The 62628-nt window shown below is 39.5% G+C and overlaps 1 long non-coding RNA gene across 3 annotated transcripts; it reads right to left on the reverse strand.

Annotated features, from left to right (window-relative positions):
- Window positions 1-21005: 21005 nt before the first annotated feature.
- On the reverse strand, window positions 21006-38778 carry LOC149125135 (uncharacterized). Of its 3 annotated transcripts, XR_016212087.1 has the most exons (4): window positions 38615-38778; window positions 37324-37493; window positions 35040-35108; window positions 30855-31427 (listed from the first exon to the last, which is right to left on the reverse strand). It is a non-coding gene; the product is annotated as an uncharacterized LOC149125135 (long non-coding RNA). The 3 variants fall into 3 exon arrangements; XR_016212089.1 differs by lacking the exons at window positions 30855-31427; window positions 35040-35108 and adding an exon at window positions 21006-21023; XR_016212088.1 differs by lacking the exon at window positions 35040-35108.
- Window positions 38779-62628: the final 23850 nt, after the last annotated feature.

The raw sequence follows: 62628 nt of genomic DNA on the forward strand, positions 1-62628 counted from the left end.
CTGCACTTTCCGGCCCCCCTCTAGATTCTGACCCCCGTTTCCCCACCAATGTCTCGGGTTATTGAGCTCACCTCCCCTTCCAGCGCCGATGTGTGGACTCGGAGCCCTGAGCGTCTCAAGTCTCCCCGCTGTTTTCTGTGTGGCGTGCACTCTCCTTGGAGCACTGTCGCGCAGACCCTGGGGCTTCTGCGGCTGGGTCCCGCGACTTTGCTTCCGTGAGGTGGGCGACATTGTTCTCCCAGTAGGTCGTCCGATTCACGCCTGCTCCATTCAGAAGGGTTTCCCCTGCAATTTTTGTTTGGTTCTATTTTCTGCGGCTACCGTAACTCCCCTTTTATTAAACTAAATTTTCCCGGACTATCGGTGCGCGCCCTTACTATTCCGCCATCTTGGCTCCGCCCTTTTTTTTTTTTTTATTTTTGACAGGCAGAGTGGACAGTGAGAGAGAGAGACAGAGAGAAAGGTCTTCCTTTGCCGTTGGTTCACCCTCCAATGGCCGCCGCGGCCGGCGCGCTGCGGCCGGCGCACCGCGCTGATCCGATGGCAGGAGCCAGGAGCCAGGTGCTTTTCCTGGTCTCCCATGGGGTGCAGGGCCCAAGCACCTGGGCCATCCTCCACTGCACTCCCTGGCCACAGCAGAGGGCTGGCCTGGAAGAAGGGCAACCGGGACAGAATCCGGCGCCCCGACCGGGACTAGAACCCGGTGTGCCGGCGCCGCTAGGCGGAGGATTAGCCTAGTGAGCCGCGGCGCCGGCCCTGATTTATATTTTTAACAATCCTCAGTATTGTCGTGCCTCTCTCATCCACTCACTTTCTAGCTCTTAATCAGTGTCATGGAATATCCCATATTTTATTTCTTGGTCCTTAACCATAAACACAATTTTCCTCATATGTGCCTTTTTAGAAATAAAAAAAGAAATAATATTAATCTGCTTTTTGAGCGAGTACTTTGATGTTTGGAAAATATGAGCATAAGACAGTGAGGAAGAGTGGAGAACATCTCTACATAATTGTCACCAGGTTGAGACACAATAGCATGGCTGTCAAGTGGATGAGAACCACCCATGCCCCCTACTAGATATAAAATATTAGAGTTGGAAGAAAAATCCAGAGCATCATTTTCCTCCCACATTGACTGCTTTTACTGGACATCAATTAACTTTGAAACTTTTCCCAACAATCCCTTTATAGTATGAATGGAAGACTGTGTGTGTGTAAGCATGTGTATGGGTATTGCATGTAAGAGAGTATGCCAGATAGCACATTGATAAGCTAAACTTACATTATGTATGTACTCCAATGCTTTAAGTATATGAATTGAAGACTTCATCATTGAGAAGCTCCTGCAGAATAGGCGGTGGCCAACTCTCCAAGAAGTCATATAAACCTTTTTATGCTGCAGAATGATCTGGCATAAGAGCAAGACATTTGTTACATAAAAACACAGGAGGTTGCCAATTAAGATGGAATTGTTATGTTCGTTTTAGGCCTGAATACTTCTAATTACTTGTAACATTTGAATATGTTCCATTGCCACATTAAGGCAAAACAGAGCTAGAATATGAGTTTATTGGGTAACAGGAATGGCACTGAAATATCCACCTGGCAAATGGATGTGTTTATGATCAGAGCTACTATATCCAGTGATTACCACACATGAGGTCTCAGGTGAGCACACGTAGCAAATCTTAGTTATCTTCTCCTCTACTCTGCAGAACCTTGGGTTTCTGAAATATATCTCCTTCTGCCCTCACTTAGAATAGAAAAGGAAAGGTCAAGGTTAGCAGCTATCTTTAAATCTGGACAACTCAGATTCTGATCAACTGTGTATATAAACTAGTGTGAGAAAAATTACTGGAGTTCCCCTCTCCCCCACCACCAAAAGGGACCCAGAATAAGTAAGGCATTAGAAGTCAGTGATGAACAGCAATTTATTGAGAAGATATTTTCCAGAACAAGTGACGAAAGAATTATGATCCCATTTCTCCTTAAATGATGTGTAAATGGTATGTATTGATATTCTCTTAAACTCTCCTTTTTGTTCAACTACATAGTAGTAGTCTATTATCACATGCTTTGGATTCTGGAGCTCACAATCTGTATTCAACCTTTTAAAAAATTCACTTTTGAGTTCCAATCGAAGAGCCCATTTGTATAATTAAGGAGATGTTTTAGCTCTGACATTTGCTGTTTCCTCCAACATTATTCTTCCTGCAACAGGGGTCACAACTAACAAGTTTTGGGAAATATCTACAAGCTGGTACTTGTTTTTAGTTACAGAACTGTTTTTCAATTGAATACTAGTATCTTTGGACTGAGGATAAGCCCCAGTTTCAGATCTTCCCACTGTATCCTAGTATTTCTTAATTTAAAACAAGATGTCACTTCTGTGGTTAAAACCCTCCAATGGGGCTGGCATCATGGCCAGTGGGTCAAGCTGCCCCCTGAGACACTGGCATCCCATATGAGTGCCACTTCAATCCCACTTCAAATCCAGCTTTCTGTTAATGCACCTGAGAGCCCCAGTGCTTGGGCCCCTACCACCCACATGGGAGACCCAGTGGAATTCCAGGCTCCTGGCTATGGCCTGGCCCAACCCCCCAACCATTTCAATCAAACCATTTGGGGAATGAGTCAGCAGAAGGAAGATCTCAATCTTTCTCTCTGCCTTTCAAATATTTGGTAAATATTTAAAAATAAGTAATAAATGAAACTCATCAATGGTAAGGACCTATGTGATCCCCCTTCCACACTCTCCATCATACACATTTCTACAGCCTTCCTGGCCCCTATGCTCCTTCTCAAACACATGAACTATACTTCCCTCAAAGTGTCACTCATTTGTGTTCTCTCTCTTAGCAAAGGAGTTTGAAAAGCTTCTATAGAGTTTGAAACTATCATCCTTGCCTTACTCTTATGCCCGAGTTTTAATCATAAAAGGATCATTGTGTCTTTTTAAATTCTTTTCTCCTCCGCTTACTACTTTAGCATCAAAGAAAAACCATAAGAACATAAATTTGAAATATAGCCTTAAATATTCTTGTACTTGTGAAGATTGTTTGACCCACTTATTATGATTAACTAGAAAAATTGAAAGTCTCCCTAATCCTTCCTTTCTTTAAATATGACTTTTAAAGAGATTATAAATTGAAGGAGAGATGTATACTCTGTTTATAAAGTCATTTTATCCCTAAAACTGTAAAATATGAAATTCATTCATTAAACAAAAGCATAGTGAACACCTGCCATGTTCCAGGTAGAGCAAGGTCCCCACTTTCAAGACTTGTGCTGCAACAGGAAGAGTCAATCACCAAGCATGCAGGAGTCTTGGGCATCAGCTACCAACATGGGACAGAATTGAGAGTGGTACAGGAGGCCCCTATTTGATGTAGGTTACATATGAAAAGCCTCTCTGAAGAGGTGAATTTGAAAAGACTAAATGAATTACTCAAGGAAGACCAAACATCAAGCAGAAATATATGTCTTGAGGAAGTATGTTTCCTGTGTTTGAGTAAGGGCTGAGGGCCAAGCATGGCTACAGAAATGTAGATGATAGAGTCTGTGGCAGGTGGATCACACAGCTCTTTACTACCACAGGGTTTTAATTACAGGCACCACACACTCCAGTATCTTGTTTGGAAGGATCACTGGGAGGCTCCTGGGTCTGTTACATTATAATAAGGCAAAGGTGGAAGAAGGTAGACTGACTCAAAGGTTATTTAAATAGTTGAGGTGAAACCTGAGACTATATCACAATGAATGTGTAACGCTAAAGGTAGTAAGAACTGTTTAAACTACATGTATCTTGGAGTTAGAACTGGTAAGATTTTTCTGCTGCATCAGAGACAGGGTGTGAGGGAGATGCTGAGGAAGACTTGTAGGCCTCTGACCTGAGCATGTGGAAGAAGTGATGCACTACGTACTGAGAAGGGGAGAAGTGACAGAGAAGCATGTCCAAGCGGGGCTAAAGGTCATTTGTGACATGCTACATTTGAGTTGCCAATTACATAGCCAAATGCCTTTGTTTAATAGGCAGTTGTATATCCAAAAGTAGAATTCAGGGTAGTGATCTAGCTGAAACATTTAATTTGGTGCCTTTATTTTTTTCTCATGTCTGTAGATTAAATAAGTACAAGACAGAAAATTTCTTATCCTCTCAAACTTCAGTTGGTAAGAAGTCTAGAGCTAAGTTACAGAGATGGGCAGTGTTTTAAAGACGTAAATAGGAGACTGAAAAGGAGTGGGCAATGAGATGACAGAAGAACCAAGAGGTAGGCATTAAGGAAGGCCAGTCAACAAGGAACTCAAGGAGGAGGGAAGGAAACCCAAATCAAAGCTGTTAGTAGCCCAAGGGAGAGAAGGACTGCCAGGGACCACAGGTTTGATAACATGAGTTCACATGTGGTCCCAGTGACACTGGTTTCAGTAGCATGATTAGAAAAAGTGCTCATCAGGACTGGTTTCAGAGAGTGAGAGGAGGAATGGAGACAGCAACTAGAGACAATACTTTCAAGACATGTATAAAGAGAACTGGCTTTGGTAGGTATCAAAGTGAACATGTTGGCAAGGGAAACTGTTTAGACATGAGACAGGATAGCAAGCTGGTGGGAAGAGTCTAGTGCTCAGAGGGGAAATGATAATACGGGAAGAAATGGTGAGATTACAGGAAGAATGTGTTAGGTGAGGATCCCATCACATGTGAAGGGGTTGGTCTAAAACGTCACCGTCACGAAAGCTATAGTCCATCCACTGGTAACAGGACTGAGGGCCAAATATGAGTAAAATTTTTCACAAGGGGGTAGATATAAAGGAAGTGAGTTGAAGTTCTTTGCTCATCAGCTCAACTTTCTCAATTTATTTTTTAACATTTAAAAAAAATTGTTGGAAGGTAGGGGTGGGGAGAGAGCTCTCCTCCATCTGCTAGGTTACTCCCCAAATGCCTGCAGTAACAAGGGCTGGGCCAGGCCACATGCAGGAGTCTGGAATTAGGTCCCAGTCTCTTGTGAGTGGCAGGCTCCCAAGCACTTGAGGCATCACCTGCTGCTTTTCACTGCAGAGAACTGGAATGGAGAGCAGAGCCAACTCTCAAACTCAGGCCCATCAATATGGGGCATCCCACGTAGCATCCTAACTGCTATTACAAATACCTTTACCTACTTTCCCAATTAAAATATATTCAAAAATTATTCAGGTATGCATAGCAGTTTAGAAAGAAATATCTAATGGGTCTAGGATTGTGGCACAGCAGGTTAAGCTCCAGCTTGCCATGTCGGTTTAAGTCCTGGCTGTGTTGCTGCCAATCCAGCTCCCTGCTAATGCACCTGGGGAGGCAGCTGATGATGACACAAGTACTTGGGCCTCTGCTACCCTTGTGGAAGACCAGAGGGAGTTTTGGGCTCCTGGCTTGGCTCTGGCCCAGCCCTGGCCATTTGAGAAGTGAACCAGTGGATGAGTGTGCTCACTCTCACGCACTCTCTCTCTCTCTCCCTTTTAAATACCTAAATCTAAAGAAAAAAACATCCAAAATTTCTAAAAATATGAAAAAGAAATAATATGTTAATAATAATCATGTGAAGAAATTAATTTAGGTGTTAAATACTTCAAATCTATCCAGTTCTCAGAGTGAATTAATAAAAAACATGATAAATAATTTTGTTGTACTTTGACATGAAGAAATGAAATAATAGTCATGGATTTTGTCTATACTTTCGTTTTACTAGCCATAAAACAATTTCAGGATTTAACGTTTTTTTGAATCAGTTTATAATGCCCTTGTAAAGCACTATCTTCAAAATCACTATAAGCAACAACAACAACAAAAAAGTGTTTAGAATACTTTCTTTTAAAGTATCAGAATTTCAGATGCAGTTGATTTCCAAATGTCCATCTTATCACTTTATAAATTACATCAATATTTCCATTTCCATATCAACAGAGTGGGCAGGAGAGCGTGTACAGGGGGAAGAATTACTATGTTCCTAAAGCTGTATTTACGAAATGCATGCAAATGAAGATATATTTGTTCCTTTGGACGAAGTGTATTTGGAATTTGTCTTCATAAAGTTATATAATTATTTATAGACAGGTTAAATGTGATTATTATTATGATTAATACTGATAGTGTTTGGTTGCCATATTTTTGCAGGTATGTACTGGATTACAAGAAACTTGGCGTTCAAGAAATAAAAGTATTTTTCTTTGTAAATAAATCAACATCATCCTCTTAACAAGTATAAGATAGCTTTTACATGTGATTTCAGAAAATTTATAGGGAAGGAGAAGGTCTTTTAGAATTAAATTCAGCCTGGGGCCACCTGTTATAGAGCCTATAATTTCAGCTGAGTTATCACAGCAGGCATGAAATTGCTTTCCTTATAGGATGAGATTGTTCCTTGAATCTACCATCTGTATTTACATAAATAATCACCCATGAAAATAGACCTTCCTACTTCTTTAAAAGTAAACTTAAATGGAGATACACAAAATCTTAATGTAAAAAATATTTTACAAGGGCTGGTGCTGTGGCGCAGTGGGTTAAAGCCCTGGCCTGAATCGCCAGCATCCCATATGGGCGCTGGTTCTTGTCTCAGCTGCTCCTCTTCTGTTCCAGCCCTCTGTTATGGCCTGGGAAAGCAGTGCAAGATGGCCCAAGTCCTTGGGCCCCTGTACCCATAAGGAAGACCCAGAAGAAGTTCCTGTCTTCAACTTGGCCCAGCCCCAGTCATTGTGGCAATTTGGGGAGTGAACCAGCATATGGAAAAACTCACCCTCTCTCCTTCTCTATGTAAATCTTTCAAATAAATAAATCTTTAAAATAATAGTATTTTACAAACCTCCGGCTATGAATTCAAACCGTTTATATATGTAAAAATCATAAGCATCACAATACAAGAACAATACAACACTAAGTGCTTACTATATAATTAAATAAAAATTTAAAAAAGATATCTAAATTTCCTCTTAAAAATACAGGTAATACAGGTAGATAAAGCAAGATATTCCATTTGCTGGTATGTTCCCCCAAATACCCAAAATAGCCAGAGCCAAGTCAGATTAATCTGAGAGTCTGGGACTCAATCCAAGTTTCTCACACATGGGTGGCAGGGACCCAAGTAAGTACATCATCTCCCAGGATATTCATTAACAGGGATCTAGATAAGAAGTTGAATAGTTGTGACTCAAATCCAGGAACTCCCATAGGGGATGAGCTGGTGCAGGAGGTGACTTAACTACTGAATTACATGCCCACCTAGGGACGAGGCAGAGTGGACATTGAGAGAGAGAGAGAGACAGAGAGAAAGGTCTTCCTTTGCCGTTGGTTCACCCTCCAATGGCCGCCATGGCCGGTGCGCTGGCTAGCGCACCGCGCTGATCTGAAGCCAGGAGCCAGGTGCTTCTCCTGGTCTCCCATGGGGTGCAGGGCCCAAGCACTTGGGCCATCCTCCACTGCACTCTGTGGCCACAGCAGAGAGCTGGCCTGGAAGAGGGGCAACCGGGACAGAACCCTGTGCCCCGACTGGGACTAGAACCCAGTGTGCTGGCGCTGCAGGTGGAGGATTAACCTATTGAGCCGCGGTGCCGGCCGATGATTGGGACTTAATACAAGCCAGAAATAAGTAAGCTCTCAATAGAGGTACAAAGGACAAAACAAAGAATGTTTCAGAAGGAAAGTGCCACTTGAACTGTTTCTTGACAAATAAGCACAAAAACGGTTAAGAAACAGGAATTAGTCATTCTGTTTTAAATAGTTTAGTTATTTTTCTTGTATACTATTTCTCCAAGAGTGCAGGTAAGTGAAGCAGCTGTGTGCTCATGGTCTTCCTCCTCGTTCTGACATCATAAGGGAGGACAGTGTCACTTATTTAACAGCCCCCATCAGTGAAATCATCCCTCAAATGCTGGTCAGTTCCATTTTTGGAAATAGAGACTGAATTTATGTTCCTGCTTTCAATTAAGAAAGGTACTAAAGGGCTCAGAATTTTGTTCTTGTTTCACCTTTTCTGCACCTAGTTTCCATTTTTATATACGCTTTCACAGAATAAACATCATTTTCTCAGTCTCCAAGTGCAAAATATACTTCTACCCGGCACTTTCAATGACTGGGTAGGGTTCAAGGTGAATAGATGAACAAATGACTTAGGAGAAACATGTATACCCTGATTGGAATTAGACTTTCTACCATTTTGATTGAAGTGCTACAAAGAAATTAAACAAAGCTGGAGGCATCACAATACCAGATTTAAAGACATACTATAAGACAGTTATAATCCAAACAGTCTGGCACTGGTACAAAAATGGACAGAAAAATTGAACAGAATAGAAATGCCAGAAATCAATCCAAGCATATACAATTGACTTATATTTGACCAAGGAACTAAAAGCAATCCCTAGACCAAGGACAGTCTCTTCAATATGTGGTGCTGGGAAAACGATTTCCACATGCAGAAGTATGAAGCAGGACCTCTACCTTACATCTTACACAAAAATCCACTCAACATGATTAAAGATCTAAATCTATGACCCTGCAGAGAACATTGGGGAAACTCTACAAGACACTGGCACAGGAAAAGAGTTCTTGGAAAAGACCCCAGAGGTACAGGGAACCAAAGCCAAAATTAACTAATAGGATTACATTATATTGAGAAGTTTCTATACAGCAAAAGAAACAGGAAAATGAAGAGGCAACCAACAGAATGGGAGAAATATTTGCAAAGCATGCAACTGATAAGAGATTAATAACCAGAATATACAAAGCGATCAAGAAATTCCACAACACAAAACAACAAGTTAAGAAATGGCAAAGGACTTAAACACATATTTCTCAAGAGGAAATCCTGGGGCCAGCACAGTGGTGCAGGTTAATCCTCCACCTGTGGTACCATCATCCTATATGGGTGCCGGTTCTAGTCCCAGCTATTCTTCTTCCTCAATTCAGCTCTCTGCTATGGCCCGAGAAAGCAGTTGAATATGGCACAGATGATTCAGCCACTGAACCCATATGGGAACCCAGAAGAAGGTCTTAGATCCTGGCTTCGGATCAGTGCAGCTCTGGTCGTTGTGGCCATTTGGAGAGTGAACCAGATGAAGGAAGACCTTTCTCTGTCTTTCCCTCTCACTGCAATTCTGTCTCTCAAATAAATAAATAAAATCTTTAAAAAGTAGGAGGGGAAATCCAAATGGCCAACAGATACATTAAAAAATATTCAGGAAATAGAAGATACCATAAAATTGGAAAAAAACTTCAATGTTCGATTGGAAGAATCAGCATCACCAAAATGTCCATTCTCCCGAGAGCAATTTACAGATTCAATGTGATACCAATCAAAATACCATTCTTCTCAGATACAGAAAAAATGATGTTGAAATTCATATGGAAGCACAGGAAATCCAGAATAGTTAAAGCAATTTTATACAACAAAAACAAAGCCAGAGGCATTACAATACCAGATTTCAAGATAGACTATAGGACAGTTATAAGCAAAATAGCCTGATACTGGTACAAAAACAGATGGAGAGACCAATGGAACAGAATAGAAGTGCTAAAAGTCTATCCAAGCATCTACAACTGCCGGAGACCAGCTCCAGCCAGTCCAGGGGCCCCAAGGTGTGAAAGGTGTCGGCGCTCGAAGAAATGAGGCACACTCACAGCAAGGCTGATGGCATGGCTCTGGCTCTCGAGCACCAGACTTTATTTTTATATCATGAGTCAAATAATAATTCTTTTTTTCTCACAATAACAAGTCTGTTGTCCATTTTTTTCTTTTACTTATAATTTCTTTGATTTTCAAAGGTATATTCAGAGCATGGGTTACATGCACAGACAGGTGCTAGTTAACGGGCTGCCCACACAAGCCAAGGCCTGGAGTGCTGAACTATGTAGAAATTGGCCACACAAGCTAGAAAAGAACCTTCCTAATGTAATAGAATGTAATGTAATAGAATGTAATGTACTAGAAGCCCCAAGTTCGAAGCAAAACCTTTAAAATGTATCCCCTCTATGTAGTTCTTTCTGTAATTTAATTTCTTTATTGTACTTATTTAAAGGTTCACTTAGATCTATTCCAGTTTTGACATCCTAACCATTGTAGTATTTCTATCATATTGAATTAAAGCTTTAATAACATTTATCTTTATTATAGTGGGAGGTATATACCAGGGAGCCTGTTGCCTTTTAATTCTTTTCCACAAACAGCTCAACCTTGCATAAAGCATTAATCCTTTCTCCTACACTAACATTCTGCTTGATTAAAATTCTTCAAAGCAATGGACATTTTGGAGGTTATGAGACTAATTGCTCTTCCCTAAAATTAGGAACACAGCAATCATTAGCAGGACCACCAGGAAGCTCTGGCTTTCTAATGCAGAGTGTAGTTCCCAAACAAACCTAAAACTATCACTGCAGCTGTCCTTCTCACAGCTTGCTGAGACAGACCTTCTGCTGTGACCTTGTCAGTCAGCTGAAGTTGCCTTGGCCTCCCCATACAACCAGTTTATCTTTGATAAAGAAGCTGAAATCAATGCCTGGAGCAAGGACAGTCTCTTCAACAACTGGTGCTGGGAAAACTGGATCACCATATGCAGAAGCATGAGCAAGACCCCTACCTTACACCTTTCAACATAATCCACTCAATAGGGACTGAAGACCTAAATCTATGACCCAACACCATTAAATTATTAGAGAACAATGGGTAAACCTTATTAAGTTTCAGCACAGAGAAGAGTTCTTGGAAAAGACCCCAGAGGCACAGGTAATCAACACCAAAATTGACAAATGGGATTACATCAAATTGAGAAGCTTCTGCACTACAAAACAAATAATCAGCAAAGTAAAGAGAACTGACAAAATGGGAGAAAATATTTTCAAACTGTACAACTGATAAAGGATTAATAACCAGAATATATAAGGAGATCAAGAAACTGAACAACAACAAAACAAACCAGTTAAGAAATGGGCAAAGGACTTAAACAGCTATTTTTTCAAAAGAAGAAATCCAAATGGCCAACAGACCCGTGAAAAAATGTTCAGGATTGCTAGCCATCAGAGAAATGCAGATCAAGACCACAATGAGGTTTCATGTTACCCTCCTTAGAATGGTTTACATACAGAAATCAATAAATGACAAATGCTGGTGAGGATGTGGGGAAAAGGTACCCTAATCCACTGTTGGTGGGAATGTTAACTGGTAAAGTCATTATGGAAGACAGTGTATAGATACTATAGAGGTCTGAATAAAGACCTACCATATGACCCAGCTATCCCACTCCAAAGTACGACTTATGGATTACAATGGCTTCCCCCCAGTACTGTCCCTCCCACCCACAACCCTCCCCTTTCGCACTTCCTCTCCCCTTCCATTCACATCAAGATTCATTTTCGATTATCTTAATATACAGAAGATCAGCTTAGTATACATTAAGTAAGGATTTCAACAGTTTGCTCCCACACAGAAACATAAAGTGAAAAATAATAGATGATTTTTTTTAAATGATGATGAAATCAGATCAAACCTATTGTCATGTTTAATCCCAGTGAGAGTCAAGTTGGGAATTGATAATTTCTTTTTTTTCTTTTTTTTTTCTTTCTTTTTTTTTTTTTTTTACAGAAGATCAGTTTAGTATGCATTAAGTAAAGATTTCAACAGTTTGCACCCCCATAGAAACACAAAGTGAAATATATTGTTTGAGTACTCGTTATAGCATTAAATCTCAATGCACAGCACATTAAGGACAGAGATCCTACATGAGGAGTAAGTGCACAGTGACTCCTGTTGTTGACTTTACCAATTGACACTCTTGTCTATGGCATCAGTAATCTCCCTATGCTCCAGTCACGAGTTTCCAAGGCTATGGAAGCCCTCTGAGTTCTCCGACTCTTATCTTGTTTAGACAACGTCATAGTCAAAGTGGAGGTTCTCTCCTCCCTTCAGAGAAAGGTACCTCCTTCTTTGATGACCTGTTCTTTCCACTGGGATCTCACTCACAGAGATCTTTTGCCAGAGTGTCTTGGCTTTCCATGCATGAAATACTCTCATGGGCTTTTCAGCCAGATCTGAATGGCTTTAGGGCTGATTCTGAGGCCAGAGTGCTATTTAGGACATCTGCCATTCTATGAGTCTGCTGAGTATCTCACTTCCCATGTTGGATCACTCTCCCCTTTATTTATTCTATCGGTTAGTGTTAGCAGGTACTAGACTTGTTTATGTGCTCCCTTTGACTCTTAGTCCTTTCATTATGATCAATTGTGAACTGAAATTGATCACTTGGAACAGTGAGATGGCATTGGTACATGCCACCTTGATGGGATTTAATTGGAATCCCCTGCTATGTTTCTAACTCTACCGTTTGAGGTAAGTCAGCTTGAGCATGTCCCTAATTAGACTCACAGTTGACTTCTCATCAGAAACCCTATAGCTAGGAGAGAATTCCAGTTCTTAAGAGAAAAAACTATCAACCCAGAAAATGTTCCCTATAAAGCTCTCATTAAGGAATGAAGGTGAAATAAAGATCTTCCATAACAAACAGAAATGAAAGAATTTGTTACCACTTGTCCACCCTTACAAAAGGATGTGCTATACACAGATATACAGAAACATAGGTAACACTATGAAAGAAGGTGAATTCAGAAGATCTCCCAGTAAAACTACAAAGGAATTCCAAAATAAATAGAAATATTTATGGAAAAATGGTAGGTCCAAGTCCTTATTTATTAATAGTCACCTTGAATGTAAATGGCCTCAACTCCCCAGTTAAAAGATACACTGTCTTAATGGATTAAAAAGGAAGACACATATGTATTTGCTCCCTACAAGAAACACATCTTCCCTACAAAGATCCATGGTGACTAAAAGTGAATGAATGGAATAAGATATTCCATGCAAACAGAAACAAACAAAAAAAGCTGATGCAACCATCATAAAATCAGACAAAATAGACTTTAATAAAAACTGTTAAAAGAGACAGGGCACTATGTAATGATTATGGGATCAATTTAACAGGAAGACGTTACTATTGTAAATGTATAGGCAACAAAATGCAGGTTCTCTGGCCATTTGAAAGACATGTCAATGGATATAAAGGGAGACATAGACTCCAATAAAATAATAATTGGGGACTTCAGTACTCTGTCAGCAAAGGACAGACCACCAGACAGAAAATCAGCAAGGAAACAGAGATAATGGATGCTATAGAGCCAATGGACTTAATTGATATCCTACATCCTACAGTTGAAGAATACACATTCTTACCAATCCATGGAACTTTCTTTAGGATAGACCACATGCTAGGCTGCAAAGCACGTCTTAGCAAATTAAAAAAAAAATTGAAATTGTACCATGCATCTTCTTGGACCACAATGAAATGAAGCTGGAAACCCAAGTATATCTAAATCATATGTAAACATATTGAGACTGAACAAAATGGTCCTGAATGAACAAGTGGGTCATTGAAGAAATCAGAGAAATAAAAATTCTGGAAACGAATGAAGACAACAATATAACCTATCAAAACTAATGGGATAGCTGACGCCGGGACTCACTAGGCTATTCCTCTGCTTGCGGTGCCGGCACCCCAGGTTCTAGTCCTGGTTGGGGAGCTGGATTCTGTCCCGGTTGCTCCTCTTCCAGTCCAGCTCTCTGCTGTGGCCCGGGAAGGCAGTGGAAGATGGCCCAAGTGTTTGGGCCCTGCACCCGCATGAGAGATCAGGAGGAAGCACCTGGCTCCTGGTTTCGGATCGGCGCAGCACCAGCTGTGGTGGCCATTTGGGGGGCAAACCAATGGAAGAAGACCTTTCTCCCTGTCTCTAACTCTGTCTATCAAAAAAAAAAAAAACTAATTGGATAAAGCAAAATTAGTGTTAAGAGGAAAGTTTATAGCAATCGATGCCTACATCAAGAAATTGGAAAGGCACCAAATAAATGAGCTATCAAGACATCTCAAGGATCTAGAAGAACAGCAAACCAAGCCCAAAACTAGTAGGAGACAATAATTAAAATTAGAGAACAAAGAAAATTGAAACAAAAAATACAAAAGATCAGTGAAACAAAAAATGGTTTTTGGAAAAATAAACAAAATTGACACACCATTGACCCATCTAACAAAAAAAAAGAGGGTGAAGATGGATATCAATAAGATTAAAAAGGAAATGTAACAGACACCACAAAATTAAAACAAAATCATCAGAAATTACTACAAAGAGCTGAATCCCAACAAACCTGGAAACCTAGAAGAAATGGATAGATTCTTGGACACATACAATCTACCTAAATTGAGCCATGAATACAGAAAATCTAAGCAGACCAATAACCAAGACAGAAATTGATCAGTAATAAAGACCCTCCCAGCAAAGAAAGGCCCAGGACTGGACAGCTTCACTTCTGAATTCTACCAGACATTTAAAAAGAGCTAACTCTGGGGTTGGTGCTGTCATGTAGTAGGTTAAGCTACTGCCTACAGTGCCAGCATCCCTTATGGGTGCTGGTTCATGTCCTGGCTGCTCTATTTCCCATCCAGCTCTCTTTATAGCCTGGGAAAGTAGTAGAAGATGGCCCAAGTTCTTGGAATCCTGAACCCTCATGGGAAATCCTGAAGGAGCTCCCTGCTCCTGGCTTCCAATCAGTTTAGGTCTAGCCGTTGCGGCTAACTGGGTAGTGAACCATTGGATGGAAGACCTCTCTTTCTCTCTCTCTCTCTCTCTCTCTCTGCCTCTGCCTCTGCCTCTGCCTCTCTGTAGCTCTGCCTTTCAAATAAATAAATCCTTTAAAAAATAAAAGAGCTAACTCCAATTTTCTCATTTAAAACACTAAAAAGGGAGGGAATCTTCCAAAATTATTACTATGAAGCCTGCATCACCTTCATTCCTAAACCTGGAAAAGATACAGAGAAAGACAACTACAGATCAGTTTCTCTGATGAACATAGATGCAAAAATCCTCAACAAAATTCTAGCCAATCAAATCCAAAAACACATCAGAAAGATCATCCACCCAGACCAAGTCGGATTTATCCCTGGTATGCAAGGATGGTTCAACATTCACAAATCAATCAATGTGATACCTCACATTAACAAACTGAAGAAAAAAACCATATCATTATCTGAATAGATGCAGAGAAAGCATTTGATAAAATACAACACATTTTACACCCTTTCATCATGAAAACTCTAAGCAAATTGTGTTTAGCAGGAATATTCCTCAACACAATTGAGGCAATTTATGACAAACTCATGGCCAGAGTCCTATTGAATGGGGAAAAGTTGGAAGCATTCCCACTGAGATCTGGTACCAGACAAGTACTCCCACTCTCACCATTGTTATTCAATATAGTACTGGAAGTTTTAGCCAGAGCCATTAGGCAGGAAAAAGTAATCAAAGGGATACAAATTGGGAAGGAGGAAGTCAAACTATCCTTATTTGCAGATGATCAACTGCCTTTGCATACACAAACAATGCCATAGATTAGAAAGAACTTCCACGAGCAATTCCATTCACAATAGCTACAACAAAAATCAACTACCTTGGAATAAATTTAACCAAGGATGTCAAAGATCTCTATGACAAAACATTAAAGAGAGAAATAGAAAATACAAGAAATTGAAAATCTTCCACGTTCATGGATTGGAAGAATCAATATCATAAAAATGTCCATACCACTGAAAGCAATTTACAATTCAATGAGATACCAGTAAAATTCAAAGGACATTTTTCTCTGATATAGAAAAAATGATGCTGAAATTCATATGAAAATACAGGAGATTCTGAATAGCTAAAGCAATCTTACACATAAAAAACAAAGCCAGAGGCATCACAATACAAGATTTCAAGACATGCTACAGAACAGTTATAATCAAAAAGTCCTGGTACTGGTACAAAAACAGATGGAGAGATCAATAGAACAGAAAAGAACTGCCATAAATCAGTACACACATTTACAATTGACTTATTTGAAACAAGAGTTAAAATCAATCCCTGGAGCAAGGACAGTCTCTTCAACAATTGGTGCTGCGAAAACTGGATCTCCACATGCAGAAAGACTTTACGTTATACCTTATACAAAAATCTACTCAAAATTGATTAAAGACCTAAATCTATGACATGATGCTATCAAACTATTAGAGAACTTTGGGGAAACCCTGAAAGATATTGGCACAAAGAGTTCTTTGAAAAGACCCCAGAGGCCCAGGCAATCAAGTCAAAACTAACACATGGGATTACATAAAATTGAGAAGGTTCTGCACTAAAAAAGAAACAATCAAAGTAAATGGGAAAAATTATTTGCAAGCTATGCAACTGATAAAGGATTAATAACCAGTTTATCTTAAGGGATCAAAAAACTCAACAACTAAAACAACCCAGTTAAGAATTGGGTGGCCAGCGCCGCGGCTCACTAGGCTAATCCTCCTCCTTGTGGCGCCAGCACACCGGGTTCTAGTCCCGGTTGCCCCTCTTCCAGGCCAGCTCTCTGCTGTGGCCAGAGAGTGCAGTGGAGGGCCCTGCACCCCATGGAAGACCAGGATAAGTACCTGGTTCCTGCCATCGGATCAGCGTAGTGCACCGGCCACGGCAGCCATTAGAGGGTGAACCAACGGCAAAGGAAGACCTTTCTGTCTCTCTCTCACTGTCCACTCTGCCTGTCAAAAAAAAAAAAAAAAAAGAAAGAAAGAAAAGAATTGGGCAAAATATTCACATGATTATTTTTCAAAAGAGGAAATCCAAATTGCCAACAGACACATGAAAACATACTCTCTGCTAGCTATCAGAGAAATGCAAATCAAAACCATAATGAGGTTTCACCTCAGTCCAGTTAGAATGTCTCACATACAGAAATCAATAAATGACAAATGCTGGTGAGGATGTAGGGAAAAAGGTACTCTCATCCACTGTTGATGGGAATGTAAACTCGTATAGACACTGTGGAAGCCAATATGGAGATACACCAGAAATTTGAATATAGATCTACCATATGACCCAGCAAAGCCACTTCTGGGAATTTACCCATGGTAAATGAAATCAGCATATGAAAGGGTTATCTATATCCCCATGCTTCTTGAAGCTCAATTTACAGTAGTTAAGATATGGAATCAACCAAAATGCTCATCAACTGAGGACTGGGTAAAGAAATTATGGGATATCACACCATGGGATACTACATAGTGTTAAAAAAAATGAAATCCTGTCATGTGCGACAAAATGTATGAAACTGGACAACATGATACTCAGTGAAAGCCAGACCCAAAAGGACAAATACCTATGTTCTCCTTGATCTGTGACAACTAATAGAGCACCTAATATGTATTATATATAAATGAAATTAACACTTCAAGATGCAATGACTTTGACAGCCTTTGTCTCAATTGTTGAGGAATAGTTTCTTTTTTAACACAATTTGTGGAACACTTAGTATAGAGTTAATCACATGTGTATAAAATTGTATATATATATACTTAGTATAGAGTTAATTGTATGGATATAGTCATATGTGAAAATATATCTTAGTAAAAAATAAGAATGGGACTAGGAGATGGAGGAGGAAGAAAGGTGGGAGTGTGGTTGGGAGGAATTACAATATTCCTAAACTTGTATTTATGAAAAAAATAAATTGTTATACATTTTTAAAAAACTCTGAATAAATTGTATATAGAAGAAACATAATCAAGGCTACAAATAATAAGTTAACAACTAACATCATACTGAATGGGGGAAAGTGCAAGGATTTATAAGATATGAAACAAGACAAGGGTGTTCACTTTTGCCACTTTTATTTATCACAGTACTAGAAGTCCTAGTTGGATCTATTAGGCAAGAGAAAGAAACAGTTTTGGAAGTGAAATTGTCACTTTTTGCAGGTAGCACAATCTTTCACATAGAAAACCACAAAGATTTTACCCAAAACCAATTATATATCAATAGCAAGTTATGTGAAAAAGAAATCAAGAAACCAATCCCATGTCAATACATACTTACATACATACCTTGGAATGAATTTGACCAAAGAGGTAGATGATCACTACAATGAGAAGTATAACACACTACAGAAGAAATTGAAGAGGACACAAAGAAATGGAAAGACATCCAATGTTCAAGGATTTAAAGAATCAGTATCATTATAATATCTTTACTACTCAAAGTGATTTACATATTCAATGAAATATCACTCAAAATACCAGTGACAGTTTTCCAGATTAGAAAAATACTCCTACAATTTATATGGAACAAAAGACTGCAAATAACCTAGGAATTTGGAGTAAACTATAAATCAGGAGTAATTATAAGTATTTGACATGAAAATGTATTATAAGTCTATAGTAATTGAAACAGCAAGGTACTATCATAAAAAGACTTGGAGACCAATGGAACAGAATAAAGACGCTGGAATAAAATTCATACACCTACAATTACTTGATCCTTGACAAAGATGCTAAGAACAAACATTGTGGCGCAGCAGTTTAAAGCCCTGGCCTGAAGCATTACCATCCCATATAGGTGCCAGTTCTAGTCCCAGCTGCTCCTCTTCCAATCCAGCTCTCGCCTTGTGGCCTGGGAGAGCAGTAGGAGATAGTCCAAGTCCTTGGGCCCCTGCACCTACATGGGAGACCTGGAAAAAGCTCCTGGTTTGGGGCTTTGGATGGGCACAGCTCTGGCCACTGTGGCCATCTGGAGAGTGAACCAGAGGATGGAAGACCTCTGTCTCTACCTCTCTCTGTAATTCTGCCTTACAAATAAATACAATAAATCTTAAAAATAGAACACACTTTGAAAAGAACAATCTACTCAATAAATAATGCTGGGACATCTGGGTATCTACATGTTAAAGAATGAACCTAAACACACATCTCTCTCACCATGTACCAAAAACAAATAAAAATAGAATAAAAATCTAGATGTAAGACCTGAAACTTTGAAACCATTAGCAGAAAACCTAGAAAAGATACTTCTGGATAGTGGAATGGGCATGGATGATTTTGATATGACTCCCCAAAAAACAGACAACAGAAGTGAGAGTAGAGAAACAAAATTTCATCAAACTAAAGAGCTTCTGCATAGCAAAGGAAAGAGAATGAAGAGGCAATCTTCATTTGCCAGTTATACATCTCACAAAGGGTTAAAGAAGACTCTATAAAGAACTTACTTGAACAAAAAGTCAAAAAAAAAAGCACAATCCAACTTAAATTGCATATCTAAACAGACATTTCTCAACATACAAACGGCCAATGGGTACATGGAAAAATGTCTAAACATCACTAATCATCAGGGAAATGCAAGTCAAAACTACTATAAACCCCATCTAGATAGATTATTTTCAGAGAGACAAAACATGAGTGTTGGCTAGGGTATGTGAAAAGGGTACCTTTGCACAGAGTGGATAGGAAGGTAAATTGGTTTGGTCATTGTGGAAATCATTATGGAGGTTCCACAGGATCCAGCCATCTCATTGCTGGATATACATATCTGAGAGAAATGAAATCACTGTTGAAGAGATATCTATATTTCCAACTTTACTGGAGCACTATTCACAGTGCCAAGAAAAAAATAGTGTGAATGTCAATCAACTAGAAATAGACAAAGAAAATGCAGTGCATCTACAAATACAATTATACTCAGCCACAAAGTGATTGAAATCTTGTATTTTGCACCAATATGGATGGAATTGCAGGTCATGTTAAGTGAAATATGCTGAGAACATAAATATAAGAACCACATGATCTTACTCATAGAGGGATGTAAGATAGTTGATCTCAAAGCAGTTAAGAGTAGAGTGATGGTTATCAGAGGTGGGGGAGGGTAGGTAGAAGAGAGGGAGGAGTGAGACTAACAAGGACTATGTTATAATTAGATATTAGTAAGAATTTCCAGTGTTCTATTGAATAGTTGTGTGATTATAGAAAATGAAAACATGCTGTATGCTTCTCTGAAAAACAAAAGCAAACTAGAAGAAAGGATTTTGGATGGTTTTACCATAAAGAAATACTAAATATTTGAGGAGATATCTATGTTTACTATGTATATGCTATGTGATGTTTTTATCTTACATGGTACTCCATAAATGTATACAATATTTTCTATTAAAAATTTCAAAAAAGTAACACACAAAATATAAGATTTGAATAAGGTGCCTGGCACATTTCCTTCCAGAGGAAAAAGAAAGGATTCAGGTGCCAGTAATGTGGCTTAATGGGTAAGGCCATTGTGTGTTGTGGCGGCATTCCATATGGGCACTGGTTTGAGACCAGGTTGCTCCACTTCTAATCCAACTCTCGGCTATGGCCTGGGAAATCAAAGGAGGGTGACCCATGTCTTTGAGCCCCTGTGCCCATGTGGGAAACCTAGAGGAAGCTCCTGGCTCCTGGCTTTGGATCAGCTCTAGCCATTGCAGCCATTCGGAGAGTAAACCAGCAGATGGAAGACATTCATCCTCTCTCTTGGCCTCCCTCCTCTCCGCCTTCCAAATAAATAAATAAACCTTAAAAATAGTAAATAAAAAGGATGCAAACAAAACAAATACACAAAAACTGTTTCATTGGAGTGAGGCAGAGTGCTGGAGGGCAGTGGTCATGTGATATAGATGTCACAGAATATGGAGGTACAGAATGACCCTATGAAGAAGGAAACAAGGCACAGTGGATATACTATCTCTCTCTGAAGATCAACCCTGAAACAAGAAGGACTTCATCACTCAGTGGGGAATAAGTAAACAGGAAGTTCCCACTGTCCCCACCCATTTCCTGGACCCCCAAAGCATTTGTCTCAAAAGTTTACAGCACTGGGGCCAGTGCTGTGGCTCACTTGGTTAATCACATATGGGCCCCAGGTTCTAGTCCTGGTTGCTGCTCTTCCAGTCCAGCTCTCTGCTGTGGCCCAGGACGGCAGTGGAGGATGGCCCAAATTCTTGCGCCCTGTACCTGCACGGGAGACCAGCTTCTGCACCTGGCTCCTGGCTTTGGATCAGTGCGGTGCGCCAGCCATGGCAGCCATTGGAGGGTGAACCGACGGCAAAGGAAAACCTTTCTCTCTGTCTCTCTGTCCACTCTGCCTGTCAAAAAAATAAAAAATAAAAAAAAAAAACAGTTTATAGCACTTACAGGCTCTGACCCCAGTTTGGAGAGCTGCCAGGTTACTGCAGTACTGCACTGCCCCCAGAGAAAGAGCCCAGCATTTAGGCATGGTGCTATTTGAAATCCTGACTACCCACAATTCTGTGAAACAGGCAGCTGCCTCTAGAAGCTCATTTAAAGTATCCCTCTGAACCAGCCAGACAGGGCCTATCCACTGTTTTTAGGACCCAGAAGTCACCTGAATGGCCTACCTTTAGTTACTAATACACAGAGGGCTCTGAGAAAAGTCAGGTAATACTACTTAACTCTTGCTATAACAGCTAACTGGCCCTACCTGTCCACCACAGAATCCAGAAAACAGCCAGATGGCCTTACCTACTAACTGCAGCCTGGCAGCCATTCATGAGCAGCTCCACCCACAGAGGTTCTAGTAAAAATCTGAACATCACCACCAAACCACATACAACGTGGGATGCAGCTGGCAACCCAACAAGGCCCCTGGGATCTAGTCAGGAGGGCTCATCTACTCTCCTGTGACTCCAAGAAGAAACCAGTCAGCCTATTCTCAGCTCAGCCCACCAAGGCTTCAGGAAAGTAAACAAATGGATCTGCTTATTCATCTTCAGTTCCAATAAGCAAGGAGACATCCTGCTCTCAACCAGAGGCCCCATAAAATCAATTATACCACTCTTGGACACTGATGGGAACCCAGTCTAGATCTGCTCGTATAACCTGAGCCCTATGCAAATATCAAGTACTGATAAATATCCATTAAACTATGCACCACAGCTACCTGAGCCCACCAAAGTGGTCCTACTTCCATATGACTCAAGGAAACCTCACAATCACTTCATATCCACATCTAGCTGCACCATGCCAAGACCTGCCCTATCTAAGAAACTTGCATCCCATTTGGAAGTATAATCCTATAATTCTGCAGCCTAAGTCACTTAAAAACTTCCCCAACTTTGACTGCAGTCAAAGATGCTCTACAGATTCCACACTGAAGCACCCACCTAGAACCAAAGCCAACACAGCCTATCCAAGTGACAACTGGAGACCTATCATCAGAAGAAAGTCTTTTATTATAAAGCTCATCCTAAGAAACTGAGTCACTAGAGAGGTGGGTATCAAGATAGGGAAACAAGATGCATGAAAGGACAAGGTAACTTCGTGTCCCCCAAGGGAAAACCATAAATACCCAGGAACCAACCTTAAAGAAAAGGAGATAGATAACATGGCAGCAAAGAAACTAACTTTTCAGGAAATTTAGTGATATATGAGAATTCAGGCAGAATAGTCAAAGTCAGCCAGACAACTGATTAATGATAAATTCAGTATAGAGATAGATATATGAAAGAAAAACAGAAATCTGAGATCTAAAGAACTCAATAAATGAGATGTAAAACATAGTTGTCAGCCTCAATAGAAGACATTGTTAAGCAGAAGAAAATTTTTGAACTTGAACATCAATCTTTTGAAATAACATAACAGGGAGAGAAGGAGAGATGGAGGGGGGAGAGGAAACAGAAAAGGTATGTGGTGTAACAAATAAATGGAAAATATATAAACCACATGGTTTGTTGTATGGTGTTCTTTAGTGCCCACTGATGTTTGCTGATGTTTCAACTGGACACAAGAAACTATTGACAAACTTAAACTGTCACCACACCCAAAGTGAATTCTCTTGTCGCTCCCCCTCTTCATGGAGGAACGACACTAAACCCTGCCTAGGTTTCCTATCCGAGTCACGGCACCATTATGTCGCTCCCCCTCTTCGTGGAGGAACGACACAGGACCCTGCGCTGTTCTTTGGTCTGCTCGGCCCTCCCCGGGTTTGCTGCTGGTTCTTCCCGGGTTGGCTACTGTCCCTTCCACCTCCGTGGAAGGGCGGTTCCCCCTGCCACTTTCCCCACTTCCGCGGGGGAGCGGCACACTGCCAGCCGGCTCTCTCGGGGGCTGCTCAGATGTTCCTCAGGTGTTCCCCTTAGATGTTCCTGGTGCATGTTGTCTCTCTCCTTTATCGTCCTCTTTCACCAATCCCAACTCTGCTACCCACACGCTGAGTACACTGCTCTCCTCCAATCAGGAGCAGGATCAACTCCTGCAGGTCATCACTCAAGTTGGTGAGAGGCAGCTGCGTAGAAGCTGTTTACTCCTCTCCCAGCGCCATATTGCGGGAGAGCAGATGCATAGAATAAGTCTTAATTCCAGTAACAGTCTAGTCTGAGTTGCTCCCCACATCTCTTATCTCACTTTTACTTGCTCTCTAAGTAACCACCATTACTAAAACCTAATTTTTCACATTGAAGACAAATGTTTAAAAATTACATGTATATCATGGAATTAGATAGTACATGTAATATTTTATAATCTTTGAGGCACTACACAAATGTTCATTATTTTCAGACTTTAAAAATAATTTATACAGATATCTATTCCCCAAAGTAGTAAGACTTCTTCACAGATATGTCTCACTCAGTTTTATTTCCTTAATGGTCTCCCGACATTACGTGAATATTTAGTGAACTGAATAAGCACATGCTTTGAGCAGTGCAGCCACTAAGGACTGAATGAAATTTCACAGGCAGCTCCACTTTGTTTACTTTGCAACCTGTGTCCCACATAGATGACATCATGTTCAATGGACCATGATGGGTCACTTTGAATATGGAAAGGATTATTTGGCAAGTGCATGAGCCTTGACAGGCGGAATCACTTGTTTATATTCCTCAGGGTAATGGAGCTCTGTGAGAGATGAAAGTTCTCCAACTAATCTCACATTAACTAAGTCACCCAGAGAAAATTTTTCAGCTCTCTGCTGATGTCTTACTGGGTCACTGCTAAATCACATGGGCACTTTGGGAAATTGAGAGAGGCATGTGGGAGGGTACATCTATGTGAGCCACACCATATCACTTTCAGAGTAACTCATTACATTTGTCTGCATAGAAAAGAACTTTCACCACATTTTTGTGAAATATGAAAAATGAAATATTTTGCATAAGGTAAATAATTCCTTTATTTAATGGTGGGTTTGAAAAAATGAAAACTAATTAACTTAAGGGTTGTTTTGTGAACACTTTTCACATGTTAATTTACTCTAATTTCCCCCCCTATGGCCTGTAAAGTGCTTCTTGGTAATACTTATAAAAAATATTTACTGATTTATTTTGAAAGGCAAAGTTAGAGAGAGATAGGGAGAGGCATAGAGATCTTCCATCAGTTGCTTTACTCCCCAGATGGCCGCAACAGCAAGGGTTGGGTCAAGCCAAAGCCAGGCCATGGCCAGATCGTCTTCTACTTGAAGACAACCTCTAGCTCAAATGACTTCATGAAAATAATTGTTGGGGCCAGCACTGTGGTGTAGTGGGTAAATCTACCACCTGCAGGGCTAGCATCCCATATGTGTGCCTGTTCAAGATGCTGCTCCACTTTTTATCCAGCTCTCTGCTGACGCTCCTGGGACAGCAGCGGAAGAAGGCGGAAGTACCGGAGTCCCTGCCATCCATGTGGGAGATCTGGAGGAAGGGCCTGACTTCATACTGGCCAAGTCCTGGATGTTGCTGGCTTTTGGGGAGTGAAGCAGCAGATGGATCTCTCTCTCTCTCTCTCTCTGCCTCTGTTTCTGCCTCTCTTTCTCTGTAATCTGACTTTCAGGTAAATAAATCTTTAAAAACAAAAGGAAAATAATTCTGGAAATACCCAAAATAAATGGCATGTATTTTGACTTAATGAATTTGTCATGACAGTTAATTTTAAAGTCTCATATTCTTTGAATATTAAAAACAAAACAAAACAAACAATAGAAACAAACAAACAGATGTAACTGCAACCCTCAACCCTATAGGTACTTGCAGGCCAGTATGGTAACCTGCTTGGAGGATTAATATGTTCTTTGATTCCCACAAAAAGTTTTCAAGTGACAAAACAGAATGCCATTTAAAATCAAGGACAACTGACCATGAATAATGGAGACAGGAGACTTTAACATTGCAGGCTCCTAATCTTTAATTAGCAGAGAAACAGAAATTAAAATCAAGCATTACGAATATCAATCAGGGAATGAATTTCAGGCTTTGCTTTTTTATATATATATAGAGAGAGATTTCTTCTTCCTACTATCAAGGACAACCTTATAGCTGGCTAATCTTCCGACTTAGAGCAAGTAAAAAACTTGGGAAAAACACAACCATCAAAGAATCCATGTATTTGTAAGCTTTGAAGAGCAACTAGGAAGTCAAGGTTCAAGGAGCCAAGATCCAGAGAAAAATGAAATTCGCTGAGTTTTAATTTCTATATCACTTTTCTTTTGAAGCCATTGTTGATTCACAAATTGCAGGGATAGAGACACTTAGAGTTCACACACAAAATGGCTGTTAACATCTCAGGAAAATCAATCTTGAAAGCTTTTAGCAACCTCATGGGCCTTTGAACAACAGAAGTTCAAAACCAGCAAAGACACAACAAAAGAGGTGCAAAGAACTAAGAAATTCATGGAACCCACTAGGCTGGATGTTTTCTCCACCACTTGTGGGCAGTTTTTCTGGCATTAGACAGGAAATGGCTGCTAAGGGGTTGAGAACTGACCCTCTGGTGGGTGGGGAGGACAGGAATAGCAACAATCAAACAGTTTTAGAAAATGCCGTTCTTGCAAGATCACTGTATGGCTAAAGCCAGAAAGTGCTCTACCCAAGCCATGAGTAAATTTGTTTCTCATAGAAGATGGATTAACAATTCTGACACTACTTGACATATGTACTAGGGCTGAACAAAGAAGTTGTAGATAACCAGAGCCAGGTTCCTTGGTATCAAGAGTAAAACACTGCTACGAGCAAAGGTAGCATGCCAGAATGAACCCTGTGGTTTTGGATTGAAGTGGGAGATAGGAGTATGAATATAATGTAAGTGGCTTGAAATAAGTCACATTTAGTATAGTATAGTTGTATAGACCAGAAGTGCAACACGGTATCACCCAGCAACAATCCAGGTGTCAGCAGAGCTGCCCTTCTTCTGGAAGCTCACGGGGAGAATCCATTCCTTTGCCTTTTCCCACTTCTAGAGGCCTCTCCTGGAGCTCTACATATAGCTGCTTGTATGTCAGAAGCAGCACGGATGAAAGATGTTGCTCATGCTGCCAGCCCTCTGACAACAGAAGGAGAAGAGCCTCCAGTTTCACCTCTGTCGTTGATATTGGGCTCAGCTACATCTCTCCATGGTAATTTCCCTATCTCAAGATCCCTAACATCAATCATACAGCAAAGTCCCTTTTGTCATGAAAATAACATTCAGTAGTGCAGTTATCTGCGTATCTGCCAACTTAGCCTTTATATATTTAGAGACTATATTTTTTAAAGATTTATTTATTTGAAAGGCAGAGTTAGAGACAGGGAGAGACGGAGGGGGAGGGAGAGGGGGAGGGAGAGGGGGAGGGAGAGGGGAAGGGAGAGGGGAAGGGAGAGGGGAAGGGAGAGGGGAAAGAAGAGGGGAAGGAAGAGGGGAAGGAAGAGGGGAAGGAAGAGGGGAAGGAAGAGGGGAAGGAAGAGGGGAAGGAAGAGAGAGGGGGAGAGTAAAGTCAAAATAATGATAAAATCTGTAACACAGGGAGGGTTTGAGTAAATACAAACCAACAAATCATAACCCCAACTCTGAAGATTGTAGAGATCCTTGATAGTCTTAATAAAACCTATGAAAACATAATCTCCAGAATTAAAAAAAAATCCTAGACTTCAGCTTAAATCCAAAAATAATTTTAAAACAAAACTCCACACACCAAAATAGTTAGCTCTGCAGCAGTCATTGACTGAATTTTTCAAAACCGTATAAATACTGTGAGAAAATTTATGCTGTCGGAACCTCACGTGCATTTTTCATTCGTTTGTGAAGAAAACAGAACGACATGTAAAATATAGCTCCGAGTTATTCGCCTCACTCAGGAGCTTCCTTTCTAGGCACTCATTAATCACTTAGTTCTTTTGTAAGAAATGGAGAACACCTCCAAATTACCTCAAGACAGATTGCCAAGGAAGAGATTTTTCCACCTGGGATAATATAAAGGAAGCAAGGCAATGCCCAGGTCTTCCATGCCCTGCCCACCCAGCAGGACCATTCCTCCTTGTTTCTGAATCTCAGGCAAATGGGATTCCCTCCCTCTCAGGGACAAGAAATCATCTCAGGCCACCTGCTGCCAAAAGATCTCCTGACCAGCATCTGCCAATTGCTTCCCATGGGAAAGATGTCCCAACTACCCATCTGTAGCCCCGATGGCTGACAATGATCACTGAATTTTTCTTTTGAGTATCCAAATTCTCTAGTAGAAAAAGTAGAAAGGTAGCCCAATGCATCATTTTTGCACCAAGGAGGCAAAATAAAATCATGAATGTTGGAAATGCTTATTTTCATTTCCTGCCATCTATCTTTCAAGTGATGCCTTGGAACCTTTATAAATGTTCTTCTGGGAAGCTGGACAGAGGTCAAGGCCTACAAGGACCTTACCCTGGAGTCAATAATGTGAACTTCTCAAATGAAGAATGGTATCATGAAACATCCCAAAAGTCCATCAGTTCGCAAATAGAATTTTCCAATGTTACCTGAGATAATCACTTATTCTCTTAAAATATATCACCTTAGTTACTGACATCATAAATAGTGTCAATAGTTAAATCAACAGCAGGAGTCACTGTGCACTTACTCCCCATGTAGGATCTCTGTCCTTCATGTGTTGTACTATGTGAATTAACAGTATAACTAGTACTCAAACAGTACTTTATACTTTGTGTTTCTGTGTGGGTGTAAACTGTTTAAATATTTACTTACTATATACTAAATTGATCTTCTATATATAATTGAAAATTAATCTTGAAGAATAGGATGGGAAAGGGAGTGGGAGACGGGATGGTTGCAGGTGGGAGGGTGGTTATGGGGGGGAAAGTCACTATAGTCCAAAAGTTGTACTTTGGAAAATTATATTTATTAAATAAAAGTTAAAAAAAAGAAAAAAATATATATCACTTAATTAAGAGAGGACTAAAGTATGGTGTAAAAGATAATTTCTACATAAATAATTTTGAGTTAATAAAAAATTAAGTCAGCAAAATAAGCCATATTCTTAATATAAAAAGCAATCTTATAAACTGAGTTAGCAAAGGTAACAATATCAAGTGATAAATGTCCAAAACACATGCCATGATTCTTTATTGAGCTATTAAATAATGACTAGTGAACAAAGTATGTTTTCAAATGTAGAAGTGAAACACTTTGAGAAACAATGACTTGAGCAGCCCTTGTCCTGACTGTCCAGGAACAGATTGCTATTTTATTTCTTTTAGTATTTTCTTGTTCTATTAATACCATTGGTTGAACTCTTTAACACACAATTATTCTTAGGTATCTAAATTTAACTGAAAAGTGACCCCTGTTAAATATAAGAGTGGGGATAAGAGAGGGAGCAGCTGTACAGTTTGACACATCCTCACTCTGACTTACCCCTAATGGTAGAGCTAGAAACGTTCCATGAGATTCCAAATCCCATTAAGGTGGCATGTACCAATGCCATCTCACTAGTCAAAGTGATCAGTTTCAGTTCATAATTGATCATGATAGGATTAAGAGTCAAAGGGATCACATAAACAAGACTAGTGTCTGCTAATACTAATTGATAGAATTAAAAAGGAGAGAATGATCCAACATGGGAAGTGGGACACACAGCAGACTCATAGAATGGCAGATGTCCTAAACATCACTCTGGTCTCAGAATCAGCCCTTAAGGCATTTGGATCTGGCTAAAAAGCCCATGAGAGTATTTCAGGCTTGGAAAGCCAAAACACTCTGGCAAAAAAAAAAAAAAAAAAAAAAAAAAAAAAAAAAAAAAAAAGAAAGAAAGAAAGAAAGAAAAAAAACCAAACCAAACCACCACAAACCTAAATGAAAGATCTCTGCAAGTGATATCCCAGTGGAAAGAATGAGCAACTTAATATGTTATCCCTCTTAGTATTTTTTTTTTTTTGGTTTGTTCTACTTAATACTTTGGGTTGAATACTGTAATCAATACACAATTCTTCTTAAGTGCTGAAACTTAACTGAAAAGTGATCGTTGTTAAATATAAGAGTGGGAATAAGAGAGGGAAGAGATGTGCAATTCGGGACATGCTCAAGCTGACTTATCTCAAACGGTAGACTTAGAAACATACCAGGGGATTCCAATTCAATCCCATCAAGGTGGCATGGACCAATGCCATCTCACTAGTCCCAGTGATCAATTTCTGTTCACAATTGATCATAATGATAGGACTAAGAGTCAAAGGGATCACATAAACAAGAGTAGTGTCTGCAAATACTAGCTGATAGAATCAAAAAGGGAGAGAATGATCAAACATGGGAAGTGAGATACACAGCAGACCCATAGAATGGCAGATGTCCTAAACAGCACTCTGGCCTCAGAATCAGCCCTTAAGGCATGCGGATCTGGTTGAAAAGCCGTGAGAGTATTTCAGGCATGGAAAGCCAAGACACTCTGGGGAAAAAAAAAAAAAAAAAAAAAAAAAAAAAAAACTAAACGAAAGATCTCTGTGAGTGAGATCCCAGTGGAAAGAACGGGTCATCAAAGAAGGAGGTACCTTTCTCTGAAGGGAGGAGAGAACTTCCACTTTGACCATGCCTTGTCTAAATATGATCAGAGTCGGTGAACTCAGGGGGCTTCCATAGCCTTGGCAGCTCATGACAAGAGCCTAGGGTGATTACTGAGGCCATAAACAAGAGTGTCAATTTGTTAAGTCAACAACAGGAGTCACTGTGCACTTACTCCTCATGTAGGATCTTTGTCCTTAGTGTGCTGTACATTGAGATTTAATGCTATAACTAGTACTCAAACAGTATTTTTGACTTTATGTTTCTGTGTGGGAGCAAACTGTTGAAATCTTTACTTAATGTATGCTAAACTGATCTTCTGTATATAAAGAGAATCGAAAAAGAATCTTGATGTGAATGGAAGGGGAGAGGGAGTGGGAAAGGGGAGGGTTGCGGGTGGGAGGGACGTTATGTGGGGGAAGCCTTTGTAATCCATAAGCTGTATTTTGGAAATTTATATTCATTAAATAAAAGTTTAAAAAAAAAAAGAATGGTTCATCAAAGAAGGAGGTACTTTTCTCTGAAGGGAGGAAAGAACTTCCATTTTGATTATGGGCTTGCCTAAATAAGGTCGGAGTTGGTGAACTTAAAAGGCTTCCATAGCCTTGGCAGCTCATGACAAGAGCCTCGGGTTATTACTGACATAAATAAAAGTGTCAATTGTTAAATCAACAACAGGAGTCACTGTGCACTTACTGCCCATGTAGGATCTCTGTCCTTAATGTGTTGTACTATGTGAATTAACAGTAAAACTACTACTCAGACAGTACTTTATACTTTGTGCGTCTGTGTGGGTGCAAATCTTTACTTACTATACACTAAGGTGATCTTCTGATAAAGATAATTAAAAATGAATCTTAATGAAGAATGGGATGGGAGAGGGAGTAGGGGATGGGATGGTTTGAGGATTGGAGGCAGGTTTTGGGGGGAAAACTGCTATAATTCAAAGTTTTCCTTTGGAAATTTATATTTATTAAATAAGAAAATTATGTTTTGACTAATAGAACAAAGCACTATTTTAAATGGTGTGGCATATTATTTTTTGTTTAGTAACTTAGGAAATATTCAAAACACGCAAATACTTGCTGCCAGGAAATAAAAGTATAAAGTAAATTGTGCTGATGGACATCCTAGCCAGGCTAGGAGGAAGAAATAACAGCCAAAGAAACCTTCACAAAAATCCATGTTTTTGCATGTTAGGGACTTTATGAGAAATGATTCAAGATTGTTTTGTTCCACACATGGACTTGCTAGACTAATGAGAAATCTGCGTGCCAGGGTTGTTGGGCTCTTCCCATAAGGAGATACAATGAACTCGCCCAGAACCCATGTGATTTTGAATACACATACACGTCGGCCTTCAATGCTGGAGAAGAAACACATACCTAATTGAAGGAAAATTCTGCAAACTGCTGGGGGCCAAGCAGGTCTGTGGGGGTCCCTTCATGCATTCATTCATTTGGCCAAGGTCGAATTCCCACTTTTCTTAACTTCACTGTGTGCCCTTGGCAATCTGAGGGATGTAACCTACCAGTGGTGACACATGGTAGGGTGGAAATGCTCAGGAACTTGAAGGACCACAGTGACCCTGGAAAGGCCTGAGCTCCATGTGTTGTCCAGTGAATACGGTGGTCTGTGAGCACTTGTTAGGCACCTGGAAGGACTTGCATTAATGCTTCAAACGAGGACTTTGTGACAGCAGGGTTTTCTCTTTATCCATAGATGCTGAAGGCTGGGGAAAAGCTGGTTCACAGTTACTGAAAATTTATAAAATATATAAATATGAAGTTACTTTTGTGATTGGAAAAATTCAAAATGCTAACAGTGTGAGGAGGCACACTCCTCACAATGTAGTGCAATGGGTTAGGCTGCATTGGGATAACTGCATCTCTTACCAGAGTGCCTGGGATCCAGTCCAGCCTCCATTTTTCATTCAGAATCCTACTAATGTCTGCCTCAAATAAATGGCTCAAATACTTGGTCCCTACCACCCATGTGGGAGACCTGGGTTGAGTTCCTGGCTCTTGGCTTTTACTCAACCCTACCCTGGTTTTTGAGGACATTTGGAGGGTGAACCCCTGCCTGGAAGATCTTACTCTCCTTTCTCTGCTGTTCAAATAAATATAAACTTTAAGAATATCAGCAACACTTGTTCTTGTAATATAAATGTAATATAAATATAAATGTAATATAAATGAAATGATTATTTGTGACTCCTTTTAATTTTATGGAAATGTATTTAGCAGTTTGCAAAAATGATTTACACAAGATATTGCAATTAGACAATGAAGGTGTTTGATGCCTCTTATCACAAGGAGTACTTCAAGTTGAGAGATGCTGTTACAAAACCATGGAGGACTGTACAGAGGTTATCTTCATATACCACCAGGATCACACTACTGAACCATTATGTACTGTCCACATGACACACAGCTTAACATTGTAGGCCTCAATTTCCTCATGTGTAAAATGAGATAACAATAAAGTCAACATCACCACCACCTCTGCCTCTCTTAAAAAAAGCTTCTGGGATTTTGTTTTGTTTTTAAACTTTATTTTTTGGGGGGAGGGGGCAACGGAGGGGGAGAGAGAGAAAATCAGAGAGAGTGAGAAAAAGAAACTCTCCAATTGTCTGCAATGGCTGAGGCTAAACTAGGCTAATGCCAGGCACTGAGAACTGAGTCTAAGTTACCTGTGTGGGTAGCAGGTATCCAACTACTTAAGCCATAACTCAGCCTCCCAGGCACTCCACTATAAGATGCGGTTTCCCAAGTGGCATCTTAACTGCTAGGCCAAGCACCTACCCCACAGCTGGGCTCTTTGAATAAATAAATCTTTAAAAAATTATATTAAAGGGAAGAGTTAGAGGAAGATACAAAGACAAAGATATCTTCCATCTGCTGGTTCACTCTCTAAGTGGCTGCAAACACCGGGACTGGGTCAACGCAAACTCAGGAGCCTGGATCATTCTGGGTGGCAGAGGTCCAAGTACATGGGCCATTTTCTGCTGCTTTCTCAGATGCACTAGCAGGGAGTTAGATTAGAAGATAGGCAGTCAGGCCTCAAACTAGTGCTCCGGTGGGATGCCAGTGTTGCAGGCAACAGCTTAACCCACGAAGTCACAATATTAGCCCCCAAAATGACTATTTGTTGTACTATCTTAGTATTATTTGAGTGTACACATTTTTAAGTTTATAGAAACTGGAATTAAAATCAGCTTATTTTGGCACAAAAATTGAAATCTCTACATTCCCCCACCCACCTAATTTTAGGTAAACTCTGATTTCATGACCTTTTGAAGACCCCCTATGTAAAAGTAAGAGTGATTGGCACATCATAAGCTATTAACACAAAATTAAAGAACGTCATTAGAGAAACAGTTGGAATTAATGGGTATTTCATCCAAAGCATGAGCTGTTTTTGGGTAACGACCTATTTTTTCCTTTCCTTTATTCTGAGTTCAGTAAAAGCAGTGACTTATGGTAGGAATAGCAGTGAGCTGCACTGTAGGAGACCAGATTTCCAAACCTGACTCTGCCCCAGATGATCTCTGACCTGGAGAAAGTCTTCCTCTGTAAAATGCTAATGGAGGCCAATTTTGATCATGATTTGCCTATGCTGTAAGGGTGCTAGTAATTATAAATAATGATGGCATTCTCATTTGAGCTACAAAGATAATAATGGGTTAACAAAAATAAAGGCATTTTTAAAAATGCAATTTTAATGGGAGAGCACATTTTGTCCTCGTTTAATGAGTGTAATGGAAAACCAGTGCAGTCCCTGCAGGGTCCTTAGATTTCTGTATGTGGTTCATTCTGCCTCGAAGGAGAAAGCATTTACCGGGCAAGAAAACAAGGGGCTCCAAAGCTTGTTTTGGGCTCCAGCTGTTTACATCTTTTCGTCCATTTGGGGGAGGGACACAAAGGTTTAAGTTGAAATTGCACGTGATGGTTTTCCTAAGTTCATACTTACCTTAGCTCTTACAAAGAATTAACTTTTTCAAAGAGAAATTTGTAGCATTAAAAACGTTGAAGAAGGCTGTTTGGCATGAGTAATTTACACCCACCTCCCCTTAAGGTTTGACAGAATTCTTTGTATTTCAGAAACCTCCACTCCATGGAATACAACTTCTCGCTTCACTTTACTTGGTTTCTGCATCACTAAATTCAAGTGACAGCAGAAAGTGCCACAGTGAGAAGAGCTCATGAGTTAGGACAAAAGGCGCAGTCTCTGACATAATTCTGGCTTACACAGTTCTGAACTTGACAAGATGTTGGATAGATGGATCTAAGATTTAGAATCCTACCTATCAGAGAATGCAACATCACTAAACTTTAGTTGCAGAATAAAAGACTGGGGAGCAGTCTGGGCTATGAGACGACACTCCTGACCCAAGCAGAACATGACAATGCAGAGAAAGCACTCTGAGTTCAGAGCAGTCGGTTATCTGATGAGATCACTTGTCCAGGACAGCACAAACCAGATCACCAGTGAAGAAACAGACAGGAGCCCACAAAGATGGATTGCTCTTCACCTGGCTGAGGTGCTGTTGGCAATCCTGGTTGGAGGCCCAGAGGTCAACCATATGTTATTCACCTGAGCAGAACCCACATCCTAGTCTTCAGTCTGTCCTCTAGGAATTTCCAGCTATGAGTCAACACCTGGGAACATCTTGCTGAGACTGGTCCATATGAAAATTTCTCAGTTATTAGCATTAGTAAGCATCACTGAGAGTAATTAAATCATAGATTTGGGGGCAACCACTTAGATTTTAGGTTTTTGATTTGGAATGGAGCCCAAGAACTTACCTTTCTACCTTTGAGGGCTCAGCACCACATACATATTACTGAAGGTGAAACTCCATAGCAGGGCAGGATTTAACAGGTATGCCATGTGATCAAATTACTCTGTCTATGGCTAATTTTCCTCACCCACAACATACATGGTGCAAAGACAAATTTGAAGCAATGTGTTAAAAACAAGTTTATGATGTTTTTAGCACTCTGAGAAAATAAAAGGAAACAAATTATTTCACAGAAGAAAAGCAATAAAGGGTTCGTATCTGCCCTCCTTGTGTACTGAGTGTGAAATACTCACAATACTCTTCACAGAGATGTCAGTCCTGTGCTGCCCAAATGATCTCACTTGTGTATATCTGTGGATGCTAGTATGAGCAATAAGCAAATGGAAATGTCAAAAATGTATGAATTTCTAAGAAATGCACTCAGTGAATAGAAAGTTGCCTTACTTCAAAAAAAGTGCATCCTAATCTTTGTGTTGTGTTTCAGAAGCGGTTTCACTGCAGTGTTTGGAAGCTCAGAGAGAATGATGTTGGGCTGTTGGTATAGAATGGAGCAGTGCTTACTTACTCTTGTCAGAGAGAGATGAAAAGCACCCATGTTCACTCACATGCAGGATGCAGCTACCATGTGAGGAGCCTGCGGAAGAATGCACGGCTTTCAAAACATCACATTTGTCTTGACCCAAACCCGAACTTAGAAACCTGGGCAATGTTTCCAACTCAATGACCATAAGCTGCTTCATTTATAAATTCTCTGGCCAAGCGAATCTTTCTAACAATAAGCAGGCAATGCTAACTGAGTCATGATTGAAAATAATTCCACAATGGTATTTTGGGAGTCAGAATCACTTTTGGAAATCACACCATGACCTTCTGTTTTCACTATTCTTCTGGGATTGATATCCAACATACAGAGGTAAAGATTACAAATGTTTGTAGATCAAATGGAAACACACATACAGAATGGACACAATGTTCAGTACATAATAGAAGCTCAGTGAGTTATTTTTTATTCCATCCTTGGTTTCCTTTGTCTAATATGATTATCTGGTATCTTAATACTTGAGCAAGTTTGAAAGTTTTATTAATGGCAAGTGATCCAAAATTAGAAATAGCATGAATTTTTTAAAATCTATGGTTTTGATATATTTAGAGACAGTGGCAGGGATAACAGAGGACAGAATGAGAGAGACATCAACACAGGGAGACAAAAACAGACAGAAATGAGGAGCTCCCATGTGTCGTCTCACATTACAAATCCCCACAATAGCTAGGGATGGGCCAGGAGCCTAGAACTCAATCCAACTCTACCACATGGGTGGCAGGAATTTAATTACTTGAGTCATCATTGTAGCCTTCCAAGGTCTGCATTAGCTGGAAGCTGGAGTCAGGAACCACAGCCAGGAGTCAAACCCAAGCACTCATATTTAGAACATGGTCATCTTAATCACTAGGACAAATGACTCCACCAACATGAATTTCTAAATCCAAAGATGTATATTTGACTCCTGGGTTGAATAGGAGAAGAATTAACCTAGTTAAAATACTAGAGAATTATTTCACTCATATTTAATAATTGTTCTTTGCATGGAAATATGTAAAAATGTGCTGATATTATAAGTAGTATGCAAATGTTATACTTGTAAACTCAGTTATAAGACTGATTCAGTTTCTAACCATACATATTTGTGTGATAAAATCTCATGATTTGATCAAAACTCATTCTAGTAATCTGTGAGACAGAGAAGAGACATGAAATAACATAAATCACATACACACATGTGTTGCCTGCAGGCCTACATAGTTCCATTATTCAGAAGTACTAAATTTCTGGGTGTTGATCATGTATTTTATAACTACCAGTTCTGAAATACATACACACACACCCCAATGGAGAATAAAGGGAGAGGAAACTAAGTAAAAAGTGGATTCACAATAGTCACACTAACTCAGATCAATACAGGTTTATTTTGCTGAATCTGGGTGGCAATCTAAAGGATGCTAGTTTTATGCCAATCATACATTGAACCGATTACAGGATGCCACCACACTTCAAGCTTCATGTGGTCAATAACCAAACCTTTATGGCACATCTGTCATGTAGCATCAGGAATGAATAAGCTGGACCTGGTCTGAATGGGCTCTGCTGACACATGGTATGGTATGTGCTGGACACGGCTCTAAGTGCTTCATAGACAATCACATGTTTCGTTCTCCTCTATAGAAAGGTGATGATGCCCAGTTTATTCTTTTGATTCAAGGTTGAATCAATAGGTATAAAAAAGCTATGCTGACAACCTATGTATATATGAAGGATCTTCAAAAATTTCATAAATATTTAATAAAGACTTTCTAATTTTTGCATAAAAATAAACTTGTATTTTATTTCCACCCCCCCCCCCCGCAATATTTAAAAGCATCCTTGTATGAATGAGTATTGTTATAGGATTCTCTGGAGGCAACAGTACATAACTTAAACTAAGGGCAATAAACACCCCTGTCTTAATGAGGACACTGACTGTAACGGTGTCTCACAAAAGCTGTAGGCAGGAACACTGGGGGACCTCGGGAAGAGCATGCAGAGGGGACGGGGCCAGCATCTGGTTTCTGTGCTGCTAGCCGGGCATCGACACATCCATTGTTCTTTACCAACCAGCTCGCTCTCCCTCCCCTGCCCTCCCTCTCCCTATTTTCTCTGCTTCTCTGTACTGTCCTCCCCACTGATCACATTCTTCCCTTCTCAGCCCTCATCAGTGCATCTCGAGTGGAGTGACCGGGCCTGGCCCACCCACCCATCACCCCAGGAAGGCAGGATTCTGTGGCATGCACAGCAGTGTTGTTGGTGGCTATACCTGTGCTGGAAGCATGCACTGGTCTTTTCCCCAAGGACTAATGTAGCCATTCTTCCTCTTGTAGCCTTGATTTGCGGGCATCATCTTTGATCCATGCTCTCATTTCTGCACTGGGTTTCCTTGCCATATCTCCTTCCCTTGCTGCGTGGTGCGTGCACAACAAGCGGCTCCTGGAGGTAGAATTTGGAGTAAGACATGAAGTAGACTCAGGACTAGCCCAAAAAGCACCAAGCCTATGACCTCATAGAGTTCAAGTACTTTGTTAGTGGCTCAAGAAATTGTGTCGTCCACTCTCTTCGCAGGAAAATCCACTGAAGGTGAGGGCCACCCCGATCAGAGATCATCTGTGCCCTACTTCTGAAGTCCCTACCACACAGGGAGGAACCAAGAGGTGCAGAAGAGCTGGGTCAGCAAAGAAAGGCGGCAGTTCCAAGAAAGCGAAGGAATTCTTATACTTCCTTGTCCATTTCTTCAATATCTTCCTTTTTTTGGGGGGGGGGGGCGGTATCTAAATCATTTGATTTTGTTTTTCTTAGACTGATGGTTGTCTCATATACACCAGTAATTCATTGTTTGGAATGAGACCTAAGACCCCCGCACCAATACCTGCATGAAAAGAACAAGCTTCCAACCACTGTAAAGCTGGATTCTCAGTGACTGAAATATGACAAAGATTTCTACTCCCTAAGGTAGGGAGAATTGCTGGCAGTATCTCCGGCTTACCACAGTCTCCATGTATACAGTGATCCTGATCAGATTTTAGAATCTGTATTACTCATGCTTAATCAACAAGAAATAGCTTTGGAGGGGATGAATTTTCTGGCTAGTGTCTCTAACGAGCAGAGACCAAGACAGAAAGCTTTTGATATTTTAGGGTCTCTGCCTTGATGAGTGCATGCCCACAGATACTTAGCTGGCCTACTCGGTTTAGGAACCACCACAATCAGATCTTTCTCATTACCACGACTGTTGGGGAAACAGCCACAAACATTATCTCCTACCTCCACAGAGAATCTCTATGAAAAGGAGAAACAATTGTGTTATCGAATAAGCATTAAGCCAGAACCTAACACCACAAGAAATTCACTAGAGAGATCGCAAGACATAAATCTCACTGTTTTACATAGCCATGCTACATCTCGAGTTTTCTCTCTTGATAATGGTGAGAGGCCAAGTCAGCCTCTTTCTAGGAGAGCAGTGACTAGGGAAGATATAAGTTTGGGTGTGCTGGTGAGAGAAAACACAGGAAGCAAAAACAAAATGCATGGAACAGAAGAAATGTGCTACTTACAGCTCCTGCGGGAAGTGTGGAAGCAGCAGGAACATCAACAGCGGAAGGGAGAGAAGACCTGTGCAAGGCCCACGGTGTTATCTTCCAGGAGTTTCTGCAAAGACTTGCATGCACCAAGGGGCGGTTTTTATTTGCAGGCCTCTGGTGTTGACCACTGGGATTTATCATGGTCAGCAGCTGTGGGATATATGGAGTTCAGGTCAGGGAGATGAGAAACAAGTGGGTTCCATCACAAACAACAATGCAAGAAAGAGAAATTTTCAATAGGCCAAAGGTGAGGGTGCATTAAGCTTGAAACAACTTTCATTACCCTGAAAATGGGTACTGAGGCAGCCAACTTTATGAAACACATTACGGCAGACCAGAAGGTCATTACAGACCTGAAGAAGGCCTTATTTGCAGTCTCATTACCAGGAAATAGTTGTAAATATCATATTTAGACTGGAACCTTGTACAGAATTCAAAGAAGACTACCCATGAGTGCTGCCTGGTTTCACACCCAAAAGCTTCCTGAGGCATCAGCTTAAAGACTATTTGAAGGACAGTACCTAGTGTGCTGAGTGGGCATTTGGAGCAACGTTTTCCACAGCTGAAGGTGATCAGAGTTTGCAGCTAAAACACTCGGTATGGCAGTTCCTAAACTGAGTAGGCGAGCTGAAAGTCCTGAGTGAAACCTGGGAGATATTTGAATAATGATTTAGAAGCACAGCAAAGTTCTCCCCTACACCAGAAGTAGTAGGGTCAACAGCATGGGAGAAAGGGCAGCTCGGAAAGAATCCAGCTTGAGCAGGAACAGTTTGCTTCAATGCTTGAAAAGCTAAAAATAGAACCTTCTAATTTTCATACCAATCCCACTGCTCTGTGTTGTGCACCCTATGACTCTCTACAGCGTGGGCAAAGCAGGCTCCCTGGCTCAAGGACGGGAGTTCCCAGATGGAGGGTCAAGTAGCAATGCAGTCATAAACATCCTCATACTTGCAGATGAGAAAATCATGGTAACAGGCAAGGGCAGACTTAGGCAGCAGGCGGCTGAGAACTGCCTGTACACAGCACTCGGGTTCCAGTTCTCAGAACAGTGATTGATAGCCATGGAACCCTGGGCTGCAGCCAGTGGCCCTGCTTCTAGATCAGGAGAATGGGTTATAGATGGCATGGACTATTTAAGGCTGCCTGGCCCTGAGCATTCAGTTATGGAAATGTCTGTGGAGACTTAGGAATTAAACAGGACCCAGGAGATGCCGGCTCAGTAGGAAATGGGAACAAGAAGTGAATGCTTTGCTCAGATTTCTACAACTCTCTACTTGGATTCACAAAATACTCAGAGAATGCGCATGCTTAGGCACTGATATCCACAAAGACAACACACTTGCTTTATACCTGGTAAAGGGACTAATTTAATATGAAAATGCACCTGGGGCAGGCATTTGACCTACTGATTTAAATGCCAGTTAGGGCACCATGTCCCATACCTGACCACCTGGGTTGGAGTAGCAGGTCTGGCTCTTAACTCCCAGCTTCCTGGTAATGCAGACCCCAGGGGGCAGCAGTGATGGCACAAGAGATTGGATCCTGTCATACATGTGGGAGACCTATATTGCATTCCTCACTCCCAACTTCAGCACTTCAGCAATTACAGGCATTTTGGAGAGAACAACCTGATGGGAGTCTCTCTCTCTCTCCCTCTCAAACACATAAACAAACAGCCAGTGTGGATGGATCTGGATAAAATTCTTCCAAGGACAAAAGCCAGTGCAGAGTTGGTAAGAGAAGACAAAGTTTATTCTATTAAAAGTTACTTTAGGGGGCCTGTGCCATGGTGCAGCAGGTTAATCCTCCACCAGCAGTGCTGGCATCCCATATGGGCTCCGGTTCTAGTCCCAGATGCTCCTCTTCCAATCCAACTCTCTGCTATGGCCTGGGAAAGCAGTGGAGGATGGCCCAAGTCCTTGGGCCCCTGCACTCACGTGGGAGACCTGGAAGAAATTCCTGGCTCCTGGCTTCAGATCGGTGCAGCTCCGGCCGTTGTGGCCATTTGGGGAGTGAACTAGCATATGGAAGACCTCTCTCTGTCTCTCCCTCTCACTATCTGTAACTCTGCCTCTCAAATAAAATAAATAAAAGAATCTTTAAAAAAAGTTATTTTAAATTGACAATAATTGTATATGTTTGTAGGGTAAAAGATATTGGAGAACTTTGGGGCTGGCACTTTGGTGTTGCAGGTTAAGCCTCTGCCTGTGAGGCTAGCCTCCCATGTGGGTGCCGGCTCAAGACATGGCTGTTCCACTTGCAATTCCAGCTCCCTGCTAATGTGCCTAGGATAGCAACAGAAGATGGCCTAAGTCCTTGGATCCCTGATCCCATGTGGGAGACAGAAGAAGCTCCAAGATCCTGACTTTGACCTGGCCCAGCCCCAGCCACTGATATAACTAAAATATAAATTTATTTTGGTGCAAAAAATTTTGAAATCTATTCATAGTGCACTTTTATGAATTTTTGAAGACCCCTCATATATTCCAATTTTTTTCACTAAAAGAAACATCTTTTAATTCCATTCTCCATGAAATTTTTGAAGTGCGCTTGTAATGTGTATGTATATGACAAAATCAGACTGATTAACAAATCCATCATTTCACACACTTAGAATTTGTTTTGTAACAAAGACATTTAAAATCCTCTTATCCTTCTCATTCTCCACAACCTCCAGCCAAATCCACTCTGGCCTGGGAAGAGGCCTTGAAAATGGTCCCCAGGTAGTGGGGCCTTTCAACAAATATCAGCCAGGGGCACAACCAGCTATGTTACCTTCAGAAGGAATGAGCTTTTTGTTCCACAGAGCTGTGGGAGGAAGAGTGAGTTACATTCCCACTGCTTACCCCTTCCTGCATATGGATCACATCCCATACAGAAATGGATGTGGGATTGTGAGGCACCTCCTTAATGGACAATCGAAGTCTGTTTGCCAGTACCAGGGATTTTATTTTCAACCACATATAAGTCTATGTCATTTAGCCCTGACTCAAGGTATGTACACATCCTGTAAGAAAAGTATAAAACCTGTAACCAAGCTCAGACTTGTAGAACAGCTGACTCAGCTGACTTGCTGTTCCCAGGTTTAAATCCTCAGTTTGACTACATGGGTAAACTTTCACTCAGATTTTTAAGCAAATACAATCATTTCAGTTAACAAATTTTAGTAATATTTTTACAAAAAGATTTATTTATTTGAAATGCAGAGTTACAGAAAGTGTGTGAGAGAGATCTTCCATCTGCTGGTTCACTCCCCAAATGGTCATAACAGATGGGGCTGAGCCAGGCAGAATCCAGGAGGCTGGAATTCCATCTGGGTCTCCCAAATGAGTGCCAGGGTCCCAAGCACATGGGCCATCTGCTGTTTTCCCAGGTGCATTAGCAGCGAGCTGGATTGGAAATAAAGCAGCCAGAATTCAAACTGGTGCTCCATTTCAGGCATGGAAAGCCAAGACACCATGGCAAAAATATTCTACATGAAGGATCACTATGAGTGAGATCCCAGTGGAAAGAAGGGGCCATTAAAGAAGGATGTACTTTTCTCTGAAGGGAGGAGAGACCTTCCACTTTGCTTATGACCCTGTCTAAATACTGATGGAAGTTGCGGATTCAAAAGGCTTCCATAGCCCTAGCAGCTCATGTCAAGATCCTTGGGTGGTCACTGACATAATACATAAGGGTGTTAATTGTTAAATTAACAACAGGAGTCACTGTGCACTAACTTCCCATGCAAGACCTCTGTCCTCAATGACTTGTATTATGAGAGTTAACTGTAAACTAGTTCTTAGTTTTGTGTGTGTGCAAATTATTGAAATTTTACTTAGTATAGAGTTGGTCTTCTGTGCACAAAGTCAATTGAAAATGAATCTTAATGGAGAGTGGGACAGGACCGGGAAGGGGAGAGGGAGGAAGGGGAGGGGCAGGAGTATGAGTAGAAGGGCATGTATGGTGGGAAGAATAACTATATTCCTAAAGTTGTACTTATGAAATTTGCATTCCTTAAAAATTAACTTAAAAAAGGTGCTCATATGGGATGCTGGCATCACAGGCAGTGGCTTAACTGCTGCGTCACATTGCCAGCCCCAAATCATAGCAATTTTGAATTATACATTATTACCAACTATAGTTACCTTGCTGTGCAACAGGGCACCAGGACCTATTCTTCTCAGCTAAAAAAATGGTTTTTATCATTTGAACAAAATTTCCCCCTTTCCTGGGACCTCCCCATCCATCAGTTTCTGGTAACCACCATTCCACTCTCCACGTCAATGAGTTTGACTGATAGACTCCACATGTGAGTGTAAATGAGGTAATGTGTGTACATCTTTTTGTGCTTGGCTCCCTTCACCTGGCACAATGACCTCCAGATTCAACTATGCTGCTGTAAATGACAGGATTCCTTTGTTTTTTTTAAGGCTTGAAAATGTTCCATTTTGTAAATATACCATGTATTCTTTTTTTTCTTATTTTAGTTATGGCAAAGTACATACAACATAAAATTAGCCATCTTAAGCATTTTTTAGTGTATGGTCACTAGTGTTAACTAGAACTACATTGTCATGCAACCAACTTTCAGAAATCTTCTCATCTTGCAAAACTAAACTCCAAATCCATTAAAGAACTCCCCATTCCCTCCTCACATTCAGTCCCTGGCAGTCACCATTCTCCTCTCTGTTTCCATGAATTTGGCTACTTTAGGTACTTAAAATAAGTAGAATCATTCAGTATTTTCTGTTTGTGAGTGACTTATTTGACTTAGTCTAATGTCTTCAAGGTTCATTGATGGTGCAGCATGTACTAGAATTTCCTTTTTAAAGACTGAATAATATTGCATAATATCCATATACCACTCTTTCGTTTATCCATACAACTATCTGTAGACACTTGTGTTGCTTTCACCTTTTGGCTACTGTGAATAATGCTGTTATGAATATTGGTGTACAGATATCTGTTTAGTACTTGCAGGATTAAATGTCAGTCTTCTGTTTAATTTGAGAAACCACAACACTATTGTTCATAGTGCTGTACCAATCTATATTTCCATCTGCAATGCACAAGCATTCTGGTTTTCCTATATATATATAGGGAGTATTGACTCCCTATTTTTAATAGCATGTTTTCTTTATCCATTCATCCTTTGATGGACACTTAGGTTGATTCCATATCTTGACTGTCATGAATAACATGGGAGTACAGATTGCTTTTCAACATACTAATTCCATTTTCCTTGGATACATACTCAGTAGTGGGATTGTTGGATCAAATGGTAATTCTATTTTTAGTTTTTTGAAGAAACTTTATACTGTTTTCCATTAGTAGTAGGCCAGTGACAGACGGAACTGCATCTTGAGAGGGTGGATGTGGGTAGGCAGAGAAAGAGGGCTTTCTGAACCCATTAGCGGATACTAAACTTAAGCTGACAGAAATCAGTATTTTCCATGCTAATGTATGTAGATTGGTGTTACATGACCCGAAGTTTAAAGGAAAGCCCAGGAACACTGGGTTAGAGGCTGAAGGAGAGAGCTGGTAGTCAATAGATGATAAACTCTCAAAAGAGGGATACTGGCTGGAAACCCACTGTTTCTAAAAACAGGGGACAGTTAAAGGGCAGCCCTGTCTTCTCATTTTTCTAACCTGGAGACAGAGATACAATATATGTCAGGCTGACTACACTGAGCAAGTACAGTGAAATCCATGAGCTGTGATTTTTAGAAAATATTGCTAGAGGCATTTTGGTCTGTGTTCACAACTCTAATACCTGACTTCCATTCCACCTGAAAACCATCTTGTCACTTCCACAGTTTCCTTCCATTTAATTTTCCCTTTGTCAATAATACAGGACTTCCTGTCAGAATGATTTCTTTCATCGTCTACCTCCAGTGGAGCTATTGCAGATGGCTTCTGGTTATCCTGCAACAACAGATGTAAACAGCTGAGACTCTATTGTGTTACCCTAGAGCTCTGTCAGGTGGTGGAGCTAACTAAGATAACCATGAATAAATTTATAACCTTTGGGCCTCACTGGAACTTAAAATGACAACAGAAGTAACAGTACTAAGTACACATTTTTATTTTAACCAAAAAAGGCAGGCTCAGGAGATGCAGTTTGGGACTCCCATATTCCATATCAGATGCCAGTGCCTGATTCAAGTCCCTCATCCACTCCCAATCCCAGCTTCCTACTAATGTGCATGTTGGAAGTAGCAGATGATGGCTCATGTATTTGGGTCTCTATCATTCAGCTGGGAGACTTAGCTTGAATTCTGGGCTGCTGGGTTCGGCCTGGCCCACTCCCAGATGCTGTAAACATGTAAGGAGAGATTCAGTAAATGGTGACTCCTCTCTCGTCTCTGCCTTGAAAATAGGTAGGTGTCCCAGATGGTGTCTTAAACACTGTACCAAATGCTTGGCCTTCCAGACTTTGGAGCCCTCTCATACAGCACAGTATTGACTCACATTAAGCATCTTTGTTCCTCTTGATGTCAGAGGAAAGGTTCTGAATTCTTCACCATTTACAAGGTTCTGAATTCTTCACCATGTTACAAGATTTTTTTAGATATGGTGTTAAGAAGGATAAGAAGTCTCTTACTTTCACTTACTATTGGTCATGAAGTTGTTTGACAACGTTTCACCATGGAGGTGTTGACTTATAATAAATACTCCTCACTCATTGAAATTGATCATATAATTTATGATGTTTATCTTTTATACCACTTGTGTGATGAATAACATCGAGTGGTATTTCTAATGTTACACCAAGTTTTCATTCCTGAAATAATATCCAACTGGGTAAAGATATGATTTCCTTTTGCATTCTGCAGGAATGCAATATTTTGGTTAGAATTTTTTGCATCTCTGTTCATGAGAGAACTTGGCCTATATTTTCTTTTGCTATTAATGTGCAGGTTAGGTTTTGGTACTGAGGATTTGCTAGCCTCATAAGAAGAATTTTTAAAAGTTTCCTTTTCTCGTTTGGAGACAATTTGTATATGATTTGTACTAACTTTTTAAATATTTAAAAATATTTGATAGTACTCAAGAACATTTTCTTAGTTGAGAAAACACAAACTATGGACTTAGAATATAGCTATCAGACCATTTACATTTTTCTATTGAAGGACTCAGGCCAACTTATCTGTACAGTTTCCAAAAATCTGTTTCATCAATGCTGACTGCCTACTTACGATATAGTTCAAATTGTCCTTTTCTTTGTATAAACTACAAATTGGCAGCTATGTCTAAAAATCTGTTTTGACTTCTGATCATTTGCCAAGTTCATAGGTAGGTTTGCGTTCTTTAGTCAAGAGATATACATACTATTTGTCACTTTTTAAATGTTAGCAACCATTGACACATTGATTCAATGCCTAGATTCATTGACCCATTGAGGGTTGTAACACAGTGATAGTCCAACTCTGTCTTATTTCATTTGTTAGTTAAAGTAATTTTATAATGAGATACCCCTTCAGTCATTAAATTCACATAAGAAAAGGGGATGCATTTTTATTCTTTACAGTTATTTACCAGTTTCCCAAGGTAATCACTTAATTTCTTTTATCCTCAATTAGTTTGAAGGGGTCCTTGTAACAACAGATGCTATCTCTTTGTCATATAAAATGATACACAGTTACTTATCTATTGATTAGCTTATATTTTTGTTCATGATATTTTATTTTATTAACTTTGTAAAAGCATGTATGTCAGTTATACCATATGCATTTTCCCAACATCATTAGATTGTCTTTATTAAAAAGAATCCTTATATTAATTTTAGTCATTTTTAATGTATGTCTTAATTGATGAGACAGTTGCCCAATTTTTTTTCTGACTCAGATCATTGTACCAGCATAATTTATTAAATACTCTTTGAAAAACTATTTTCATCATAGAATAAATCCCAAGATTTATTTTAGATCCCCTATGGGGCTCTACTGATTGACTTTTTTCTTTATATAATAATATCATTGTGCTGTTTCAATTCAATGATTTTATTGTATATTATTAAATTTTAAAAGGTAATTCTTTTATATTTTTTCACAATAATCTTGATGTAGGAACTTCTCTACATTTTTTCCAATGTCAACCCTTAAAAAAATTGCTGAAGACTTTCCCTTCAGGACCCACTGAAAATCCCTATGTCATTCTCATTGGAATTTTGGCAACTAATATAATACCTTTGGGACCATTTTATGACATAAATCACCTATCATCCAACTGCCTGTCACATGTCTAAGTTAATCTATTAAAACAACTATTTATTTCTATAATTGATTAAAATGAAAACTTCAATAAGAACATAGAGGAGAAAACAATTATTCGTAGCAAGAGTATATCTCATTCTCTCCTTTGACTTTGGAATGTCCCAGGAAAGAAGAAGCAGGGTGACCCAGTGACACTTCCAGGTAAACATACTAATAACACATGACTCGCGCAAGGACACTAATCGTATCTGCTGGTAGCAAGCTCTTGAGCTATAGAACGTTAGCAGAAGTTACCAGGTTTTCTACGGTTTATTCATAATAAACAGAGCTAGAAATCATGGCATTATGCAGAGAGCCCAAGAAAACATCAGGTGATCTTTGTAGCTGTAAGAACTTGAAGATGGGAGCATTGCATGATCCAAATTACATGGGAATGATGTAGCTGCATGCATCACTTCATATCTCATACGTTAATCTAGATCAGAGCCTTGATCCAGAAACAAAGGCCTAGGTAAGCAGCCTGGATTTCTGAGATCTCTCCCTTCTTTGCTTGGGTCTTGTGGCTACTTTAATATTTTATATATTAAGAAAACTTCAAAATGAGTAAGATCTCCTATTTGTATGAGCCTACTTAACATTGAGATTTTTGTTATTTCAAATATTTAAGGAAGCTTTAATAATCATCCTTTAATAATCTTTTTAATCATTTAAAAATTTTATAAATTGTTAATTTTATAAATTTTAATTTAATCATTTTTGTCACTCTGTATATTCTTCAATGCAGTATTTATCATAGTGTCCCACAGGTGTATCGCCACTTTAAAAAGCAGGAAATGCATTTTAATTCATTCTGAATCTCTAACTCCTTATCCTAGCACATGATTTATAGTAGAAGATTGCAGTGGATACTGAATTCCCTTGGGTCTCTCTTACCTCCCCCAGTTTTAATGTTATCATTTCTGGAATGAATAGCATCTACAACTCATTTTTTGGAAAATCCATGAGGATTCTTGAGCTGTTTTGTCCAAGAAGCTGGAGTTATGTAGCAATTCACATCCCCTCACCTGTGGTCCTTAGCCAATAACCAGGGGAGTGAAGGTCTCCAGGGAGTCTCTGAGGTATAATTTATATCACATATCCCTGCAGAAGCAGGCTAAGGCTGAGATTTCAACTGAAATTGAATCCTGACTTTGCTTTGTCCCATTCTACTTTCCCACTCCTCACGATCCCCCTGCTGGTTTCTGCTGTACGTCCTGTGTTCCAGAACCTTTGTCCCCAAGACTCCTTCTATGGAAGCTGACCTATGAGAACACCCGACAAAAGTCTGAGATGTGACTGAATGAGTGCATGTGAGATTGAATATCTAAAGAATTGATTTTATTTGCTATTATTCATACTCCCTACAGATACTGATATCTGATCTTGTTATAAATATTTACATTTAAGATTACAAAATGGCAAAATGATTAGAAAAGATGGAAAATAAATGAGAGATATAAATCAAATTTTCCTTCTACACATTAATTTTTTTGAGAGGCAGAGACATAAGCAGATAGAGACAGATAGAGAAATCCCATCCAGTAGTTCTACTTCCCAAATGCTCACAGTGGCCAGGGATGGGCTGGGGCCAGAGTCCGAACATAGAAACTCAATCCAGGTTCCCACATGTGTGTCAGAAACCTGATCACGAATAGTTTACAAATTATTTAAATATATATAGGGAGCAGCCAGCACTGCCTGCAGTGCAGACCCCTCATATGCACACTGGTTCAATTCCCAGTTGCTCTACTTCAGATCAAGCTCCCTGGTAATGCACCTGGGAAAGCAGCAGAAGATGGCCCAAGTGTTTGGGCCTCTTCACCCACAAGGGAGACCCAGATGAAGCTTCTGGCTACTGGCTTAAGCCTGGCCCAGCCCTGGCTGTTGAGGCCATTTAGGGAGTGAACCAGTAGATGGAAGATCTCTCTCTTTCTCTGTAACTCTGGCTTTCAAATGAATAAAAATAAGCCTTTTCAAAATATGCTAAATTCAAAACATAAAATCAAAATTGGAAGGCCAGCTCTGCGTGATGAAAAGAGCATGAACTTTAGGGCCAAGTACATCTGGTTTGAATCCTGGCTCTGAAAAGTATCAGGTCTTTGTGTGTCTTTAATAAAGTTATCCATTATCAGAGACCATGTCACATTTTGATCCCTGCTAGTAAATAGGTGAGCAAAATATCAGCCTGTGATAGAGGTTGAAAGCGTTCAGAGAAAGCCTGTAGCATGTGGGCCTGGCCTGATCTAACACACGGCAAGGAAAAGCAGGAAGGGAAACTCGGGGAAGTAGGTCCTGGACAGACTGAGTACCCTGTTGCCCACATGAATGCATGCAAACCCTGGGGCACACTGTGCAGCCGCTGAGGCATTATCACTAGTCAGTAAGCAGGGCGAAAGCCTGAGCAGATGGGTTTCCTCAAAAGAGATTCATCAGAGACGTTTGAAAAGAAATCAGATAGTAAGTCAGATTTGACACATCTTTGATAACCTCATATTAAAGTATTGCCTTGTTGTAAAACCAGTGAGTTTATCACCTTCGGTGGCATGGAGCTGTCATTTGTCAGAACAGTTTAGATGCTGCTTGGGACACCTATGTCCCATATTGGAGTGGCTGGACTTAGGTCTCAGCTCTGCGTTCAATTCCAGCTTCCTGCTAATTCAGCCCCTTGGAGGAAGTGAATCTGTCACCAATGTGGGAGACTGGCATTGAGTTCCAGGCTCTTGGCTTTGGCCTCACTGGCTATAGTGGGCATTTGGGGAGTGAACCAATGAATAGAATATCTCTCTGTCTCTCTCTGTCTCTCTGTTTTAAAATAAAACAGAAGTTTTAAAGAAAAAAAAGGAAGGAGGAGAAATGTACTTTGTTAAAAATGTTTTTATTTTTCAAGTATGTATTTGGGAATTTTATTAGAAAAGCACCTGTATGCACACACACAGAGCTCCAAACAGAGTTAAAATGAGAGAGGGGGAGATTATTTTGTGTATTTTCGAATCCAGTGGTATTGAATACAGTCATTATCAATTTAGTTTGCCCTATTGTAGATCCTCTGCCAAGTACATTTGAAAACATAGCTCTCTCTTAGTGCTCCAGTACATGTTTTTACTCTTCCATTTCAACAGAATGTACAGAATATTGAGCTGTGCTTCTTGCCCTCTTCTTTTGTAAGCCTTAATGTTGAATGACCTTGGAATGGTCCCAAAGTCAAGATATACATATACCATAACAGAACCTGTCAAAAGTTATAAGCATTTTACAACTGAATTTAAAAAGAAAAATCATTACTTTGTTTCCCAAACCTTCATGAAAATAATTATAATTAGTGTGTGTGGAAACAGATGTTTAACTTAGTGGTTAAGATACTTGTGTCCCACACAGGAATATCTGGGCTCACTTCCTGGCTCCATCTCCTTATTCCAGCTTCCTGCTAATGCAGACCCTGGAGGACAGTGGTGATGTGTCAAGTCATTGGGTTTCTGACACACATGTGGAAGACCTGGATTGAGTTCCTGGCTCCTGGCTCTGGTCCCAGCCCATCATTGGCCACTGTGAGCATTTGGGAAGTAATACTACTGGATGGGAACTTTCTCTCTGTCTCTGTCTGCCTATCTCTCTGCTTCTCAAAAGGAAAAAAAAATCAAGGGTCTGGCACTGTGGTATAGTAGGCTAAGCCTCTGCCTGTAGTGCCAGCATATCATATGGGCACCCATTCATGCCCAGGCTGTTCTTCCTCTGATCCATCTCTCTGCTATGTCCTGGAAAGCAGTGGAAGATGGTCCATGTGCTTCCGCCCTGCACTAATAAATGTTTTTTAAAAAACCAATGTGTAGAAGGAAATCTCTATTTATATATTTCAATTACTTATTCAACATAGGCATGTATATACACAAACACATATTTATATATATCTATCTCTATGTATGTATGTTTATAAATATATATATAGAGAGAGAGAGAAAGAGAAAGAGAGAGAGAGAGATACAGAGAGAGACAGAGACAAAGAGAGACAGAGAAACTCAATCTTGTGGCACTACCACAGAACTATCTTGATGGATATGTTAATGAAATATTTTAAGACTAATACCCTGGATAGGGGAGAATGAGTATACAGATAATTGGTGGGGAAGAGTCATTAACTAGGTTCAATAATTATCTGGCACAGTAGAGACCTTCAAAGATTCTAGTTTGTTAGCAGTTCTATATGGTAAGAACCATTGTAATAAAATAGAGAATTCAGTTTTGACACCACCTAGGACAGTATTGCTGTACGTGGGTAATTTCATTCAAATTTAAGGGAGCAAGGCATGAAGTCCCAAGGAAGAGGCTTAGAGGTAAACAAGGCAGTAAGTATAAATGCCAAAAGGCAGGAAGATGGACTTATTTTTCTTTCAAAATATTCTATTTTAGTCCATAAATACAGGTTTTTGGCAGCACACTTCATATGAAGGCAATCCATTTAAATATGACTCAACAAGTATCTGTTCAGCTTCATCATGTCCAAGAGCATTTCCTACAGGAGCAAGGCAACCTCAGAACAAAAGAGACTGGGTGTGCAGAGTCTGAGGGTGCAGGAGAGCAGGCAGAGGGATGAGGTCTTACTGCAGTGAGGGAGCAGCCGTTTGCATGTGAGAAGGCAGTAGCCCTTGTCTGTGCACCTGCATGCTGCGGGCATGCAGAAGCAGACTGCGGTATGATCAGACAGGAAAAGCTCAGTTTCCCGTATGTACTCCATCCTCAAAGTGCAATTCCTCCAGAGCTGGCTAGAAGAGAAACCTACAACAGCTGGCAAGTGCGGGGAAGAAAGGAGAAATGAAAGCTGCCAGAGCTTGCTTTGCCCAGTTTAACTTTCTCTTCCATGGGTGCAACTGAGCTGGGAGGGCAGTCGTTTAATTTAAAAGGTTTAAAACTATACTTGACTGGACGAAAAGTTTAATGCCCAGAAAAATAGAATATTTATTAACCCAGAATGTTCACAAGGAATGGATTTCCTAGAGACTCTCTCAGGGCAAAGAGAAAGATGAATCTACCGACTGAGTGTAGGTGACACGGGAAAACACCCCAACAGCTCACTGAATAATCCTATTTCATTTCCCATTAGTTGTTATTACTCGGTACAGAGCATGGGGACCACTTATGTAGTGAGATATATCAACCTACTCCAACCGAGGAAACTCTGTCCTGATGGTGGCTGTGCCAAGATAGCAAGTGTATTTTTATTAAAACCCATTTTCAAAGGTGGCAAAGGAAATAAAATACTATGGTTAAATGTGATCGTGGTTTGTTAGAAAAAGGTCTCAAGGGAAAAAAAGGAGAACAGGCTGGAGAAATAGACATGCATGTAAAAATAGGAAAATAAGAGAAAATAGTAGAATAATAGATTATACCAAGAAGATCTATCTACACTCAAGAGCTGGTTATAGACCATGCAAACATGATTCCAAGTTCCTTTCTTATATTAATTTCTCCCTCTTCCTACCACAATATATTTCTCTCTATTTCCTGCAACTCTGTGACCAAGTTACTGTTAATCCTGGGATGGCTTTCCTTCAACCTGCTGACATGACCGACTCTTCTGCCTTCCATACCTGGGTTAAAATCACCTCCCCAATGAAAACACCCCATGTCTTCAGGCTGAGTTGGAGGTTTTGGACTTTGCCTTTCATTACCAGCAGTGGTTACCATTCTTTGTCTAGTTCACTACACTTGGATTTTCTCACACACTGCATTATGGGTTGGCATGCAGTTCTCCTCTAAACTCCTGAGTTCTTGGGGCCTGTGTTGTGGCCCCAGGAACTCAATGCCAGCATCCAATATCAAAGTGTCCATTGGTGTCCTGGATGCTCCCCAGCTCCCTGCTAATGTGCCTAAGATGGTAGCAGAAGATGGCCCAAGACTTTGGGCCACTGTACCCCATATGGCAGACCCAAATGGAGTTACTGGTTCCTGGCTTTGTAAAGGCCCAGCTCTGGCTGTTGCAGGCATTTGGGGAGTGAACCAGTAGATGGAAAAATTTCTCTCTCTGTCATTCTTTCGAATAAATACATTTTTTTAAATTAAATAAACCCCAAGTTCCTTGGCTACAGCTCTGTGAATCTGTCACATGTGTTAGGTGACCAGAAGGGTTCATTTAGTGAAGGCCTAGTTGGGTAGCCAAGTGACATCAGGATAAAGAAGAAATTACTTTACTGGCATTTGTCATTGCTGAGTATCAACCCCCCCCCCTTATGTATTAATTTTTTTTCAAGGCCTCTTAGCTGCAGAGGCAATGGCATCAAATCATTCTCTTCCCAGCAGCAAAGCCTTCCTTAGGCAGCCAGACCTGGGATGAGCAGCCCTTGAGTAAAATCATGAGAGACAACTCATGCTTCAGTATGGCTTATTAGGCCCCTCAGCTGATGACAACTGAATGATCCTGGCTTATAAAGTCAGGGCCATCTTCCTTTTTGATAATTTGGCAAGAAGACAATATATGTGACAATCCTTTTCATGCAACAAAGTGCTGCCAGAAAGTAAATTACACTTGGTACTGTTTTCTTTCTGAACTGAAGTTGCTACTTTCTTTAAAATACCTGGCACTCTGTAAGCCTCCTCTAAATTCTAATATTCTGTGACTCTGTTTCTATGTTTCAATACAAAGAAATGCTGATTATGCTCAATTCTGGCAAATCTCCCAGGAGCATTGAATAGCTTGTCAAAAGTCCTGCAATTTATCAGTGGTGAATCTCGAATTTGGACTCATAACTTCACTACATTTTTCTCTACCTTTGACATCACAGCATTGAAGATGTTTTGCTTAAAATTTCACATGACTCATTTCATCTTTTTTTCCATTTTTCTCTGGACCATTATGAACAATGGTATAGTTCTTTCTTTTATATTGAAGTGATTGTTTACATACCTAAACCTGACATTTAAAACCGTATATCCTGTCATCATGATTAACAACTATATTTATTGGAACTAATAAAATAATAATCAATGCTATATAGAGTAAGTGTTGTTAAATTTGATTACTAAAATAAATTATAAAATAAATGTTTCATTTCCTAAAGTTAGTTTCATCTTGTTTTAATAGTGTTGAATTATTCCATGTTTTCTAATTGTAAGGAAATGTGTTTTTCTCCCTTAAAAGGACTGGATATTTGTTTTTATTAGTTTAGATATCAAAGTTCTGATAGTTTGAGGTAATTCTATTTTCTAAACTTAGATTTCATGTTAAAATGCTTCCATTAATAACACGTTTCCTACAGTCTAAACCCTGCATTAAGATGACTGGTAATTATAATTCTCAACAAATCTAAAAAAATTGAGAACATATTAGGCGTTTTTTTAAGACCACAATGGAATGAAGTTGGAAATTAACAAAAGAAACTCTAGAAATTCTACAAACACATGAACACTGAATAATATGCCTTTGAATAAATAGCAGGTCATGGAAGAAATCAGAGGGAAGTAAAATTTAAAAATTATCTGAAACTCATTAACATGAAGACACAACATATCAAAACTTCTGGAATACAGCAAAAGCAGTGTGAAGAGGAAAGTTTATAGTAATGAGTTACTACATAAAAAAATTGCAATGGTATCAAATAAATAATCTAGCATGTTTCTCAAGGAACTAGAAAAAAAAAAAACAAGAACCAAGCAAATTCAAATAAGTAAAAGAAAAGAAATAATAAAAATAGAAAATAAACAAAATAGAACATTAAAACTATATAAAATCTCTATGAAAGGAAGAACAGTTTTTCTGAAAAAATAAACAAAATTATAAAAAAAAGTTGGCCCAACTAACAAAAAGAAGTGGAAGATAAAATCAGAGGTAAATACTACTCCTTTACAACTGATATCACAAAAATATAAAGAATAACTACAAATTATTATGAATAGCAAAATGCAAACTAATTGGAAAATCTAGAAAAAAATGGATAGATTTCTGTACACATAAAATTTATCAAAATTGAGGCATGAAGACACAGAAAACCAAAAGACTCCAATTTCCAAGGTTGAGATTGAATCAGTAAAAAAGAGCCTTCCAACAAAGAGAAGTCCAGAATTCGATGGCTTCACTGCTGAATTTTATCACACTTTAAAGAAAGAACTAACATTAAAATTTCTCAAACTATTGAAAACAATTGAAATGGAGGGAACTCTTCCAAATTCATTCTATGAGGCTGGTATTATCTTAATTCTAAAACCGAAGACACAACACATAAAGAGAACTATAGGCAAATATCCCTAATGAACAAAATGCAAAAATCCTCAAAAATAGTATTGGCAAGTTGAATCAACACACTAAAAAGATCATCCACTCAGATCATCAATCCCAAGCAGGATTTATCTTGGGGTCACAGGGATGGTTAACATATGCAAATCAATAAACATGATACATCACATTGACAAAATCAAGATAAAAATCATATTATTATTTCAATAGAGGTAGAGAAAGCAATTAAGAAAATACAATGTTCTTTCATGATTAAAAAAAGACTTTAAAAATCAGGTATAGAAGGAACATACCTCAATACAATAGAGGCACTATATGACAAACATGTAGAAAGTTGTCACATTGAATGGGGGAAAGTGGGAAGCATTTCACTAAGATCAAAATTCAGACAAGGATGCCATGGCCACTTCTATTATTAAATATAGTTTTGGAAGTTTTATCTGAAGCATTATGCAAGAAGAAGCAATCAAAAATCATACAAATTGGAAAAGAAGAAATCAAATTTTCTGTTTGCAGATGACATGATTCTTGGTACAGAAGAACCAAAAGACTACTGAGAGATTATCAGAGCTCATAAGAAAATTTACCAAAGTTGTAGGATAAATTATATATAAGCCAATAGCATTTTTACATGCCATAATATTTTTGGCTGAGGAAGAATCTGTAAGATTAGTACCACTCAAAGTAACCACAAAATAAAAATCTTTAGAAAATTTAATCAAGGATGTGAAAGCTCTATAATGAAAATTATAGAACATTAATGAAAGAATTAGCATAAGACATCAAAAAATTGAAAAAAGTTCCATGTTTCTGGATTGGAAGAATTAATATTATCAAAGTTCTACACTACTCAACATAATTTATAGATTCTATATGATCCCAATTAAAATTCTGAGGACATCCTTCATAGAACTAGAAAAAATAATCCAAAAATTCATATGGAAACACAAAAGACCTCAAATAGCCAAAGCAATCTTAAAAATGAACAAACAAGAGTGGAAACATCATAATACCAGATTTGAAGACATGTTACAGCACTAACAGACATGTAGACCAATGGGACAGAATAGAAACCCCAGAAATTAATGCACACATCTACAACCAACTAATCTTTGACAAATGAGCTAAAATCATTCCCTGGAAAAAGGACAATGTTGGGAAAAACTGGATTTCTACATCCAGAAGTTTGAAACAAGATCCTTCCCTTACATCCAGTATAACAATCAATTCAAAATGGATCAAGGATCCCAACTTAGGACTTACAACCATCAAACTTCTGAAACACTGCAAGACATTGGCCTAAGCAAAGACTTCTTAGGCAAGATATCAAAAACACAACAGTAAAAGCAAAAATTCACAAATGGGATTACATTAACTTCTGCACGGCAAAGGAAACAATAAAAAAGTAAAAAGACAACCGACAGAGTGGGAGCAAATATTTGCAAACTATGAATCTAATATGGTATTGCAAGAAACTCAACAACACCAAAACAAACAACACAGTTAAGAAGTGGGCGACAGATATGAATGGAGATTTTTCAAAGGAAGAAATACGAACAGGCATATGGAAAAAGGCTCATGATCACCAGCATCAGTGAAATGAAAATAACAACCAATATGAGGTAATACTTCGCTCCAGATAGAATAGCTATTATTCACAATTCAAAAGATAAGAAATGCTGGAGGGGGACATGGAGAAAAAACACCCTAATACACTATTATTTGGAATGCAAATTGTTGCAACCATTATGGAAAACAGTATGGAAATTCCTCAATAAACTAAAAATAGATCTACCTTATGAATTAGCTATCCCACTTCTGGGAATATATCCAAAGAAAGTGGAATCAGCATATGAAATAGATACCTGCACACTTGACTTTTTAACAGCTCAATTCACAATATTGAAGATAGAAATCAACCTAGATGTCCATCAACTGATGACTTATAAAAAGTGATAAAAATATATCTAATACATATGCATAATGTACACACACAAAGGAATATTACTCAGCTACAAAAGGAATGAAATCTTGACATTTGCAATGAAATATGAAATATGACTATGCTAAGTGAAATAAGCCAGACCCTGATAAACAACTATCACATATTTTCTCTTATTTGTGGAAGTTCATTTACATATAGTATTAAAATTGTGTGGCTGTCATATCATTTGGTGTAGTTATAAATATTGCTTCATTGTATCACAAGTCCATGACAACTATACGCTTTCTTCCCATTTTGATAGTTATCAAGAATCCCTCACTTTTTGAAATAAACATCTGTTTTCAAGAAATATAGTATATATGTGTAATATATAATACCTACACTAAAGTGAAAGTGGCAAAGTGTTGAAAATTGCTAAATTTTTAAATCAAACATTTCATAGACTTATTTAAAAGAAGATTATATATAATTTTTCAGGCTTCTGTATATTGTGTTCATAAGAATTCTTTAGAATACTAATTTCACGACATCTGTACTTCTTTTAACTTATGAATATGAACTGCACAATGACAATGGGACAGACTACACTCGGTCCAAAAGTAAAAAGCCATCATCTGTACATCCAAAATACCATTTCCTTGAGAGAAGAGAACATGAAAATGCTTCTCATAATTGCAAGATGTTCTCTATAGCTACATGATTGATCGTAAGTGCTCAAGTCTAGAGAACATTCACTTACGTTCCAGTAAGCCTATTTAAGGCTGTTAAATATTGATGGGATTGATACAGTATCTTTGTGTTAATGTCTAATGCCTTTGGGCTCAAATAAGTTGTTATAGTTTTATGCACATATAAAGTCAAATATTGTGAAATTATGTGCTACCTATACTGATAAACATAATGTTTGTATATATAAGAGACTATGAAAATTTCCATAAAGAATGCAATAAAAATATGTTACTTCTCTTTCACTAATAAGGAAAATCTGCCATGTGATCCTGTAGTAGATACCTTGTCAGTGTGTCAAGCAGCACACTGAAGTGGAAATTCCAATGTCTCCACTCCAGCCTGTGCTCTTTGTCTGTGCTTCACTGCTTGGAGTGGGTAATAATGTTGTTTTTACTTCAGGAGATTTGTTTGCGAGGAAGCAATAATTCTGAAAATCACTTTTTAATAAATTGGTTATTTTCCATGAATTTTGGTATTAGACACACCAGATTTTACTTATTTAGATTCAAAAGGCAGAGGGAGAAGAGGGAGCAGGAGTGGAAGAGGGTGAGGGAAAAACAGAAACAGAGAAAAGACAGAGACAGAGACAGAGAGAGATAGAGAGAAAGGGAGAGAGAGAGAGAGATCTCCCACTCACTGGTTCACTCCCCACATGTTTGCGACAACCACAGCTGGAGCCAAGAGCTAGGAACTCAACCCAGATCTCCCAAATGGGTAGCAAGGACCTAATTGCTACAGCCATCACCTTCTGCCTCCTATGGTGAACATTATCTGGAAGGTGGCATCAGGAGCAATGCTGGGAACTGAACTTGGGCACTCAGGTAAGGAATGTGGACATCTTTTTATTTTTAAAGATTAATTTATTTGAAAATTAGAGCTACACAGAGGGAGAGAGGGAGAGGGAGAGAGAGAGAGAGAGAGGTTTTCCATCGCTGGTTCAGGATGTGAATATCTTTTTTTATTTTTTTTAACTTTTATTTAATGAATATAGATTTCCAAAGTACAGTTTATGGACTACATTGGCTTCCCCTCACCCCCCGATGACTTCCCTCCCACCCGCAACCCTCCCCTTTCCCGCTCTCTCTCCCCTTCCATTCACATCAAGATTCATTTTCAATTTTCTATATATACAGAAGATCAGTTTAGTACACGTTAAGTAAAGATTTCGACAGTTTGCACCCACCTAGAAACACAAAGTGAAAAATACTGTTTGAGTCCTAGTTATAGCATTAAATCTCAATGTACAGCACATTAAGGACAGAGATCCTACATGAGGAGTAAGTGCACAGTGACTCCTGTTGTTGACTTTACAAATTGACACTCCTGTTTATGGCATCAGTAATCTCCCTATGCTCCAGTCATGAGTTTCCAAGGCTATGGAAGCCCCTTGAGTTCTCCGACTCTTATCTTATTTAGACAAGGTCATAATCAAAGTGGAAGTTCTCTCCTCACTTCAGAGAAAGGTACCTCCTTCTTTGAAGACCTGTTCTTTCCACTGGGATCTCACTCATAGAGATCTTTCATTTAGTTTTTTTTTTTCTTTATTTATTTATTTATTTTTTTTTGCCAGAGTGTCTTGGCTTTCCATGCCTGAAATGCCTGAAATACTCTCATGGGCTTTTCAGCTGGAGGATGTGAATATCTTAAGCACTGTACCAAACCCCCACCCCTAGCCACACCAGAATTTAAATATCAGTTTCAAAGTGAATTTGAGGGCCACTCTATTTGACCTTTCTGTGTTTCCTTTGTCTCAATGTAAAATATGAATAATAGGTATTTTGCAGCTATTGTGAGAATTGAAAGTTGAAATCAACATAAAGTACACATCACATTTTGTACTAAGTACATAATAAGAGCTTAAGACAAGGTAACAATTATTGTCTCAAGTTGGCCTTTCAGATTTTCTGGTAACAACATGGATGGCATCCTTTCAGAATTCTCCTCTTCTAGAAAGCAATATTTTTTTTTAATGTTCATTCAAATGCATTAATGACTCAATTAGCAGAATTTTCTTCAGTTCAATTTATAGACTAAAAATCAACTAAAATAACATAGCTTATTAAGGACTCAGAATACACAATTTAGAGAGACTCCGACTCTCGACATGGGTTGCACTGGAGTGTGAATGACATCAGGAGCCTGCACGGTTTGCGTGAGAACTTCTCTTTCCAAGAAGTAAGGCCCATCTGATCTGGGCTGCTTGGCACATCCAAGGCCTTGCTCTCATTCTGGATTTTGTCTCCCTCATTATTGCTGGCATTCTTCTGAAATGTTCCAGCATTTCCTTCCTTAAAATGTGTCTTCCGGAAAGTGTGAGTTGAGACCATGTACATGGCTCCACTGGTGTTTCAGACGGGGCACAGAATACATTGACACCATCACTACTGCTAAAAATGTGAAAAACCACACAGGCTTTATGCTTCCGTTAAAAAAAATATCGCTCAGCTTTTCAGTTCAAACTCATTAATTTACTGGCTGGGAGGAACAATGCTGGATGGTATGTGGACAAATGCCAATATAAGAGCAAAAATACTAATATTTATATGGTAAGTTATTATTTATTATATGCTTTCCCATCTAAGAACCGTATGTCCTAAGGAGAGGGTAAAGTTACACATCAAAGTAACTCCATGTCAGGGCCATGTATTCCTTGGGCCTGCTCAGCATCAGGCCTGGTTTCCAGCTTCCTAGTCACAATGCCATAATCTGTGTGTTTTTCTCTGTCTTTATTTTCCATGTGTGTCTTGGAGTGCATCCCTACCTCCATTTTAAAGACATGTGGCTTGCATGGGAATTGTGTCACTACCCAAAGATGGGCCTGAAGCTATAGCCAGGGTTTTCAATACACTTTATCTGCCCCCTAGATAAAAGCATTTATTTTAAGAAGGTCATGTACTGAGATCCAGTACAATAACACTTAATTCTCTGATTTTCATTAAAACTAGTAGGAAAAGACATGGAGTTCTCTTTCCACTACATTTGCCAAGATTTTAAGATATGAGTCTCAGATGCTACAAAAGAATAGGATAATTGAGCTGTCACAGAGGAAACCAGAGGGAAGAGATGGAAAGAGATTCTAGCAATTGTCCTTGGTTCATATGGATCAAGTCAAACCTGAAACGCCTACCAATGAATACTTAGTTCACACTAGATTTAAAAAAAAAAATCCTTCTTTGAAAGCAAATTTAAGTTCTGTTTCTATCAGTTGCAACTCAAAGGGACTCAACTCAATTTTAGATAGATAGCTATGAAGTATTGAAGTGACTCTTTGAGCAAAAGATTAGGAGAATGGGGAAAAAAGCATCTTGTTAAGAAACAGGCTGAAGGACCTTGACTTGGGAAAACCCATAGCCTTGGTTACCAGTCTGTGGAGTTCTAAGAACATATGCAGTTAAAAAGCTTATGCCAAATATATATGGAAATGAGATTGCCAACTCATGACCTAATTTCCAAAGCACTCTTCCCAGTCCATGCCAACAATTTGGCTGCTTTCATCACCCCCTTAATAATGGAAAATCTCTAGATTTGCCCATACAGTATATGAAAAATCAGAAATTACTGGTTTTTTTTTACTTTACACAAAATAATTTTATTATGACATAATTTTTCTTTAATCATTACATATTTTCTGATTTGGGAGTTGCTCAATTTATTAGTTAGCCATTGAGTATATGGCCTGAATTTCTATGATCCCATTAATTACAGGGTGGACAAATTAGCCTTGAAGTTAAGACACTGGTTAAGACCCCTATATCCTTTATCAGGGTACTTGGTTTGACGCCCAGCACAGGCTCCTGACTCCAGCTGCCTGCTAATACAGACCCTGAGAGGCAGCAGGTAATGGTTAAAATAATTAGGTCCCTTGTGCCCTTCTGGGAAACCTGGATTGAGTTCCTGGCTTTGTTTTTCTGCTGGCCCAATCATTGGGGGTTGAACCGGTGGATGAGATTTCCTTCTCTCTGTGTGTCCCTCTTCCTTTTAAATAAATACATAATTAATTAATTAATTAATACATGTTTTACAAAACTTCTTGCATCACTGGGAGATAAGCACCAGGAGCTAAAGTTAGTGACTAATTGTGAATTTATATTCTTATTTTGGAAGTGGCTTAAGGGTACCTAGGCTGTACTGTACTAAAGTAGGAGGAACTTTCACAATCAAGTATTTGTGGAAAAAGGCTGACTTTGAATGTTCCAAAGTATGGGACAAACTGGAGTTTGTTGAACTTTGGCTACTCATATCGTTCATCCTTTAGAGGACCATGCGTCAATGCTTCAGTTGTCTAGAGGAATCCTTCATATGAGCTCATGCGATATATGTGGGACATTTATCTTCAGATGGGGCCATAGCCCTGACCTTAGCCTCAGTGTTGAGTTTAGTGATAGACGCGTGGCTTAATTCTGGAACTCTGGTGTCTCCCACCCTAATATAAAAATGTGAGTTTGGGGTCTTGCAGTCATCTTGCTGCCATGAAGAAGAGCCTGGCTGAAGTGAAAACAGCAAGAACACAGAGCAAGGTATGGCAAAGGACAGGTCCTTTATGTAATTTGAGCATTAGCACCATATCACATGAAAACTTACCTTCTGTCATGCTTTAGTTAAGTGAACCAGTCCAAATGGGATTATGACATTTGTATCTGCATTTCTGTCTCTTAGAAAGATTCCCTTCTAGGCCAGTGCTGTGACGTAGGCTAAGCTTCCACCTGTGGTGCATGCACTCTATATGGGCATTGGCTCATGTCCTGGATGCTTCTCTTCCCATACAGCTCTCTGCTAATATATTGGTCCTGGGAAAGCAGTGGAAGATGGCCCAAGTGCTTGGACCCCTGCACTCACATGGGAGACCTGGCAG

This window comes from Oryctolagus cuniculus, chromosome 8 (genome assembly GCF_051225735.1).
Source record: "Oryctolagus cuniculus isolate XC-2025 breed Fujian yellow rabbit chromosome 8, ASM5122573v1, whole genome shotgun sequence".
NCBI classification, from domain to species: domain Eukaryota; kingdom Metazoa; phylum Chordata; class Mammalia; order Lagomorpha; family Leporidae; genus Oryctolagus; species Oryctolagus cuniculus.